Below are 72089 nucleotides of genomic sequence, written 5' to 3'. Positions count from 1 at the left end.
TTCATTTTTAAATTGCAATTTATTAAATTTTAAAAAAACATTATCCATTATTTTAAATAGGCACACTAGATACTTATTTATGTTTTCTTCAAATGAAAAAAAATATTATTTGAATTTATTTTATAATATATTGAAATTTATTTTATAATATAATGAAATTTATTTATATAATTTAAATATAAATAATAATTATTATAATATTAATATGTATAATAACATAAATGTTATTTCAAATATTCATAATTTTAAATTTTTTATAATTCATTTATTTACAATATGTTTAAAAAGTGGTTGTGTTGATCTAAAATAAGCACGACCTTATTATAAATAAAAGTTTCAATAATCTACTATGTTAATGTAGGTGATATTGTGTCTTATTAGAGGCTGGATTTTAAAATATTACTATAATGCGTATAAAAATATTTAAAACTTCGGATTATAAATAAAGGTTATTATAAAATATATATTATTTTATTATTTAATTTTATTAAAAATTAATATATAATTTACATAGTGTCCTTTCAAATTTATAATCGATTATCGGGCAAAGACGTCAATATTATTAAGCATGTCTACATCAACTCTTCCTCTTCGGTGTCGAGGTTATTAAATATATTGCCAACATCTCTTTCTCTTATGTCTTTGACTATTTTTCATATCTAAATTATTTTTCTTAATTTTAAATTGTTTATGTATATGTTTCATTATTCTTCCTTACTTATAATGAAATTAAAGTATCCTTTTAATGTTTAAAATTAGAATAAATGTAAATTATGATAACTCAAATCTTAATAATTTTTCTTAAAATTTTAGAAACATAAGTTTGAAATTTTTGTTTAAATTTTTTTGATTATAATGTTAGAAAAATAATGGTGAGAAATGACTATCAACACAATTAAAAAATATAGAAAAAAACAACTTCTTAAACAACTAATTCTTAAAAAACTAAGACAACTAGTTACAACTTCAATCAGTCACTAATATTTAAAAATTATTTATTAAAGTAATATTATTTTTTTATTATATTTAATGTAATTAATTAAGAATAAATTGAATAAATTATTAATATTTTTTAAACTCAAATCATTACATTACTATTATTGTTATTTGTAATTTTTAATTTGTTAATTAATTACAAAGTAAAATTAAAATATTTTCATATAACAATACATTATTCGTAATAAATTCTCCAATTCATTTATAAGTTGAAATTTATTAAAGTAAAAAATAAAATAAAATAAAATTACCCATTATTTTAAGTAGGAACACCGAACACGAACACTAGACACATATTTATGTTTTCTTATTATGAAAAAAAATGTTATTTGACTTTATTTTATAATATAATAAAATTTATTTATATAATATAAATTTAAATAGTTATTATTATAATATTAATATGTATAATAACATAAATATTATTTAAAATTTTCATAATTTTCAATTTTTTATAATTCATTAATTTAAAATTTGTTTAAAAAGTGGTTGTGTTGATCTAAAATAAGCACGACGTGCCTTATTATAAATAAAAGTTTCGATAACCTACTATATTATTGTACTATATTATTGTAGGTGATATTGTGTCTTATTAGAGGCTTAATTATAAAATATTACTATAATATATATAAAAATATTTAAAATTTCGGATTATAAATAACAGTTATTATAAACTAGATATTATTTTATTATTTAATTTTATTAAAAATTAATATATAATTTACATAGTATCCTTTCACGTTTATAATCTATTATCGGGCGAAGACGTCAATGTTATTAAGTATGTCTACATCATCTCTTCCTCTACTAGTGTCGAGGTTATTAAACATATCGCCAACATCTCTTTCTCTTATGTCTATGACTATTTTTCTTATATAAATTATTTTTCTTATTTTTAAATTGTTTATTTATATGTCTCATTATTCTTCCTTACTTATAATGAAATTTAATTATCTTTTTAATGTTTAAAATTAGAAAAAATGTAAATTATTATAACTCAAATAAATTTTCTTAAGATTTTAGAAAAATAAGTTTGAAATTTTTGTTTAAAATTTTTGTTTAAAATTTTTGTTTATAATATTAGAAAAATAATGGTGAGAAATGACTATCAATACAACTAAAAATATAAAAAAAATAACTTCCTAGACAATTAATTACAACTTCAATCAATGACTAATATTTAAAAGTTATTTATTAAATTAATATTATTTTATTACTATATTTAATGTCATTAATTAAGAATAAATTGAATAAATTATTAATATTATTTAAACTCAAATCATCACATTATTGTTATTGTTAATTGTGATTTTTATTTTGTTAATTAATTATTAAGTAAAATTAAAATATTTTCATATAAAAATAAATTATTCATTGTCCTAAATTCTACAATTCATTTTTAAATTGCAATTTATTAAATTTTAAAAAAACATTATCCATTATTTTAAGTAGGCACACTAGATACTTATTTATGTTTTCTTCAAATGAAAAAAAAATATTATTTGAATTTATTTTATAATATAATGAAATTTATTTATATAATTTAAATATAAATAATAATTATTATAATATTAATATGTATAATAACATAAATGTTATTTCAAATATTCATAATTTTAAATTTTTTATAATTCATTTATTTACAATATGTTTAAAAAGTGGTTGTGTTGATCTAAAATAAGCACGACCTTATTATAAATAAAAGTTTCAATAATCTACTATGTTAATGTAGGTGATATTGTGTCTTATTAGAGGCTGAATTTTAAAATATTACTATAATGCATATAAAAATATTTAAAATTTCGGATTATAAATAAAGGTTATTATAAAATATATATTATTTTATTATTTAATTTTATTAAAAATTAATATATAATTTACATAGTGTCCTTTGAAATTTATAATCGATTGTCGGGCAAAGACGTCAATATTATTAAGCATGTCTACATCAACTCTTCCTCTTCGGTGTCGAGGTTATTAAATATATTGCCAACATCTCTTTCTCTTATGTCTATGACTATTTTTCATATCTATATTATTTTTCTTAATTTTAAATTGTTTATGTATATGTTTCATTATTTTTCCTTACTTATAATGAAATTAAATTATTCTTTCTAATGTTTAAAATTATAATAAATGTAAATTATGATAACTCAAATCTTAATAATATTTCTTAAAATTTTAGAAAAATTAGTTTGAAATTTTTTTTAAAAATTTTTATTATAATGTTAGAAAAATAAAGGTGACAAACGACTATCAACACAATTAAAAAATATAAAAAAAAAATAACTTCCTAGACAACTAGTTACAACTTCAATTCGTCACTAATATTTAAAAATTATTTATTAAATTAATATTATTTTATTATTATATTTAATGTCATTAATTAAGAATAAATTGAATAAATTATTAATATTTTTTAAACTCAAATCATTACATTACTGTTATTGTTATTTGTAATTTTTAATTTGTTAATTAATTACAAAGTAAAATTAAAATATTTTCATATAACAATACATTATTCGTAATAAATTCTCCAATTCATTTATAAGTTGAAATTTATTAAAGTAAAAAATAAAATAAAATAAAATTACCCATTATTTTAAGTAGGAACACCGAACACGAACACTAGACACATATTTATGTTTTCTTATTATGGAAAAAAATGTTATTTGACTTTATTTTATAATATAATAAAATTTATTTATATAATATAAATTTAAATAGTTATTATTATAATACTAATATGTATAATAACATAAATATTATTTAAAATTTTCATAATATTCAATTTTTTATAATTCATTAATTTAAAATATGTTTAAAAAGTGGTTGTGTTGATCTAAAATAACCACGACGTGCCTTATTATAAATAAAAGTTTCGATAACCTACTATATTATTGTAGGTGATATTGTGTCTTATTAGAGGCTTAATTATAAAATATTACTATTATACATATAAAAATATTTAAAATTTCGGATTATAAATAACAGTTATTATAAAATAGATATTATTTTATTATTTAATTTTATTAATAATTAATATATAATTTACATAGTATCCTTTCACGTTTATAATCTATTATCGGACGAAGACGTCAATGTTATTAAGTATGTCTACATCATCTCTTCCTCTACTAGTGTCGAGGTTATTAAACATATCGCCAACATCTCTTTCTCTTATGTCTATGACTATTTTTCTTCTCTTCCTCTACTAGTGTCGAGGTTATTAAACATATCGCCAACATCTCTTTCTCTTATGTCTATGACTATTTTTCTTATATAAATTATTTTTCTTATTTTTAAATTGTTTATTTATATGTCTCATTATTCTTCCTTACTTATAATGAAATTTAATTATCTTTTTAATGTTTAAAATTAGAAAAAATGTAAATTATGATAACTCAAATAAATTTTCTTAAGATTTTAGAAAAATAAGTTTGAAATTTTAGTTTAAAATTTTAGTTTAAAATTTTTGTTTATAATATTAGAAAAATAATGGTGAGAAATGACTATCAACACAACTAAAAATATAAAAAAAATAACTTCCTAGACAATTAGTTACAACTTCAATCAATGACTAATATTTAAAAGTTATTTATTAAATTAATATTATTTTATTACTATATTTAATGTCATTAATTAAGAATAAATTGAATAAATTATTAATATTATTTAAACTCAAATCATCACATTATTGTTATTGTTAATTGTGATTTTTATTTTGTTAATTAATTATTAAGTATAATTAAAATATTTTCATATAAAAATAAATTATTCATTGTCCTAAATTCTTCAATTCATTTTTAAATTGCAATTTATTAAATTTTAAAAAAACATTATCCATTATTTTAAGTAGGCACACTAGATACTTATTTATGTTTTCTTCAAATGAAAAAAAAATATTATTTGAATTTATTTTATAATATAATGAAATTTATTTATATAATTTAAATATAAATAATAATTATTATAATATTAATATGTATAATAACATAAATGTTATTTCAAATATTCATAATTTTAAATTTTTTATAATTCATTTATTTAAAATATGTTTAAAAAGTGGTTGTGTTGATCTAAAATAAGCACGACCTTATTATAAATAAAAGTTTCAATAATCTACTATGTTAATGTAGGTGATATTGTGTGTTATTAGAGGCTGAATTTTAAAATATTACTATAATGCATATAAAAATATTTAAAATTTCGGATTATAAATAAAGGTTATTATAAAATATATATTATTTTATTATTTAATTTTATTAAAAATTAATATATAATTTACATAGTGTCCTTTGAAATTTATAATCGATTGTCGGGCAAAGACGTCAATATTATTAAGCATGTCTACATCTACTCTTCCTCTTCGGTGTCGAGGTTATTAAATATATTGCCAACATCTCTTTCTCTTATGTCTATGACTATTTTTCATATCTATATTATTTTTCTTAATTTTAAATTGTTTATGTATATGTTTCATTATTTTTCCTTACTTATAATGAAATTAAATTATTCTTTCTAATGTTTAAAATTATAATAAATGTAAATTATGATAACTCAAATCTTAATAATATTTCTTAAAATTTTAGAAAAATTAGTTTAAAATTTTGTTTAAAATTTTTTATTATAATGTTAGAAAAATAAAGGTGACAAACGACTATCAACACAATTAAAAAATATAAAAAAAAAATAACTTCCTAGACAACTAGATACAACTTCAATTCGTCACTAATATTTAAAAATTATTTATTAAATTAATATTATTTTATTATTATATTTAATGTCATTAATTAAGAATAAATTGAATAAATTATTAATATTTTTTAAACTCAAATCATTACATTACTGTTATTGTTATTTGTAATTTTTAATTTGTTAATTAATTACAAAGTAAAATTAAAATATTTTCATATAACAACAAATTTTCATTGTAATAAATTCTCCAATCCATTTATAAGTTGAAATTTATTTAATTAAAAAATAAAATAAAATAAACTTACCCATTATTTTAAGTAGGCACACTAGACACACATTTATGTTTTCTTATTATGGAAAAGAATGTTATTTGACTTTATTTTATAATATAATGAAATTTATTTATATAATTTAAATTTAAATAATTATTATAATAATGTTAATATGTATAATAACATAAATGTTAATTAAAATATTCATAATTTTTAATTTCTTATAATTTATTTATTTAAAAATATGTTTAAAAAGTGTTGGGTTGATCTAAAATAAGCACGATGTGCCTTATTATAAGTAAAAGTTTCAATAACCAACTATTTTATTGTAGGTGATATTGTGTCTTATTAGAGGCTAGATTATAAAATATTACTATAATGCATATAAAAATATTTAAAATTTTGGATTATAAATAACAGTTATTATAAAATAGATATTATTTTATTATTTAATTTTATTAAAAATTAATATATAATTTACATAGTGTCCTTTCACATTTATAATCGATTATCTGGCGAAGACGTCAATGTTATTAAACATGTCTATATCATCTCTTCCTCTTATGTCTATGACTATTTTTCTTATCTGAATTATTTTTTTTTATTTTTAAATTGTTTAAGTATATATCTCATTATTCTTCCTTACTTATAATGAAATTTAATTATCTTTTTAATGTTTAAAACTAGAAAAAATGTAAATTATGATAACTCAAATCTTAATAAATTTTCAGAAGATTTTAGAAAAATAATTTTAAAATTTTTGTTTATAATATTAGAAAAATAATGGTGAGAAATGAATATCTACACAATTAAAAAATATAAAAAAATTTACTTCCTAGACAAATAGTTAATACTTCATTAGTCACTAATATTTAAAAATTATTTATTAAATTAATATTATTTTATTACTATATTTAATGTCATTAATTAAGAATAAATTTTATAAATTATTAATATTTTTAAACTCAAATCATCACATTACTGTTTTTGTTAATTGTGATTTTTATTTTGTTAATTAATTACAAAGTAAAATAAAAATATTTTTATATAACAATAAATTATTCATTTTACTAAATTCTCCAATTCATTTTTAAGTTGAAATTTATTAAATTAAAAAATAAAATAAAATTACACATTATTTTAAGTAGGCACACTACATACATATTTATGTTTTCTTAATATGGAAAAAAATGTTGTTTGACTTTATTTTATAATATAATGAAATTTATTTAAATAATTTAAATTTAAATAATTATTATTATAATATTAATACATAAATTGGTAAGGGGTATAAATTATATAGGGTATAAGTTGTATAGGGGTATAAATTGTAACGAGATATAAATAATATAGGGTAGTATAAGTTGTATAGGTTATTGTTGTTTGGTATGAATTATAAAAAATGGTATAAGTTGTATATGGTTTATAATTTTGTGTTTGGTATATATTATAAAAATATATTATAACTTGTATAAATAATTTAAAATTATTATTATTAATATTATTATTTATATTTATTTATATTATAAATAATATTGTTTATTATTATTATAAGGTATTGTATAGTTATTATTTAATAATTAATATAATTTTAATTAAAATTAAAAAAATTAATTATAATATAAACATAAATTATGTTTATTTAATTTAAATATGATTAATAATTGTAATAAAATAAATATAAATAAAAATAGTATTTATAATATAAGTAAATATAGAAAATAATAATTAATAAAATTATTTTTGTAAAAATAAATAAATATTTATTAATTAAAATATTGAACAATTTTAAAAATATTTATATTAAAAATGATTATATATAATAAAATATTAAAATTTAATAAAATATATTTAATATATTATATAATAATAATTATATAATATTAATAAAGAGTATAATGAGAAATTAAAAATTAAATGATATATATAAGAATAGTGTTGTACCTAGGGGGACTAGTTACTATTTTATACCAAATATGAAGTATAAATTATATAGGGACATAAATTAATACCAATAGTAAAAATGTAAAAAACACCATATTAAAACACTATTGGTATAGTTTATACTATACCAATAGTATAGTACCTCTTTGTACCCTCAACCAAACATGGCCAAATGTTATTTAAAATATTAATAATTTTCAATTTTGTATAATTCATTTATTTTTAAATATGTTTAAAAAGTGGTTGTGTTGATTTAAAATATGCATGACGTGCCTTATTATAAATAAAAGTTTTAATAACATACTATGTTATTGTAAGTCATATTGTGTATTATTAGAGGCTTAATTATAAAATATTACTATAATGCATAAAAATATATAAAATTTTGGATTATAAATAACAGTTATTTTAAAATATGGTATAAAATAGATATTATTTTATTATTTAATTTTATTAAAATTAATATATAATTTACATAGTGTCCTTTCACATTTATAATCAATTATGGGCAAATACGTCAATGTTATTAAGCATGTCTACATCATCTCTTCCACTTCTGGTGTCGAGGTTATTAAACATATCGCCAACATCTCTTCCTCTTATATCTATGGCTATTTTTCTTATCTAAATTATTTTTCTTATTTTTAAATTGTTATATGATAGTATCGACTTTATCGATAGAGACGGGGGTCTTGCTAAGGATGAAGGCTTATGAAAAACGGTTTGAAAGAAATCCTTTTAGAGATTTAATTCGCTTTCTATTTTACGCAAACTTGTGTAAACACTTGAACGGATTCAAGGCGGAATTGTTTACTCGGCTTTGAAGCACAAGATGAAATATGAAAAGATGACATAAAATTAAGAACACAACAGTTTGTTTATGAATGTTCGGAGAAACTCTCCTACGTCACCCCTTCTTCCAACCACCGGAAGGATTCACTATATGATAAGAATCAAATATAGTTTACACACACTTAGCTCACTATTGAACAGAACACTTTCTGTTCAATTACAAGAAGATGAAGAATATCACTCAGCTAATGGTGTTTTTGATTCTAGCTCTCTCTCTCTCGATTCACACACAATACAATCAGAAAGAAGCTTCAAGAAAGTAAGTTCAGTAAGCAAGATTATTAAGTAATCTCTCTCTGTAAAATCAGAATGCTTGTTCGTTCGGAAATTAGCTAGGTCGCTCGTGAGGTTAGGTTATTCGTCCGTTGCTCTAAGGATTGGTTAAATACTGATCAGGAGCTAACGGTCGAATCTTCAAGAATGATACGTGGCGCTCTTCCATTGGAAAGCCTCCATTGTACACAGCAGACTCTAAGCACAAGGATCGTGGCCGTACCGAACTGGTAGTGCGCCGAATATTCCATCATGGATATACCTGCAAAACGGGTAATGTGAGGAAAATTCTCTTACGTGGCATTCCTTGATTGAATGCATATAGCTTTTGTACTAATCTTCACAAGAAAATGGAACAGAAGTAGGGTACATCTATAGCACGTGGGTAGGAGAAATGCTAGATTCAAGCGTACTACTTGAATAGAGCATTAGACGTATTTCAGTTAGACGAATCAGTCTAATGAAATAAGTCAACTCCTTCTGATGAAAAACGTCTATTAGACCTCCTGGTCTAATGTACTTAGACTTGCGTCTAATATCAATAACCATTAAACGGGTACGTCTAACTCCACTGAGTTAGACTACCACGTCTAATTCCGGTTCTACCTCAGATTAATCTGAAGGAGTTAGACCCACGTCTAACTTTCAATTAATTAGACAACCCGTCTAATTATAATAACCATTAGACCGGTACGTCTAACTCTGATAGAAAAATTAAGTAGATTAATTTTGTAACCGGCCACACATTACAATTTTTGAATATTTATTCTAAATAATCAAAAAGGGAGAAATTGATAGAAAAATTAAGTAAGTTAATTTTTGGAACCGGCCAGACGAACTAAACAGTTGTCAACCTTCATGTGCAGGTACAGATCAAAACCGTATGAACCGGTTGGCGTATCAAAACCGATTCCTTCTACTTCAAAGAAACCAGTTTCAAGTGATCAAGTTAAAGATCAGAGAAACCGGTTTTCACTTTCTCAAGCGACCGGTTAGCCAAGACAGAAACTTTCATTCCAACCGGATCATACTGCACAAGACACAAAAACCGGAAGGTTCAGAACAAAAGTCAGAAGATTCAAACTTCAAGAGTGACGTACCATGACGGAAGAAACGTGTCTTGAAAGAATAAAAGAAGATCGGATCCGATCAGAAGCATGCGAGGAAAGCAATGATGCTTTATTGATCCGAAGCTGACAACCGGAAGTGGATGTTCAACACGTGTCTCAATCTGAAAACCGGCCATGTCATCTTATGATCAGAGCTGCTGCATGAATGCCAGGTGTTGAGGAAGGTGAAGCGTGCAAGCAATCTTTCTGCATCAGACGTGAGAATGATCGACCAATCCGCAGGAGAGAGAAGAAAGTAGCCGTTGGCTCTTCTCAGCTATAAAAGGAAGTCGAAACGTCTTCATTTAATGCAGTTCGAAGAAGTTCAGAAATCAATTAACAAGTTGAAAAGGCATTAAATTCTAGAGAGATAAAGTCTTATATTCGAAAACCGGTGTGTCTAAAACCGGAAGCCTTTTGTGTGTTGTTTCTTGTTGAGTTGTTGTATTACATCAAAGTGTGAGTTTGGTGTAACCGGCGAGTAGCGAAGTTGGGCTCGACCGGAAGTGTTGTTGTAACTATAAAGTGTTAGTGGAGATCCTTCTCATAACTTGAGAAGAAGGGGTGACGTAGGAGGGTTTGCTCCGAACATCCATAAACAAACCTTTTGTCTCGTGTTCTTTCGTTGCTTTCATCATACTCCTAAAACCGGTCACTCATATCCATAAAACCGACTCCTCCTAAAACATCATCTAAAGTCGCAAACGTTGCTTCAACCAGAAACAGACATTTTCGCCCTTGAACCCGGTTCAAGAGTCTGTGACAGTTTGTGCAGTGCTGAGAACGGTTTTAGTCTTTAACCGGACTATCACCAAAGAGTGTTGTGTGTGTTGTAAGCGGCCACCCTTCCTGAAACCGGAAACACCCCGGTCCTCTAAGGGCGTCCCCGATCCTAACAAGTGGTATCAGAGCGAGGTTCTTAGCACTCAAGCAACCAAAGAAGATGGGAAGCATGACCCACAGCGACAAGCCACCAATGCTAAACAGCGAAGCGTTTAGCAGTTGGAAGAAACAGATGTATCTACATCTGATTACGTTAGATGATGAGATGAGCACCATCCTAAAGGAGGGTCCGATAAAGATTAACAAGGAGACGGAAGAATGGACGGCTGAAGATAGGAGAAGAAGTAACCTAGACAACCATTGCATGAGACATATTTTCAAATCTTTGGATAACAACACTTTCGAGAAAGTCATGGAATGGGAAACGGGAAAAGAAGTGTGGGAAAAGTTGATCCAACTGTTTGAAGGTAGTGATCAAACAAAGGAGAACCAGAAAGAGCAGAAGGTTCTAATGGTTGCTGAAAGCAAGGGAAAATGGGCCGATAGCGATTCGGACGACTCATTATGCAACGACAATGATGATAAAGTTGAAACCTGCTTCACGGCTAAGAAAGAATCTGAGGTATTTGATCTCTCTTTTGATGATTTTACACGAGATGATCTAATTGCTGCACTAAATGACATGGTCATTAAGTATAGAAAACTGTCAAAATCCCTTAATCAAACTATTTCTAAAATTAAATCTGATAGTTCAAAATGTTCATCTCAAATTAAAGAGGTTGATGTTTCAATAAATGAGATCTCATCTGTGAATGAGAAGCTCAAGGAAGAAATTATAAGCTGTAATGTTTTAACTTCAAAGGATGCGATAATTTATGTAAAACCAACTTCAAGCTGGCTGAAACCTGAGAGAAGGGCAACCAGTTTGTATGGAAAAGAAAAACTTGACCGAAAGTTTAGAGATGTTTACCGAAAAATATCTTTTAAAGTTAAATCATCATCAGGTAGATATACTATACATACACACAACGGAAAATCCATCAAAATAATCAAAGTATGGATTCCCAAGGGATTAATAAGCCACGGACCCAAAGAAAAATGGGGACCAGATTTTCTATTGTCTATGAATGTAGGTAAATCAAGACAAAAGCTTGGAAGAGACAACATGGCATCTGGACAGCCGGCTGCTGACGAACACATCATTTGAAGGGAACAAGCATGAAGTGGCTAACATCCTCACAAAGCCACTTCTCGAGTCTAAGTTTTCTTCCCTTAGAAATATTTTAGAATTGTTAGATTACAAAATTTGAAGAAAATTTGTTAAAAAAAAAAAAAAAATTCCTTAAACGAAACCGTTTTTCTAAAAAACCGGCCAAACAAATATAAGTTTTCCAAAAACCGGCCAAACAAATATAAGTTTTCCAAAACCGGCCAAACAAATATAAGTTTTCCAAAAAACCGGCCAAACAAATATAAGTTTTCCAAAAACCGGCCAAACAAATATAAGTTTTCCAAAAAAAACCGGCCAAACAAATATATGTTTTCCAAAAAACCGGCCAAACAAATATAAGTTTTCCAAAAACCGGCCAAACAAATATAAGTTTTCCAAAAAACCGGCCAAACAAATATAAGTTTTCCAAAAACCGGCCAAACAAATATAAGTTTTCCAAAAACCGGCCAAACAAATATAAGTTTTCCAAAAACCGGCCAAACAAATATAAGTTTTCCAAAAACCGGCTAAACAAATATAAGATTTTTAAAAACCGGCCACACATTACAAGTTTTGAATATTTATTCTAAATAATCAAAAAGGGAGAAATTGATAGAAAAAAATTAAGTAGATTAATTTTTCTAACTGGCTAGTAAGCAAATTTTTCAAAACCGGCCATACATTACATGTTTTGAATATTTATTCTAAATAATCAAAAAGGGAGAAATTGATAGAAAAATTAAGTAGATTAATTTTGTAACCGGCCACATATTAAAATTTTTGAATATTTATTCTAAATAATCAAAAATGGAGAAATTGATAGAAAAATTAAGTAAGTTAATTTTTGGAACCGGCCAGACGAACTAAACAGTTGTCAACCTTCATGTGCAGGTACAGATCAAAACCGTATGAACCGGTTGGCGTATCAAAACCGATTGCTTCTACTTCAAAGAAACCAGTTTCAAGTGATCAAGTTAAAGATCAGAGAAACCGGTTTTCACTTTCTCAAGCGACCGGTTAGCCAAGACAGAAACTTTCATTCCAACCGGATCATACTGCACAAGACACAAAAACCGGAAGGTTCTGAACAAAAGTCAGAAGATTCAAACTTCAAGAGTGACGTACCATGACGGAAGAAACGTGTCTTGAAAGAATAAAAGAAGATCGGATCCGATCAGAAGCATGCGAGGAAAGTAATGATGCTTTATTGATCCGAAGCTGACAACCGGAAGTGGATGTTCAACACGTGTCTCAATCTGAAAACCGGCCATATCATCTTATGATCAGAGCTGCTGCATGAATGCCAGGTGTTGAGGAAGGTGAAGCGTGCAAGCAATCTTTCTGCATCAGGCGTGAGAATGATCGACCAATCCGCAGGAGAGAGAAGAAAGTAGCCGTTGGCTCTTCTCAGCTATAAAAGGAAGTCGAAACGTCTTCATTTAATGCAGTTCGAAGAAGTTCAGAAATCAATTAACGAGTTGAAAAGGCATTAAATTCTAGAGAGATAAAGTCTTATATTCGAAAACCGGTGTGTCTAAAACCGAAAACCTTTTGTGTGTTGTTTCTTGTTGAGTTGTTGTATTACATCAAAGTGTGAGTTTGGTGTAACCGGCGAGTAGCGAAGTTGGGCTCGACCGGAAGTGTTGTTGTAACTATAAAGAGTTAGTGGAGATCCTTCTCATAACTTGAGAAGAAGGGGTGACGTAGGAGGGTTTGCTCCGAACATCCATAAACAAACCTTTTGTCTCGTGTTCTTTCGTTGCTTTCATCATACTCCTAAAACCGGTCACTCATATCCATAAAACCGACTCCTCCTAAAACATCATCTAAAGTCGCAAACGTTGCTTCAACCTGAAACAGACATTTCCGCCCTTGAACCCGGTTCAAGAGTCTGTGACAGTTTGTGCAGTGTTGAAAACGGTTTTAGTCTTTAACCGGACTATCACCAAAGAGTGTTGTGTGTGTTGTAAGCGGCCACCCTTCCTGAAACCGGAAACACCCCGGTCCTCCAAGGGCGTCCCTAATCCTAACAAATTGATAGAAAAACTAAGTAGATTAATTTTGTTACCGGCCACACATTACAATTTTTGAATATTTATTCTAAATAATCAAAAAGGGAGAAATTGATAGAAAAATTAAGTAAGTTAATTTTTGGAACCGGCCAGACAAACTAAACAGTTGTCAACCTTCATGTGCAGGTACAGATCAAAACCGTATGAACCGGTTGGCGTATCAAAACCGATTGCTTCTACTTCAAAGAAACCAGTTTCAAGTGATCAAGTTAAAGATCAGAGAAACCGGTTTTCACTTTCTCAAGCGACCGATTAGCCAAGACAGAAACTTTCATTCCAACCGGATCATACTGCACAAGACACAAAAACCGGAAGGTTCAGAACAAAAGTCAGAAGATTCAAACTTCAAGAGTGACGTACCATGACAGAAGAAACGTGTCTTGAAAGAATAAAAGAAGATCGGATCCGATCAGAAGCATGCGAGGAAAACAATGATGCTTTATTGATCCGAAGCTGACAACCGGAAGTGGATGTTCAACACGTGTCTCAATTTGAAAACCGGCCATGTCATCTTATGATCAGAGCTGCTGCATGAATGCCAGGTGTTGAGGAAGGTGAAGCGTGCAAGCAATCTTTCTGCATCAGGCGTGAGAATGATCGACCAATCCGCAGGAGAGAGAAGAAAGTAGCCGTTGGCTCTTCTCAGCTATAAAAGGAAGTCGAAACGTCTTCATTTAATGCAGTTCGAAGAAGTTCAGAAATCAATTAACGAGTTGAAAAGGCATTAAATTCTAGAGAGATAAAGTCTTATATTTGAAAACCGGTGTGTCTAAAACCGGAAGCCTTTTGTGTGTTGTTTCTTGTTGAGTTGTTGTATTACATCAAAGTGTGAGTTTGGTGTAACCGGCGAGTAGCGAAGTTGGGCTCGACGGGAAGTGTTGTTGTAACTATAAAGAGTTAGTGGAGATCCTTCTCATAACCTGAGAAGAAGGGGTGACGTAGGAGGGTTTTGCTCCGAATATCCATAAACAAACCTTTTGTCTTGTGTTCTTTCATTGCTTTCATCATACTCCTAAAACCGGTCACTCATATCCATAAAACCGACTCCTCCTAAAACATCATCTAAAGTCGCAAACGTTGCTTCAACCTGAAACAGACATTTCCGCCCTTGAACCCGGTTCAAGAGTCTGTGACAGTTTGTGCATTGTTGAGAACGGTTTTAGTCTTGAACCGGACTATCACCAAAGAGTGTTGTGTGTGTTGTAAGCGGCCACCCTTCCTGAAACCGGAAACACCCCGGTCCTCCAAGGGCGTCACCGATCCTAAAAAACTCCACTGAGTTAGACTACCAAGTCTAATTCCGGTTCTACCTCAGACTTGTCTGAAGGAGTTAGACTCACGTCTAACTTTCAATTAATTAGACAACCCGTCTAATTATAATAACCATTAGACCGGTACGTCTAAATCCACTGAGTTAGACTACCACGTCTAATTCCACTGAGTTAGACTACTACGTCTAATTCCGCGTATTCATTAGACCATCTGTCTAATTCTTTACGTCTATTAGACTTACACGTCTAACTTCGATGAGTTAAACTATACGTCTAATTCTATTAGACTTACGTCTAATTCCGTGTATTCATTAGACTACCCATCTAATTCTTTACACGCCCATTAGACTTACACGTCTAACTCCGATGAGTTAGACTGTACGTCTAATTCTATTAGACTTACGTCTAATTTCGTGTATTCATTAGACTACCCGTCTAATTCTTTACACGTCTATTAGACTTACACGTCTAACTCCGATGAGTTAGACTGTACGTCTAATTCTATTAGACTTACGTCTAATTCATGCGTCTATTAAACTGCCCCGTCTAACTCCGTTGAGTTAGACTGAGCGTCTAATTTCATTAGACTTGCGTCTAACTTAATGCGAATGGAGATCAAAATCGGTCTAATGACCCTCATTAGATCCAAGTCTAAAGACATGTTTGTCTTAATACACCTGTATCAAAACTCATAAATTATTTCATCATCAAAATATCAAGGGATAAATGATTTCAACACTTAGTCAAAATAATTTGACCCAACAATTTCCCCCTTTTTGAAGAAGAAATTGTAAACCTGCATACATACAACACAACATGCATTCATCCAATAAATAAACAAACAAACAACATGCAAGTAGTCATTCAAAAACATCTATGTTAATCACATATGAGTGTTTTCAGAAGAAACACTGAAAACATTGTTCAATGTAACGATAAGAATTCTACCAAAAGCATTATGAAGACATTCAAAATAAATACAAAAATACATTTAATCATTAGTCTTCTTCTTCTTCTTCCTGGTTATAACATCTGGACGGGATACACTTCAGCCTAAGATGCCTCTAAGACAGCAGTTACGAGAGAGTTGGAGTCTTCACTTTTACGTTTCTTAGATTTAAGCGTTTCCACCATTTGAATATAATCTACCACTTTCTGGTAGTTCAGGATCTTAGAAGGGAGGGGGAAACTCTTACCAGGTTCGTTCAGACGATGACAAAGAAAGGAACTAAGAGGACCATCAAAGCCAAAGATCTTCTTTCTAGCTACAACCATTCTGACAAGATTCCCGAAAAGGAAGCTTGTCTAGTTCACAGGAACACCCCTGGTGATAGCCACCATAATCTGAAAAACCTTCGTACAATACTTGTAGGAGGTTTCTTTATACATAAGGGATTTAGAAATGATATCACTTAGAAGAGAAAATTCGACCTTCGGAAAGTTCTTCTTTCCATGAATATCTACTTCAGGGGAATCAGAAAAGACTTTTAACATCGAAATCATGAGGTTAGGGTGAGTGGTAGATAAAACATCAATACCTTCTGTTGGGAGATGAAAGAACTCACCAAAAGATTCTTCTGCGAGCCATACCATCTGGCCCATTACAGCACTAGCAATAACACTATCTTGATAGAAGCTAGCGGTTTGGAAGAATTCGTTGACAAGCTGTTCATGATAGGTTTCATGAGGGGTGAGGAATCTTCTCAGCCCTGTAGCTTTCAGAGAGTCGAACATCCTTTGCTTGCCCGGATATTCAAGAGTGGAAACAGATTGAAAGTCCACCTGAATCGATTTTGGTCGGAAGGGCAGCATGTTGATTTGATGAACAAGGGATTGAGAGATTCAAAGAGTTCGATTTCTAAAGAGAGAAAGAGAGATTTCAGGGATCTTCTAACCTTTTAGAGAGAATGAACCTATTAATACCGGGGTTTTGATCATGAAGAAGAAAGCTAATGATTACTTCTACCGTCAAGAATTTCAAAAGACAGTTCCCAATACACAACATTTAATGTTAGCATGAAATAGAACGTCTAATACTAACTGTACAAGCAAAAGATGTTAGAAATATTAGTCATTTCTTGCATATTAAGAGACACGTGTCTTCAATTCTTTTGAGGAATGACTGATTTATTTTTTGGCGGGAAAGATAACTCTGTTAGGATCGGGGACGCCCTTGGAGGACCGGGGTGTTTCCGGTTTTAGGAAGGGTGGCCGCTTACAGCAACACAACACACTTTGGTGATAGTCCGATTAGAGACTATAACCGTTCTCAGCACTTCGCAAACTGTCACAGACTCTTGAAATGGGTTCAAGGGCGGAAATGTCTGTTTCAGTCTGAAACAACGTATGCGACTTAGTTTTGATGAGATTAACAAGGAGTCGGTTAGATGAAGTATATGGACCGGTTTGATTAGGGATTATGTTTAGGTTGGTAATAGTTCGTTTTTTTATAGTGAGTAAGCTGGAAATAAAAGAAATGACACGAGATAAGATTTTTTATGGATGTTCGGAGCAAACTCTCCTACTTCACCCCTTCTTCTCAGGTTATGAGAAGGATCTCCACTAACTTTCAAAGTTACAATGCTTATAATGCTGGTCGAGCCTAACTCGCTACTCGCCGGTTACACCAATTCACTCTTGATGTAATACACTAACACAACACAAACACAAACAAACAAAGCTTCCGGTAAATGACACAACGGTTTTGGATCGCGCGTGAGATTTCTTTATCTCTCTAAGATTTTCGTAACTTGTCATTAATGAGGTCGCTTTGTCTTCCTTTTATATTGAAGATGATCCCAACGGTCACTTTCTTCTCTCACCGTAGGATTGGTTAATCCAGAGTCACGCCTGTGCAGAGAGGTTGCTTGCACGTTTCACCTTCCTCAACACTTGGCAAGCATGCATACACTTCTCAGCAAAAAATGACGTAGCCGGTTTGCAGATTCGAACACGTGTCAGGCATGCACCTTCTGGTTGTCGAAGTCGGATCAGTAAATCATCATTGTTTTTCTCGCATGCTTCTGATCGGATCTTATCTTCTTTTATCTCTTCGAGACACGTCTATTTCGTCATATTACGTCATCTCTGTAGATTTTAGTTTCCGGTTGATTCTTACACAGTATAGTCCGGCTGGAATGTAGACTTGTCTTTGCTAGCCGGTCTCTTTGAGAATGTTGAAACCGGTTCCTCTTGATCTTGACTTGATCACTTGGAACTGGATTTCTTTGAAGTGTTCTTCAGCCGTTTGTGAGGCTCCAGCCTGTTTGTGCAATTCGATCTGTTCCTGCACATAGAAGTTAATAGTTGTTTAGTTTTTCTGGCCGGTTCCAAAAATTAACTTTACTTAATTTTTCTAACAATTTCTCCCTTTTTGATTATTTAGAATAAATATTCAAAAATTGTAATGTGTGGCCGGTTTCAAAATTAACTTACTTAATTTTTCTATCAATTTCTCCCTTTTTGATTATTTAGAATAAATATTCAAAACTTGTAAAGTATGGCCGGTTTGAAAAATCTTTTTAACAATTTCTCCTTATTTGATGTTTTTCTGTTTAAGAAAAATTTCAAAACATGTTTTGATTTTTCAAAGGATATTTAGAGAAATAATTACTTCAAAGTATGATAAAAACGACTGAGTTCTGAAACAAAACCAAACATAGATAAATTGTTCATAAGAAAATAACTAAGGATTGGATGGTCCCCCTTTTCATTTTCTTTCTCCTTCCGCCTCCTTTCTTCTTCTTCCCTTGCCTGCCATTCCCTTTCTCTTCGCTCAGCGTCGAATTGCCAACCGGTCCATACACTTGAGATGCCGGGTGTTCGTTTTCCAAATCCAAAACCGCCACTTGTTGGTCTTGGTGGGCGAGGCGGTTGAGCAACAATCGGTCTGGTACTTGGAGTTGGGATTGAAGTTTCGACTGCTTTCTTCTTACGCCGGTTGAGTTGTTTGAGGTCCTCTTCTTCTTCTTCGTCAAGCGGTTCCTCGTTTAGCCCGACCGGTTGAATCTCTCTTAGACCGCTTCGTTCTGCCAACCTCATTACTTCTGCAACCGCTTTTCGTTTATTCTTATTTCGAGTCTTCATAGAGTGCGAGGGTTGAGCCGGTATGGGTTCTTGTAGAGCGGCCTGTTCTTCCTCATCGCATTTCTTGGCAAGCGCAAGATCTTTCTCCTCAATTTCCTTCCTTAACCGTTCCTTCTCCTTTTCTTCGTCTTGAAGTTTCTTTGCAGTTTCGGCATCAAAGTTGATTTGCGCCTGAGTATTGTTGACTTGAAGTTTGGACAGCTCTTCAATCTGAGCGGCCATAGCCTGCATCATATCTATCAGAGGAGCGGTTGTGGTTTGGACGGATTCTACGATCATTGTCTTGACTGAAGTTTCCACGGTTTCATCTATCATCGACTTGATCGATGTTTGAGCGGTGTTGGCAATTTCGGTTTGAATGGATCCCCGGATAGTGTTTGTCAAGTTGGTTTCAACGGTTGCAATCTTCTCATCGGTAGCAATGCTGTATTTGCCAAGACAAGAGATGATTGTATCGACCACCACTTGTTTTACTTGCTCAAGATCCAGAGTCTTGTCAGTTTGAGGAGGATCACTGCTTCGGTTTTCTGCTGTCATGGAGGATTCTCCGGTACCAAAGAAGGGTTTGCTTTGGTGGAGGTCGGTATAGGTTAAGACATGTTTGCATTGTTCTTTCCATTCTGCTTCGAGCCGGTCAACATTTTTAATGAGTTTATCACGCACTGGGTGAAACCGCTCAAACATTCTCGATTCAATTGGAGTTAAAGTTGCTCCTTCTGCCTCTCTCAATGCATCTTCTACTGCATGTAACCGGGCGTATTCGTGAATCGCCAAGGTTTTGCTGAATGCGGCTTGAATGACGTTGGTACCCGCTAGCTTGAGAGCCTCTTCCTCTAGTTCCAACAGTTTCTCCCAGTATTTGTTACCGCTCATATCGGGGATCATATCTGATAGCTTTGTCTCACAACGGAGCTTGACCCATAGGTGGTACGGTGAGACCAAGTCACCAGCATCCTTGTTGATATCCAGGAGGAGCTGCTGAAACATCTCATTCTCTTCTTCTGCTGAAATGAGGACCTCGGTTTCGGTTACAATTTCAGGTTGGGAACCGGTTTGCAGAACACCCTTCCCTTTACCACAGAATCCTCAAGTAAAACCTCTTTGCCTTTGTTAACCTGAATTGGCCCTTCAGGTGTGAAAGTTGAATCTACTGGCCCGTCTTGGGCTGATCGGAGCATTGTGTCGGTTGGAACGAATTTGTTCCCCGCCGAACCGGATGGTTCTTTTTCTTAAATATTTCCCTCCTGAGCCAGAGGGGTGATGTTCTCAGTGTTGGTCGTTTCTTCGACCGGATGGGTTTCACTCTGACCGGGTATCTCAACCTGATCAGCTGGCTTAAGACGACTTGACACATCGTCTTCGGTTTCATTAACAATATTTTGGACTACGTCCACGATGACCTCTGAAGTCTTTAAACCTACGTCGGTCAGTATCTCGTCGAGGTTCTTGTTAGGAGACTTGGAGTTTTCAGAGTGAATATTAACCTCTTTTTCCTCCTTCGATGTCGACTCGGTTTCTTGGCTCCCCGAGGGTTCGGCTTGCCTGGATGGTGGAGAGTCGACTGAAATGGGATGAATTGTGTTGATGGGAATGGGCCGAAATACATCTGCAGTTCTCTTAGGCGAATGATCCGAGGAAGGAGTTTTCTCGGAGTCTGCCGGCTTGTTAAAGCTCTTCTTTGCGGATGTCTTCTTCCTTCCCTTTTTCTTCTGAGAGGCCTCGGCCTGATCCGCCTTCCCCTTGGGATCTTCTTGTTTCGAACTTTCTCCAGCCGGTGCGGATGAGCTGGTTCTCTTTGATGACTTCGTTCTAGAGGACTTCGGTTTAGCCGCTTTGGTAGTCTTCTTACTCATTTGCTCAGAGTTAAGAATATTTGCGGGTGGAAGCGGTTCACCTTCACCAAGTTCCACATTAAGGAACTTAAGGATCTTTACAATTTGCATTGCGAAATCCTGAACCCGGCCATCCTTCTTCACTACCATCTCGCAGAACTGTTCGAACAGAACGGTTCCCCAATCTATCTTGTCACCGCGGACAATTGCCATCCTCATTTTCAACTTTAGTTTGGTCAGGTTATCGAAGTTACCTCCTCTACCCTGAAGTGAACGAGAGATTATGTTCAACAGCCATTTGAACTCCGGCTTGAGTTTGTTTTTCCGGCTTGAGTGAGTTACCAGGTCCTGGTCGTCAGCCGTCTGTCAGGCTTGTTTTGAAGTCCAGCCCGGTATTCGGCAAACCGAGTGCTTCAGAAAAGAGCTCCTCCGTGATGCTAACCATTTTGCCGCTTACGGTGGCGGAGACCGTCGTCTTCGTTAGAGTCGTCGTCGCCAAAAACTCCATAACTTCCGTCGGGTGCACGATGAACGGACCAGATAAGAAAGTTTCCAATCCCGCATCCCTTAGTGATTGAAGCACGGCCTTGTTCTCCTCCGCGACGTGTTCGTCGATGTCGATGAAATCGACCTGCAACATAAATTGAAATGGTACTTTTACTAGAGCCATGATGATTTTGTGTATGAAGAAGTTGAAGAACAACGATGACCGGAAGTTAGAGAGATTTTTAAGATTTTGATATTTTAGAGAGAGAAAGATTGTGTAGAAAATGAACTGTTTTGAACTTATATAGGAGGCGGTTTCGAACAGTTGGAAGATGAACCGTCACTTGGTTATGTTTTTGGCGCCAATTTTCCCTCTAAAAGTTAATGCAGTAACTTTCGGCGGTAAATACGGAGAATACAATGGTCGGTATGTTTTGTGCACGGTAAAACCGTGGGCGGTAAGTTTTTCAAACTTGTCAGGTTTTGTTTGAGGTTTTGATTTATCGGAGGCTTGTTAACCAGAAGTTTCGGTTAACATGAAGTCTTATGTTTATTCAAGTCAAAACCGGAAAGAAAGATATTGTGAATAATCGGAGACTTTAAAAATGAGAAAATTTTATTAATAAGTCCGAAAGATGGAGTAACGAAGTGGTTTTCCGGTCGTACAACAAAATGACTAGAAAACCGGAAAGAGAACAGACAATTTAAACTAGCTCGATCCAATCCCCCTCGGTCATTCTGACAAGCCATTTGGATACGGTGTTGTCGGGTGTCCGTTTCTCAATCCTCGATATCCATCTATCTAGCACGGATAGAGTCAGAGTGTTGGTCGGTCCGACAGGAACACCGGGCCCGAGATTGTGGCAATGATCCTTCAACAATCGAGTGATTTGTGGAGCGAAACCGATCCTTCCCCTTGGAGCGGTTATAAGCTGCTTCAGATTGTGGAAGAGGTAGGAAGCCCAATTGATGGGCGATTTACGGATAATGGCTATCATGATGTCGAAAGCCTAACGGTTATAGTTTTGGTTGGGCATTCGGCCCATGATAGACCGCTGAACCAAGTCATGAAAGACTTGGAAATGAGGAGCGAGTTTTTCTTTCTTCCCGTGGTCGGCGACCGGTTCGATGGAAGAGGAAAAGATATGGGCGTAGTCTTCCTTAGCCAGGAAGAACGACATTGGGAAGTCTGAAAATCATTCGGTTGGAAGGTCGAAGAAAATAGCAAAGTGTTCTTCGGTAAGCCGAAGAAATTTCCCGTCAATGATGGTCCGAATGCTACCATCATTAAGAATGTGCCCGTTGTTAAAGAACTCGTACACCTCCTCTTCGAGGATGGTGTCTGATCCTTCAAGAAATTCTTGAAGCCCCGATTCTATGATCGGTTGGAAGATGCTGTTGTGAAACCGGTCATCTTTTATTTCTTGGAAGTTGACTATGATTGAGTTTCGTAGTTCAGCATTCATTTTGGAGATTAGAGTGAGAATCGAGAATCGAACAGAGTTCTTTGTACTTTCAAGATTAGAGAGATAAGAATATTGGAAGCGTGTTTGAAGAGGAAGGATTAGGTCCCCTTTTATAGTGTGAGCGGTTGGGTGTATTGAATGAGAATATTTTGAAAAATCAGACCGTTTATGTCTGTTCATAAATGCCTTGTCAATTTTCAAGAGGATAAGGGTATGTTTAGTCTTTTCGGATCAGGCATGCTTCTTGAAAGCGAATATTTCTGTTTCCAAGAGTGATTTGATTTGGTTTGATACGGCGCATTTAATGTTGGTCATTTACTTTAGGATTTCTTTGATTTTCGATTGATAAGGGAAAGAAATGATTTTCATTAATGTAAAGTACCGAACCGGTAGTACAGCAAGATTATTGATTTATGTAAAGTACCGAACCAGTAGTACAGCAAAATTACCGGTTTTGGAAAGGATAAAGAGAGATGAGAAATAATTTAAACATTTGATGACCCGGCTGCTTGATTCCTCTTGGCCTTAGCTGTTTCCCATCGGTCGATCAGCTCTTGGACTCTCTCCTTCGTGAGCACATGCTTTGGATGGAGAGTGACGAAGGGTCCGGAGTGGATATCCAGACTAGCACAAAAACTGCTTAGATGAGGAGCATAGCCGGTTTTGTTTGAAAGAATCATCTTCTTCAGGTTGCTGAAGATGATCCAGGACCAATTTACCGGTGTCCCAACCGTAACGGCGATCATCATCTCGAAAAGCCTTTGGGTGTAGTAGTAGCCTTTCTCTCTTCTCAGAACAGACTTTCCCAAAATCTCACAAAGAAGCTGGTACTTGTGAGAGAGTTTGCTTTTAGCACCCTAGGGTCTAACCGGGATGTCAGAGTTGGAGAACCGATGACACATTTCTTCAATGGTCACCGGGGAGTAGGTTAAATCGGTTACCCCTTAGTGGACAAACCGCAGTATTCAGGGAAATCCGTCTCGCTGAATAGAAAGGATTGACCGTAAACTCGTGCAACGATTATGTCTCGATGCACCTTCTTTGCAGTCTGGAAGAATTCATCGACTACTAGGTAATCGAGAATGAATCAGTTTTCCAGAAATCCTCTTAGCCCGCTTATTTCAACGGCTAAGAACATTTCTTTGACATCGTGATCTTCGTATTGATAGATCGAGTTGAAATCAGCCAAGAAAATTTTCTTTGCTAGTGGGTTGGAGTTCATGTTCTTGAGGTGATTTGAGCTCAAGATAATTTTTGTGAATAGTAAATTTTGTGAAGAGTTGTGAGGATTTGAGGGTGATTTATATAGCCAGGGGTTCGGCTAGATCAATACGTTAAGCATGCTTAGTGATGTCATCAATTAGTTAATAGGCTTTAACTTGTTGAAGTGTATAATGTTTGTTTCCAATGCAAAACTAATTATTACTAAGATATTCATGATGATAAAAATCTGTTGACAAGATGTGAGTCTCCCTCTCTTGATGATGGACACATGTCGTCATCTCAATTGAGGTAACTATTTTATTTATTACAGGCTTCATTTCTCAAGGTATGCATGAAAACGCGGTTAGCTATCCCAAGTTAACCGGAAAAGTTCAATCCATCGAAACCATAGTGTATTTGTACTAATCGTTTTTCCATGGCCGGTTTTAGTTGGATATTTTATTCCGATTATGAAGAAATGTTGAGATATATCAACACTTGTTTAGCTTTGGATTAAATATATCCACTTCTACCAAGTCATTTCAACCGTGTAGTAAATATACACGTGATTTGATATCATGAAGTGATCAGGCATAACCGGAGACTTCCTCCCAGTTAGCATTCTTGAATTTTCAATGGCCTATTTGAGTATGGTTTGAGAAGCGAGAGCTTCTCCCTGAACACATATCCCGGTTTTCATAATTATGTATGTAAGCGGTATGCATGCATGATCATGAAATGAGTTGCTTAATATCAGTAATTCCTAGAATATTTCTGAAATGAGAAAACTTAGCTTCCTGTAGCGGTTTCGTGAAGATGTCAGCTACTTGTTGTTCAGTTGAGACATATTCCAACCGGATGTGTTTCTCCTAAACATGCTCCCGGATGAAATAGTGTCAATGTGCTTTGTTCTTGAGTGCAACACCGGATTGTATGTAATCGCTATTGCGCTGGTGTTGTCACAGAATATTGGAGATTCTTCAGCAACTATGCAAAAGTCCCTTAGTTGTTGTTGGATCCAGAGGAGTTGTGCGAAGAAGCTTCCAGCTGCTATATACTCTGCCTTTGCGGTTCATGTTGCAACTGAGGTCTGTTTCTTGCTACTCCAGGTAACTAGCTGGTCACCCAGGAACTGGCAGGTTCCACTTGTACTCTTTCTATCGATCTTGCATCCTGCGTAATCTGCGTCTGAGTAGCTTATGAGATTGAAACTTGAGTCTTTTGGATACCAAAGTCCCACTTTTTGAGTTCCCTTCAGATATTTTAATATTCTTTTGGCCGCAGTGTAATGTGATTGCTTTGGATTGGCTTGGAATCTTCCGCATACTCCAACCGCAAACAAAATGTCCGGTCGGCTGGCTGTTAAGTAAAGCAGGGATCCAATCATTCCTCGATATGTTGTGATGTCAACGGCTTGACCATCCTCATCTTTGTCTAACTTTACAGAAGGACTCATTGGTGTAGCCGCTTCGGCGCATGTGTCCATTCCAAACTTCTTCAGTAGTTCGGCTGTGTACTTTGGTTGGCTTATGAACGTTCCTGCTTAAATCTTCTTAACCTGAAGTCATAGGAAGAAACTCAGTTCTCCCATCATACTCATTTGAAATCTTTCGAGTTGTCACCGAATGTTATGACTGCTCCGGTTTCATACTTGATGTCGGTTAATAGGTCATCGTTGCCGGTCATGTGTCTTGAACACCCGCTGTTCAGATACCATTCCGAGTTCTTTAGCCAGTTGCTTCTCCTAACTTGCAAAATAAAATTATTTACACCTTTTTGGTACCCACATTCAGTTGGGTCCATGGTTGATTAGTCCCTTTGGGATCCAGACTTGGATAAGTCGGATCACTTTCCTGGTATCTGTTCTTATAATGTTTGGCTTAACTTCTTGATCTTTGCTCAAGAATGCCTTATGTTGTGGTGATGAGTGTCTTTGAGACCGAGATTTACTTTTTTTATTTTGTTTATTTTCTTTCCGGTTGGCTTTCCTTCTCTCAGGATGAAGCCAGTTTTCTGATTCAGTCGGACTTACATATTTAAGCTCTGTTTCCGGTTTTAGATCATGTGCTTCCTCATTTTCGGTTGTTGAACACTTGACAAATCTTAAAATGGAAGATTGTATTTTGTGAGTTTCATTCTGTTAGGTTGTTTTGATTTGCTTTGTTTGTTTTGTTCGTAACCGATACCAAATCTACATTTAGGATGTCTTTTATAATTACACATCTGTTTTACGGCTTGACGAGATCTCTCCCACGCAGCCGTAACGTACCGTGCTCGTTCATCAGTTTCAGTTACCGATTGAACTATCTCCTCATTATCTAAGGATAGTTCATCCGGTTCATACATTGCGGTTTCGCATGACTTAACAGCGATACCACTTGACTCTACGATTTTAGGTTCTACCGGAGTCGGTATGTATGCAGATATGTTTCTGAACTCAGCGACCATTTCGATGAGTGCAGAAATCAAAACTTCCTTAAAGAACTCATCAGAAGAGAAATCAAATACCTCTTCGTCGTTTGCCATGAAACATGTCACTCTTTCTTCATTATCTTCTTTGTCGGAGTACGCCCACTCGCTTTCACCGTCGGATGCAATAAGTGCTTTCTGTATTTCCTTCCCTTCGTCGGCATGCTGGTCATCGTTTCTCCGGTAGTCGTTCCGTTGGTTGTCATTTCTCCGATAGTTGTTCCATTGGTAGTTGTTACCGTAGTACCGGTTGCCTTGGTTGTTGTTGCCTTGATAGTTTCCTTGATAGTTTCCTTCCGGTTTTCTGTCGTCTCTTCTCGGTTTCCTACACTCTGACCTGAAATGTCCAAAACCGTGACAGTTATAACATCTTTTATTTGATTTATCTACATAATTATAACTAAAGTTGTTGTTAGATGGTGGCTGATTCTTCTTAATGAATCTCCCAAATTTCTGAGCTAGCATCGCCATCACATCTTCATTGATTTGACCAGCGTTCTTGACTGTAGCCGGATCGGTTGATACTTGGACCGCCGGTTCCACCGATGTAACCAAAGCTCTGGTTGCGGTTGACGTGGATGCTTCATCTTCGATCCGAGACTTAATCTCGAACTCATAAGATTTTAGATCCTCAAACACGTCATGCAACTTCATCTGCCCGAGGTTGCTTGATTCCCTTATCACCATGGTCTTGATATCCCATGTGCTCGGCAGTGATCTTAAGGCTTTAATGATTACTTCTCGGTTGTCGTATTTCTTTCCGAGTGTCTGAAGCTCGTTGACCACACTAGTGAACAGGTTACTGAATTCCTTCATATTTTCCCCCGGTTTCATCCTGATGTTTTCATATTTCTGTGTAGCCACCAAGATTTTGTTCTCCTTTGTTCTTTGGTTTCCTTCATGGATCTGAATGATCGTTTCCCAAGCTTCCTTTGCATTATCACAAGCTGATATCTTGTTCAAGGTATTATCGTCTATAGCCTTATAGATGTGCCTCATGCAATGGTTGTCCAGGTTACTCCGTCTTTGATCTTCAGTTGTCCATTCGTCTAACTCCTTGTTGATCTTGATTTGGCCCTTCTTTCAGGACTCGGCTCATCTCATCATCCAGCGTGATCAGATGTAGATACATCTGTTTCTTCCAACTGCTAAACGCTTCACTGTTTAGCATTTGTGGCTTGTCGCTGTGAGTCATGCTTCCCATCTTCTTCGGTTGCTTGAGTGCTAAGAACCTCGCTCTAATACCACTTGTTAGGATCGGGGACGCCCTTGGAGGACCGGGGTGTTTCCGGTTTTAGGAAAGGTGGCCGCTTACAGTAACACAACACACTTTGGTGATAGTCCGATTAGAGACTTTAACCGTTCTCAGCACTTCGCAAACTGTCACAGACTCTTGAACTTGGTTCAAGGGCGGAAATGTTTGTTTCAGTCTGAAGCAACGTATGCGACTTAGTTTTGATGAGATTAACAAGGAGTCGGTTAAATGAAGTATATGGACCGGTTTGATTAGGGATTATGTTTAGGCTGGTAATAGTTCGGTTTTTATAGTGAGTAAGCTGGAAATAAAAGAAATGACACGAGACAGGATTTTTTATGGATGTTCGGAGCAAACCCTCTTACGTCACCTCTTCTTCTCAGGTTATGAGAAGGATCTCCACTAACTTTCAAAGTTACAATGCTTATAATGCCGGTCGAGCCTAACTCGCTACTCGCCGGTTACACCAATTCACTCTTGATGTAATACACTAACACAACACAAACACAAACAAACAAAGCTTCTAGTAAATGTCACAATGGTTTTGGATCGCGTGTGAGATTTTTTATCTCTCTAAGATTTTCGTAACTTGTCATTAATGAGGTCGCTTTGTCTTCCTTTTATAGTGAAGATGATCCCAACGGTCACTTTCTTCTCACCTCGTAGGATTGATTAATCCAGAGTCACGCCGGTGCAGAGAGGTTGCTTGCACGTTTCACCTTCCTCAACACTTGGAAAGCATGTAGACACTTCTCAGCAAAAGATGACGTAGCCGGTTTGTAGATTCGAACACGTGTCAGGCATGAACCTTCCGGCTGTCGAAGTCGGATCAGTAAATCATCATTGTTTTTCTCGCATGCTTCTGATCGGATCTTATCTTCTTTTATATCTTTGAGACACGTCTATTTCGTCATATTACGTCATCTCTGTAGATTTTAGTTTCCGGTTAATTCTTACATAGTATAGTCCGGCTGGAATGTAGACTTGTCTTTGCTAGCTGGTCTCTTTGAGAATGTTGAAACCGGTTCCTCTTGATCTTGACTTGATCACTTGGAACTGGATTTCTTTAAAGTGTTCTTCAGCCGGTTTGTGAGGCTACAGCCGGTTTGTGCAATTCGATCTGTTCCTGCACATAGAAGTTAATAGTTGTTTAGTTTTTCTGGCCGGTTCCAAAAATTAACTTTACTTAATTTTTCTATCAAACTCAAACATACATCATTAAAGGATAACTGTCCTAAATGCCAGAAGATGAAGAGTCTAATTACACCAGTAGTTAGACGTTTTTATTCTTCTTTTCACTTTTTCAACTTCTTTTTGAAAATCAGTCTATTAGATGCGTGCGTCTAATTATGTTATAACAGCGCGTGAGACACGCGTGTCTGATTAGAAGTGAGCAGCCTCTTGCTCATGACCTAAAAACGTCTAACGTCTATTAGACGTGTCCGTCTAATAGATGCATCCGTCTAATCAAGCAGGTTAAGATAACCAAGACAATGATTTCATATAGAGATGAAACTGCTTAAGGGAAATGTTTGTCTAAGTAGCTGTGTTTCTCAGACTCTGAATCCTTAGGACGAATTAGAACCTCTATCTTTCATATCTGTTCAGTTTCTTTTTAAACAATACGTTCCCCCTCAATTTGTGCACATAATTACGTCAATCAAGATCAACAAGACCTAGCATGTTTCTAAAATGAGAAAACTTAGTTTCCGGAAGAGGTTTCGTGAAAATGTCTGTAGTTTGTTGATCTGTATGAACATGCTCAAGACGGATTTGCTTCTGATTGACGTGTTCTCGGATGAAATGATGCCTGATTTCAATATGCTTTGTCCGAGAATGCAGAACATGATTGTAGGATATTGCGATGGCACTAGTGTTGTCGCAGAAAATTGGAGATTCATCAGCCTTAATCCCATAGTCTCTGAGCTGCTGCTGAATCCACAGAACTTGAGAGCAGCAACTACCAGCTGGAAGATACTCTACTTCAGCTGTAAAGGTTGCCACGCAAGTCTGCTTCTTGCTGAACCATGTGATTAGACGATCCCCAAGGAACTGGCAAGTTCCACTTGTGTTTTTTCTATCAATTTTGCATCCTGCATAATCTGCATCTGAGAAGCTAATTAGATTGAAAATGGAATCCTTCGGATACCACAGTCCCACATTTTGAGTTCCCTTTAAATATTTAAGAATACGTTTAGTAGCAGTGAAATGAGAGAGTTTAGGATCAGCCTGAAATCTGCCACAGACACCAACAGTAAATTGAATGTCTGGCCTGCTGGCAGTTACATATAGTAAAGAACCGATGAGTCCTCTATATGCTGTAACATCTACACTTTGGCCACCTTAATCTTTATCCAATTTAACTAAGGAACTCATAGGAGTAGCTGCTGCAGAACAATTCTCCAAACCAAATTTCTTTAGCAATTCTTTGGTGTATTTGGCTTGGTTGATGAGGGTTCCGTTTTCCAGCTGACGGATCTGAAGCCCAAGGAAAAATGTAAGTTCTCCCATCATGCTCATTTCAAACCTATCCTGCATCAGCTTGGCAAATTTCTCACATAGTTTGGGGTTAGTTGACCCAATGATAATGTCATTAACATATATCTGAACAAGTAGTATATGGGAGTCTTTAGCAAATCTAAACAAGGTTTTATCCACTGTTCCAACAACAAAATCATGATCAAATAAGAAGTTGGTTAGAGTGTCATACCAAGCTCTAGGAGCTTGTTTTAGACCATACAATGCTTTGTTAAGTCTATAAACATGATCAGGTAAAACATGATCTATGAAACCAGGGGGCTGCTCAACATATACTTCCTCACTTAATTTTCCATTTAAAAATGCACTTTTTACATCCATTTGAAAAACTTTGAAATTCTTAAATGATGCATATGCTAGGAAGATTCTGATTGCCTCTAGTCTTGCAACCGGTGCGAAAGACTCATTAAAATCAATACCTTCCTCTTGTCTGTATCCTTGAGCAAGTAAACGAGCCTTGTTTCTTATGACTAAGCCGTCTTCACTAAGCTTGTTTCTAAAAACCCATCTTGTTCCTATGAATGACTTATCAGTTGGTCTAGGAGTAAGATACCACACTTTATTTCTATCAAATTGGTTTAACTCCTCTTACATAGCATTAATCCAATCTGGATCAACTATAGCTTCACCAATTTTCTTTGGTTCAATTTGAGAAATAAATGCATAATTGTCCATTTCATCCATCAACTGACGTTTTGTCCTTCGAGGAGAAAAAGAGTTACCAATTATCAGTTCCGGTGGATGATTTCTGTTCCATCTGAAGTTGGAACCAAGAGGATTGGTCATCTGAACCGGTGACACCGCGACATCCAAACTTTTAACTTCTTGTTGAATAGGAGTTTGTATGTCTGGTTGAACTTCAACCGGATCAGCCACAAGATCAGATAGAGCCATCCGTTTGTCCAAAGTTTCTTCTTCTTGACTTACAGACTCATGACTAGCCGCTTGCAGTCTGTCAGCAAGATCAATGGGCTCTTTGGATTTTCTCTCAATAGGCTCATCAAAGATTACGTGAAGGTATTCTTCAACAGTCTGAGTTATTTTGTTGTATACTCTGTAAGCCTTGCTTAATGATGAGTATCACACCATAAATCCCTCATCTGCTTTAGCATCAAAAGCAGTTAAGCAAACCATTCTATTGTTATGGATAAAAAATTTACATCCAAAAATCTTAAAGTAAGAAACTATGGGAATTCTCCCATAATACAATTCATAGGGAGTTTTATCAAAACGTTTGTTAATAATTGAGCGATTTTGAGTATAACAGGAAGTACTAATGGCTTCCGCCAAGAACCTCTGAGGAATATCTGATTCAACAAGCATAGATCTCGCTGCTTCTTTTAGAGTTCTCACTCTTCTCTCAGCAATGCCGTTTTGCTGTGGAGTTCTGGCACTAGACAACTCGTGCCTAATACCATTCTCCTCAAGATAAGATGATAGGTATCTGTTTGTAAATTCAGTTCCTTGATCACTTCTAATACATGAGATATTTAGAGATTTCTGATTCTGAATGCCTCTAAATATTCTGATCAAATTTTCAGCAGTTTTATCTTTTGATGGTAAGAATGCAACCCATGTAAAACGTGAAAAATCATCAATAACAATTAAGGCAAATCTCATTCCTCCTACACTTTTTACAGGAATTGGACCAAAAAGATTCATATGTAAAAGTTCTAGGATACGGCTGGATTGTGATTTTCCTTTGCTTTTGAACGATGATCTGCCCTATTTGCCTAATTGGCAAGCAGTGCAAATCTTTTCCTTTGAAAACTGAAGATTAGGTAAACCAATAACTAAGTTATTTGAACATATGTTGTTAATGCTTTTAAAGTTTAAATGGTTCAAACGTTTATTCCATAACCATTTCTGGTCATTCTTAGCAATCATGCACATAGGGTCAGATGTCAATTCATTTTATATAAGTTTCCTACTCTACTTCCGGTTAATAAAATGTTTACATTTTGGTCTTTAACTAAACATGCATGAGTTTGAAAATCTACTGACAAACCATTATCACATAGTTGACTGATGCTGATTAAATTATAACACAGGTTGTCAACCAGCAGAACATCATTAATGGTTAGGTTACCATTAATAATCTTACCCTTACCCATGGTCTTACCCTTCTTGCTGTCACCAAAGGTGATTTTAGGTCCAGAGCAATCTGATATATCAGTGAGGAGTCGTCTGTTTCCTGTCATATGTCTGGAACATCCGCTATCAAGATACCATACAGATTCCTACAGTCCTTCATTTATTTGTGCCTACATAAATAAATATTTACAATCTTTTGGTAACCACATTCAATTGGGTCCTCGGTCAATCAGTCCCTTAGGAATCCATATTTGAGTTATTCTGATGGATTTCCCGTTTTGTGTTGTGATTAATGCGTATGTTTTTGACATAGCAGACGACTTTCTGCTAGCCACTGATCCTTTAGCTTTTGAAGAAGGTTTTAGTTTTCTTTTAAGACTCCTTGACTTAGAGTCAGGTTTTAATTTACCAAGCTTATTAGCCTTTTGAAGCTTAATCTTAAGCCAGCTAACAGTTGGTGGAACATAAACTATTTTATTTTTAAAAGCCACTTCTTCATGAATGGGATCAGATTCAATGTTAGTCACACTTCCTTTGACAAAACTTATTGGCTTAAGTTTGTCATTTGGCTTTGACTTTTTGCAGGACAGGTTAGGATCATTGTCATCAAATCCTAATCCGGATCTAGATCCAGCAGGTTTCAACATGCTGATCTTATATTTGACAGCATCACCAGACCTTGTCCATGCACTGACTATGTAGTTCAGTCTCTTGTTTTCAGATGAAAGAGTTTGAATATGTTCATTGAGAATCTCATTCTCGGATGAGATCTCTGTTAAGTTTTTATCAAAAACATTTGATTCGGGTTCTTGCTTTGAAAAGGGAACAGTTGATTCATATTTAACTTTTATTTCATAAAAAGAGTCAGCTAACTTTTTGTACTCAATAGCCATGTCATTGAGTGCATTAGTTAGCTCCTCGTTTGTAAATTCTGGTGTAGATATATCATTTACCTTAGATTGGTCATCTTCCATTATGCATGTTACAACTTCATTCTCTTTTTCGGTGGGAGACTCCTCAGTATCACTGTCAGCCCATATAGATTTGTTCTAACTACACATGAATGCGTTCCGGTTGTTCTTTTCTTGAGGGCTCACTCCATGGATCTGGCTGAGCTTATCCCATATTTCTTTTGCAGTGGAACATGACTTAATCTCACAGAACATATTTGTTTTGAGAGATTGAAACATGATGTTTTTAGCAACATTATCCAGGTTGTTTGTCACCTTATCTTCAGTGGTCCACTCACTTCTTGGCTTTGAGATCTTTATGGGGCCATCGGTGATGACACTCCACATATCATAGTCAATAGCAGTTAAGTGAGCTTGCATCTTTATCATCCACAAATCATAGTTATCCTTTGACAGAAGAGGAATTTCATTGATGTAAGACATGCTTTGGGAACTTGATGCTTGAGAATAGAAACAAGGCTCTGATACCAATTGATAGGATCGACTTTATCGATAAAGACGGGGGTCTTGCTAAGGATGAAGGCTTATGAAAAACGGTTTGAAAGAAATCCTGTTAGAGATTTAATTCGCTTTCTATTCTACGCAAACTTGTGTAAACACTTGAAACGGATTCAAGGCGGAATTGTTTACTTGGGTTTGAAGCACAAGATGAAATATGAAAAGATGATAGAAAATGAAGAACACAACAGTTTGTTTATGGATGTTCGGAGAAACTTTCCTACGTCACCCCTTCTTCCAACCACCGGAAGGATTCACTATATGATAAGAATCAAATACAGTTTACACACACACTTAGCTCACTATTGAACAAAACACTTTCTGTTCAATTACAAGAAGATGAAGAATATCACTCAGCTAATGGTGTTTTTGATTTTAGCTCTCTCTCTCGATTCACACACATTACAATCAGAAAGAAGCTTCAAGAAAGTAAGTTCAGTAAGCAAGATGATTGAGTAATCTCTCTCTGTAAAATCAGAATGCTTGTTCGTTCGGAAATTAGCTAGGTCGCTCGTGAGGTTAGGTTATTCGTCCGTTGCTCTAAGGATTGGTTAAATACTGATCAGGAGCTAACGGTCGAATCTTCAAGAATGATACGTGGCGCTCTTCCATTGGAAAGCCTCCATTGTACACAGCAAACTCTAAGCACAAGGATCGTGGCCGTACCGAACTAGTAGTGCGCCGAATATTCCATCAGGGATGTACCTGCAAAACGGGTAATGTGAGGAAAATTCTCTTACATGGCATTCCTTGATTGGATACATATAGCTGTTGTACTAATCTTCACAAGAAAATGGAGTAGAAGTAGGGTACAGCTATAAGACGTGGGTATGAGAAATGCTAGATTCAAGCGTACTGCTTGAACAGAGCATTAGACGTATTTCAGTTAGACGAATCAGTCTAATGAAATAAGTCAACTCCTTCTGATGAAAAACGTCTATTAGACCGCCTGGTCTAATGTACTTAGACTTGCGTCTAATATCAATAACCATTAGACGGGTACGTCTAACTCCACTTAGTTAGACTACCACGTCTAATTCTGGTTCTACCTCAGACTAATCTGAAGGAGTTAGACCCACGTCTAACTTTCAATTAATTAGACAACCCGTCTAATTATAATAACCATTAGATCGGTACGTCTAACTCCACTGAGTTAGACTACCACGTCTAATTCCGGTTCTACCTCAGACTTGTCTTAAGGAGTTAGACTCACGTCTAACTTTCAATTAATTAGACAACCCGTCTAATTATAATAACCATTAGACCGGTACGTCTAACTCCACCGAGTTAGACTACCACGTCTAATTCCGCGTATTCATTAGACCATCCGTCTAATTCTTTACGTCTATTAGACTTACACGTCTAACTCCGATGAGTTAGACTGTACGTCTAATTCTATTAGACTTACGTATAATTCCGTGTATTCATTAGACTACGCGTCTAATTCTTTACACGTCTATTAGACTTACAAGTCTAACTCCGATGAGTTAGACTGTACGTCTAATTCTATTAAACTTACGTCTAATTCCGTGTATTCATTAGACTACCCGTCTAATTCTTTACACCTCTAGTAGACTTACACGTCTAACTCCGATGAATTAGACTGTATGTCTAATTCTATTAGACTTACATCTAATTCATGCGTCTATTAGACTGCCCCATCTAACTCCGTTGAGTTAGACTGAGCGTCTAATTTCATTGGACTTGCGTCTAACTTAATGCGAATGGAGATCAAAATTGGTCTAATGACCCTCATTAGATCCAAGTCTAAAGACATGTTTGTCTTAATACACCTGTATCAAAACTTATAAATTATTTCATCATCAAAATATTAAGGGATAAATTATTTCAACACTTAGTCAAAATAATTTGACCCAACATTATGTATATGTCACATTTTTATGTTTTCTTAATATGGACAAAAATATAATTTGACTTTATTTAATAATATAATAAAATTTATTTATATAATTCAAATTTAAATAATTATTATAATAATATGAATATGTTTAATAACAAAAAATTTATTAAAAATATTCATACTTTTCATTTTTTTATAATTTATTTATTTAAATATATGTTTATAAAGTGATTGTGTTGATCTAAAATAAACACGACGTGTCTTATTTAGGGGTGGGGAAAATTACCGATATTAAAGGTATATCAAAAAGACCGTATCGTAATATATCGAAAATTTCGACTTTTAAGGTATACCGAAAAAAGGTAATGTATGATACCGATACCGTAATTATTGGTACGATAAATGTATGAGATTTTTAAAATTTTTGTATATCGAGATATTGAAATACCGAAATAGTATTTATAAGTTAATATATATAAATATATATAATACTTATAAGTAAATAATTAAATAGATTTGAAATGATTTTATTATAGAAATATAATATTTGAATAATATCAAAATATAATCATACTGAAATATTATTAAATATATGCAATCTCTACCTTACCGATAGGATTGATTTTTTTTAAAATTAATATATTTTTTAGGTATTAAAGGTATAATACCGATACCGTACCGAAAATAAGGTATACTGAAATTAAGGTAATGTAAAGGTATGAATATTTTGTATACCGAAATTAAGGTATATCGAATCAAGGTATACCGAAATCAAGGTAATGTAAAGTTATGCATTTTTTGCATACCGAAATTTTAGGTAAGGTATAAGGTATGGAAAAAATATGAAGATATACCCTACCGACCCACCCCTAGTCTTATTATAAATAAATGTGTCAATAACCTAATATGTGATTGTAGGTGATATTGTGTCTTATTAGGTGCTTAATTATAATATTCTTATTAGATGCTTAATTATAAAATATTACTATAATACATATATAAAAATATTTAAAATTTCGGATTATAAATAAAATTTATTTTAAAATATGTTATAAAATCGATAATAATTTTTTTATTTAATTTTATAAAAAATTAATATATAATTTACATATTATCATTTCAAGTTTATAATCAATTATCGGGCGAAGACGTTAATGTTATTAAACATGTCTACAGCATCTCTTTCTTTTCCTCTTCTAGTGTCGAGGTCCTCTTATGGCTATGGCTTTCTTTCTTATCTAAATAATTTTTATTATTTTTAACATGTTTATATATATATATAATTATTGTTCATTACTTATAGTGAAATTAAATTATCTTTCAAAACTTAAATTAGAATAAATAAATTATTTTAACCAAAACCAAAATAAATTTTGTTTATATTTTAGAAAATAAGTTTGAATTTTTTTTATAAAAAATTAGAATATTTTTTGTAAGATAATAAAAAAATGTAAAAACATAGCTAACCAAACAACTATTTACAACTTCACTTAGTCACTAATATTGATGAAAACAATTATTTTATCAAATTAATATTATTTTAATATTATATTTAATTTAATTAGTTAAGAATAAATCGAATAAATTAATAATATTTTTTAACTTAAATCATCAAATAACTATTTTTGTTACTATTATTTTTAATTTTTTCATTAATTATAAAATAAAATTAAAATATTTTTATTAACAATTCAAAATTTATTGTCATGCATTCTTCAATTCATTGTTAAGATACAATTTATTAAATTTAAGAAAGAAGAAAAAATAACAAAATTGTACATTGTTTTAAGTATGCACACACAACTTTTATTGTGTACATAATTTTCTTTTTTTTAATATGGAGAAAAATATTATTTGATTTTATTTATTAATATAATAAAATTTATTTATATAATTAAAATTTTAATATATATATATATATATATATTGTGTGGTGTGAGGAGAATTTCAATCTATTCAACCTTTTCATTTTTATTCTAATTCATTTATTATTATTTTTAATATGTTACATGACTAAAATTACATTTTGATAATTTAATTATGATTAAATATAATATATATATATATATTTATTAAAAAAAATAATTTATTTTTATAAATATAAACTAAATAAAAAATTGATATATTTAAGTGTTGTGTTAATATTTAAGTATTGTGTTAAGTTGTGGTATGTTATTTTTATAAATTGCATTAATATAATTTGTATTATGGTCAAGAAACCATCATTGTTTTAATGTTTTGTGTTTGTGTTATAAAATATAATATATTTTTTATTTAATTATTATTGGTATATTTTCCGTTTACTCTTTTAATAATATTATAGACATCTTAATTTTATACCTATTTATAATTAGAATATGGACATATTAAATTAAAATAGTATAAATTATTAAACAAACATAAAATAAATATTTATTTTATAATTCATTATGTTTGTGTTTTTTTTTTATTTTGTAGAAAAGAATAGATCACATGTCAAAATGGGGCTAGGACTTCAACTATGCATAATATGTGCTTTCCTTTTTGAATAATGGTTGATTATCCTGCTCTAGAATTGAAAACAAAATTTAAGACCAGATTTGTGGATAGGATAGGATAGGATAGGATAGGATAGGATAGGATAGGATAGGATAGGATAGGATAGGATAGGATAGGATAGGATAGGATAGGATAGGATAGGATAGGATAGGATAGGATAAGATAGGATATGATAGGATAAGATAGGATAGGATGGGATAGGATGGGATGGGATGGGATGGGATAGGATAGGATGGGATGGGATGGGATGGGATGGGATGGGATGGGATGGGATGGGATAGGATAGGATAGGATAGGATAGGATAGGATAGGATAGGAGGGGATAGGAGGGGATAGGAGGGGAGGGGAGGGGAGGGGAGGGGAGGGGAGGGAATGGAATGGAAGAGAAGAGAACAAAAGAGAAGAGAACTGTATGATGCTCTCTCTCCTGCATTCCTAGCCATACGCCTCACATTCACTTGTGGATTCAAACGTGATAGAAGCAGGATGACAAGGAATAACATATGAGTGTTCTCTTCGTTTTTTCGGACGACACACTCACAAAGAGTTCGATATGTTGCTGCGTCTGCTTAAAGACTACATATTACCGATTGACGCTCAATTGCTAAACTCATACTACGAAAATAAAAAATTTATTACTGATATCGGGCTTAAATATGACAAGATAGACGCATGTAAGAACAACTGTATGCTATTTTGGAAGGACGACATAAATGAAGATTCTTGTAGAGTTTGCGGTCTTTCAAGATGGAAAGTCGACCAAACAAGTGGAACAGTTTGGGAGAAGTAAAACGGGAAATTCATTCCAAAAAAGGTGTTGAGATATTTACCTTTAATACCAAGACTGCAAAGACTATACATGTCCTCAAAAACGGCTCCAATGATGAGATGGCATAAAGAAGGAAGAGTTGATAGTGATACGTTGAGACATCCCGCTGATTCCTTAACTTGGAAGACGTTTGATGAAAATTATACAGATTTTGCTTCAGAATCTCGAAACATAAGACTGGGTTTATCAAGCGATGGGTTTCAGCCATTTGCAAATGGGAAAAAATCATACAGTGTTTGGTCGGTTATTCTCGTTCCTTATAATGTGTCACCCACGACTTGCATGGATTCTAGCAATTTCATTTTATCTATGTTAATTCCGGGTCCAAAGAGTCCGGGAGATGCAATTGACATATTTCTCTAGCCATTGATCGAAGAGTTACATGAACTGTGGCAAACAGGTGTGAAAACGTTTGATGCACACACCTCGCAATACTTTAACATGCGAGCGGCGTTGTTGTGGACCATTAACGACTTTCCCGCATACGCGAATTTATCAGGCTGGAGTACGAAAGGTAAATTCGCTTGTCCTTGTTGTAACAACGACACGGTATCTCTTCGATTGGTTCATGGTTCCAAACAATGTTACTTGGGTCATAGACGCTTCCTTCCACCGAAGCACAAATACAGAAGGGATAAAGAGTCATTTGATGGTCGAACTGATTATAGAGATCCCCCTAGATTGTTAACGGGGCAAGAATGTTACGAGCAAGCACGAGACCTAGAAGACATAATTCTTAGTGCGAATCTGAGCAAGAAAACCAAGATATATCATGAAACGCGGGGAGACAATTGGAACAAACTTAGCATTTTCTTCCGTCTGCCTTATTGGAAATCACTATTATTGAGACATAATTTGGATGTGATGCATATTGAGAAAAATATCTGTGATAGCGTGCTGGGAACAATAATGAATGTGAAAGAGAAAACTAAGGATGATCCTAAAGCCCGTAAAGACTTAGAACTCTTAGGCATAAAATCATGGTTACATCCTATAAATGATGAAGGAGTTGTTCATTATCCAGAAGCGCCTTTCACTTTGACATCCGAAAATAAAAAACATCTTTGTAACTTCTTGAAAGATCTCAAGTTGCCCGATGGCTTTTTCTCAAATATCGGCGGTTGTGTAAATTTGGAAGAGAAAAAGATTTCGGGATTAAAGAGTCATGATTGTCACATTTTATTGGAATATCTTATTCCTTTAGGTACTCGTGGATTACTTCTAGAGAATGTGTATGATGCGTTAGTAATTTTGTCTCGTTTCTTTCGGTTGTTGTGCTTCAAAGAGTTGATTCAAGAGGACCTCGAATAATTGTACATGGATATTACATTGACACTTTGCAAATTTGAAATGATTTTTCCGCCGTCAATCTTCGACATCATGATGCATCTCCCGGTTCACTTGTCATTTAAGGCTTTGCTTGGAGGACCTGTTCAGTATCGATGGATGTATCCGTTTGAACATTACATGGGTGCAATGAAAATATATTTGCGGAATAATAACCACCCCGAAGCCTATATAAGCGAGAGCTATCTTGTTAATGAGAGTATTAGTTTATGTGCCAGGTATATGGAGGAACAAGAGCAAGAAAATGCACAACCGGAAATCTCGGGCATTTCAATATTTGCATCGTTGGAAGACCTATCTAACGGAAAAGTATACAACTTGGATTATATCGATCGAGTGACAGCTCATTCTTACATTTTGAAAAATTGTCCCGAAGCAGAACCTTTTTACATGTAAGATTCGATGTTGATGTTACTAATTATCATTAAAGAGTGTGCTATTTAATATTCGATCTATTTGCAGAGATTATAACAACGAGTCCAGTGGAGAAACGTTTGCCGCATATTTCAAGCATCGAGTGAGTAAATTATAAACCATATATCCAAACTCTTTTTATTAATTTTAACAACTTCATTTCGGATACATATATAGGTCGCCCATTTAGAAGAAATTAACGACATATCAAGAGACCTCAAGATCTTAGGAGAAGGTCCAAGTATGTACTCGTCTATGTATGTTTGGTGTAAAGTAAACAGATTCAAATTCTGTACAGAAAAACACGACAAAGGTTTGACCACTCAAAATAGTGGGGTGGTTGTTGAGGGGTACAACGGATCTGAAACTATGTCATACTATGGAGTTTTAACGGATATAATCGAAGTACAATACTATTCTCACAAACGAGTTGTTTTATTCAAGTATAAGTGGTTTGATACACACTCGGGGGAACTAGGAGTGAAAGTGGATAAATATGGCTTCGTAAGTGTAAATGTAAACCGAATTTTGAAAACTCAAAGTCAAGACCCGTATATATTGGCGAGTCAAGCGAAACAAGTATTCTACGCCCCTGATATGTCAGCCCGACCCGGTTGAAAGATTGTGACAAAAATAAAACCGCGGTTTACAAACATATAGTTCAGATTAATTAATTAGGTATATTTATATTGGTTACTTTATATTCGTTCTTATTACTACTTCATTTCAAATATTCGCTCATTTATTAATGGTATGCATTAAGAATGTCTGAAGGTCGTAAAGAAACTTGGAAGAGTATGAGGAAGACACCCATCAAATTGTTAAAGCCATACCAGAACCTACTTGCCCAATGCGAGTCCTTAAAGCTCTGAGGATCTTCTTCTAAAGACCAACCACCTGTTGTTGTGGTCCCGATAGCTACTGCGCCTCCCCCAACAGACGAGGATGTTGAGGCTAGTGAGCTCTAAGAGTTTATAGAGAGCACATTTGCTGATATGGTGGATAGCGATGAGACTGTAGACGAGGGTCTCGAGGAGCCTATCGAGGAGGAGGATGGCGATGGCGAGGGGGAGCACGGTTCCACTCCCGACCCATCATCGACAGGTAACTCGTTTACAAATTAGTTAGTGTTTAAATTGATTGACATATCTAATTATGATTTTGTTAATTTTGAAGAATCTTCTGCCCGCAAGAGACGGGGGAAGAACAAGAATATTGCGCTGTCTAAGAGGGTAGCGGGGACAAGGATTCCTCTTACGTTTAGGGAGAAGGATGGGAGGCCAGGCGGTACAGACGTGGGAAGAACACGGTGGTCTAGACATGTGGGGTCGATTATCCGGGACCGCGTAGCCGTCTCACACCGTCTTCTAAAGTGGAAGGCTTTAAGTACAGACCAAATGGATTCACTGTGGACTGCTATCAAGCTAATACTTATTACTTGATTTTACATTACGTCATTAAATAATTATTTTTAAAATTTGGATGTTATTTTTTCAGGATCCGTTCGAAGCTACTAATGGTGATATTGAGTTTTTTTCGAAAGACCGGATTGGGACACGCCAATTAGATATGGGATAGATGGCGGTCGGATTTGAACAAGACATATATCCGCGTCCACAAAGGAGACGAGGCGGCGGTACTGGCTAATCCTCCACCGGACTACGATCGAGATGATTGGGAGTTTGTGTGTCGCAACCATTTCTTCACAGAAACATTTAAGGTATGGTTTCATAATTCAAATAAAAGTTGATATTAATTAATCTAACTTCATTTTTTATTTCAAATACAGAGAAACAGTTCTACAAATATGAAGAAAGGGAAGAAGTTGAAATTCCCGCATCGAACGGGAAGTAGACCGTTTGCACAAATTGAAGACGAGTTGGTAAGTACATTATTTGTAATAACTTAATCTAAAGATTGTTATTAATTATATAAATCATTTATTTCAACAGGCGATTGAAATGGGACAGGCACCGTCTGTAATTGAAGTAATCAAGAGGACCCGTACCCCAAAACCGACAAAAGAAAACCCAACACCCGTCCCGGACGAACACGTGCAAGAGAAAATTGTAAGTGAATTGAATATGCCTAGTTTTTTATTATAGAAATGATATTTTATTTTAATTGTGCAGGTTGAGATGGAGGAGGTTGTTAGTAACGAACCGGGAATATCGGATTTTGAATTGACGGAGAGGGTGTTCGGACAACAAAAACACGGGGTAGTGTTCGGAATGGGATGAGGCGTCCGGCCCACACACTTTCGTGAGGATCGTCGAAGTGGAAACAGTTCACAGCGAAACAATGAGCGATTGTTAGAAGAGAATCAAATAATGAAGCTCAAGCTGGAGGAACTGGAGAAGAGGGATGAAGAAAGAAGGCGTAGAATGGAAGAAATAGAAGCGGAAAAGGAAGAAATTGTGACAAGAATGGAGAGAGAGAAGTTAGAGATGAACGCAAGAATGGAGAGAATCGAATTGTATATGAGGCAACAACCACCACCTCCCCCCTCAATCTGATTTTATAACAGATTTTTCGGATTATTAGTTTGGTTTCGAATTTTGTAATGATAATGATCAATTAATGTGATCGTTTAATGTACGTGGCATTTCTTTTATCATTGATTGTTTGGTTTGGCTGAACAGGTTTTGGTTGCAAGGTTTTGGTTGCGAGCAAAATAATCTGAAAATTTTAAAAAAATTACGGGAAAAAACCGAAAGTGATATTGAAATCTCTCAGTTTTTCTTCAAATGGAAAAACCGAGGGATATTAAAAAACTCTCGGTTTTTACCCAAAGAGAAAATCGAGAGTTATATGACAAACCTTCGGTTTTTACCCAAAGAGTAAAACCGAGAGTTATATGAAAACTTTCAGTTTTCCATATTTGGAAAAACCGAGGGTTTTACAAATAACTCTCGGTTTTCTTCAAATGGAGAAAACTGAGAGTTTTCTAATAACTCTCGGTTTTCTACCATTTGAAGAAAACCGAGAGTTATTTGTAAAACCCTCGGTTTTTCCACTAAGACAAAAACCAAAAGTTCTTCAATTACCTTTCGGTTTTACTCTAGGGTATCTAAACCGAAAACTCTACGATATCTCTCGGTAAATGCCCAATTATTTTTATGGAGAGAGTCAATACCGAGGGATGGCGAGAGTAACCAAAACCTTCGGTAATGTGTTTATACCGAAAGTTATAGGGTCAAAACCGAGAGTTTTTACTCTCGGTTTTGACCCCTTTTTCACCAGTGTTAGGTATATATTTTGGGTTTAAGTTGGAACTGAAATATGTCGAACTAAGCTGCCTCATCGTAGATTTATTACCGTCAGGGGCGAACCCAAGTGAGGGCTGAGGTGGACTTAAACACACCTAATTATTTTTTACAGGTGACTTGTAACTTGCAGGTTGTAAACGTGGCACCTCCCGTTGGGTTACATCTGTCTTCACCGCATTGCAAAACCCATATTTGACATATTTTTTTAAAAAGACACTTTATTAAAATATTCAATCTAAATTTTTTTAACTCATGTCATTTAAATAATTAATAGTTAAAATATTAAAATGACTTATTTTTTACTATATTCATTTACAATATTAATAAAATATGTTGATAGATTCCCCTTCTAGTATAATGAAAGAATGAAAGAAAGATGTTGATACTTGATATGATATATATGTTATAAAAAAAATTACTTATTTACTGTAAAAATGGGATATGATATCTAACATTTTTATTAAATTTTAATTTAATTTACTATTTGTTTATCTAATTATTAAAAATTGGGTCAAATTTACGTTTATTCTCTTGTTTTATCCATAAATTTCTCGTCATTTTATTAAACACAACTCAAATATTTTTCAAGCACACCCTAACTCAAATTTCTGGGTCCGTCCTTGATCACTGTTAAAGCCGTTTTAAGTTTTGTTTGTTCTTTATATTCAATTTTATTTTTTTATTTCTCCTTAAATATGAAAAACCAAAAAATATATTGATAGAAAAATTAAGTAGATTAATTTTAAACAGGCCATATACTACATGTTTTGAATATTTATTCTAAATAATCAAAAAGGGAGAAATTGATAGAAAAATTAATTAAGTTAATTTTTGGAACCGGCCACACGAACTAAACAGGTATTGACCTTCATGTGCAGGTACAGATCAAAACCGTATGAACCGGTTAGCGTATCAAAACCGGTTGCTACTATACTTCAAAGAAACCAGTCTCAAGTGATCAAGTCAAAGATCAGAGGAACCGGTTTTCACTTTTTTAAAGCGACCGGTTAGCCAAGACAGAAACTTTCACACCAACCGGATCATACTGCACAAGACACAAAAACCGGAAGGTTCAGAACAAAAGTCAGAAGATTCAAACTTCAAGAATGACGTACCATGACGGAAGAAACGTGTGTTGAAAGGATAAAAGAAGATCAGATCCGATCGGAAGCATGCGAGGAAAGCAATGATGCTTTGTTGATCCGAAGTTGACAACCGGAGGTGCATGCCCAACACGTGTCCAAATCTGAAAACTGGCTTCGTCATCTTCTGCTCAGAGCTGCCTGCATGAATGCCAAGTGTTAAGGAAAATGAAGCGTGCAAGCAACCCTTCTGCAGCAGGCGTGATGATCGACCAATCCGCAGGAGAGAGGAGAAAGTAACCGTTGGAGACATTCAGCTATAAAAGAAAGATCAAACGTCTTCATTCAATGCAGCAACAAGTTACGAAAACAGAAGTAGTTGAAAGTTGTAAAAGCATTAAATTCTAGAGAGATAAAGTCCTATACTATAAAACCGGTGTGCCTAAAACCGGAAGCTTTTTGTGTGTGTTGTTGTGTTGAGTTGTTGTATTACATCAAAGTGTGAGTTTGGTGTAACCGGCGAGTAGCGAAGTTGGGCTCGACCGGCAGTATTGTTGTAACTCTAAAGAGTTAGTGGAGATCCTTCTCATAACCTGAGAAGAAGGGGTGACGTAGGAGGGTTTGCTCCGAACATCCATAAACAAATCCTTGTCTCGTGTTCTTTCCTTTGCTTTTATTACTTAGCCTAACCTCAAACTAATCATACTCCTAAAACCGGTCACTCACATCCATAAAACCGATTCCTCCTAAAACATCATCTAAAAGTCGCAAACGTTGCTTCAATCTGAAACAGACATTTCCGCCCTTGAACCTGGTTCAAGAGTCTGTGACAGTTTGTGCAGTGCTGAGAACGGTTATAGTCTCTAACCGGACTATCACCAAAGTAGTGTGTGTTGTGTAAACGGTCACCCTTCCTTAAAACCGGAAACACCCCGGTCCTCCAAGGGCGTCCCCGATCCTAACAAGTGGTATCAGAGCGAGGTTCTTAGCACTCAAGCAACCGAAGAAGATGGGAAGCATGACCCACAGCGACAAGCCGCCAATGCTAAACAGCGAAGCGTTTATCAATTGGAAGAAACAGATGTATCTACATCTGATTACGTTAGATGATGAGATGAGCCGAGTCCTGAAAGAGGGACCGATCAAGATCAACAAGGAGGAAAACCAATGGACGAGTGAAGATAGAAGACGGAGCAACCTGGACAACCATTGCATGAGGCACATCTATAAGGCTATAGATAATAACACGTTGAATAAAATATCAGAGTGTGAAAATGCAAAGGAAGCCTGGGAAACGATCATTCAGATCCACGAGGGAAACGAAAGAACCAAGGAGAACAAAATCTTGGTGGCTACACAAAAATATGAAAATATACGGATGAAACCGGGAGAAAATATGAAAGAATTCAGCAACCGGTTCACAAGTGTAGTCAACGAGCTTCAAACACTCGGAAAGAAGTATGACAACCGAGAAGTGATCATCAAAGCCCTAAGATCTTTGCCAAGCACGTGGGATATCAAGACCATGGTGATGAGGGAATCAAACACCCTTGGGTAGATGAAGTTGCATGATGTGTTCGAGGACTTGAAAGCCTATGAGTTCGAGATCAAGTCTCGGATCGAAGATGAAGCATCCACATCAACCGCAACTAGAGCTTTGGTTACATCGGTGGAATCGGCGGCTCAAGTATCAACCGCACGGGCTCCAGTCAAAAACACCGATCAAATTACCGAAGATGTGATGGCGATGCTAGCTCAGAAATTCGGGAAATTCATGAAGAAGAGCCAGCCACCATCTAATAATGACTTTAATTATAACTATGTAGATAAATCAAACAAGAGATGTTATAATTGTGATGGTTTTGGACATTTCAGGTCAGAGTGTAGAAAACCGAGAAGAGACGATAGAAAACCGGAAGGAAATTATCAAGGAAATAATTATCAAGGGAATAACTATCAAAGCAACCGGTATCAGGGAAACAACTAACAAGGGAACAACTATCGGGGAAACAACAACAACCAACGAAACGACTACCGAAGAAACAATGATCAACATGCTGATGAAGGAAAGGAGATTCAAAAGGCACTCATAGCATCTGATGGTGGAAGCGAGTGGGCATACTCAGATAATGAAGATGGTGAAGAGAAAGTAACCTGCTTCATGGCAAACGACGAAGAGGTATTCGATTTTTCTTCTGATGAGTTTACCAAAGAAGATCTAGTTTCTGCACTCAACCAAATGGTTGCTGAGTTCAGAAACATATCTGCTTACATACCTACTCCAATAGAACCTAAAACCGGACAGATAAATAATGTATATGATAACAACTATAAAATCGAAATGTATGAACCGGATGAACTATTCTTCGATAATGAGAAGACAGTTCAACTGGTAACCGAAACCGATGAACAAGCAATGTACGTCACGGCTGCGTGGGAGAGATCACGTCAAGCAGTGAAACAAATGTGTAACTACAAAAGACACCCGAAGTGTAGGTATGGTATCGGTTATGACTCAAATAAACAAAATGAAACAAAACAACCTAACGGGATAAAACTCACGAAAAATAATCTTCCATTTATAAAATTTGTCAAGAGTTCACAAACCGAAAATGACTTAAAACCGGAAGAAACGCTTAAATATGTAAGTCCTAACGAATCTGAAAAATGGCTTCATCCTGAGAGAAGGAAAGTCAACCGGAAACCAAGTAAACCTAATAAAACCCGACATCAAAGAAGCCCATCACCACACAAGGCATTCTTGAGCAACAGCCAAGAAGTTAAGCCAAATGTTATCAAAACAGATACCGGGAAAGTGATCCGACTTATTCAAGTCTGGATCCCAAAGGGACTAATCAACCATGGACCCAACTAAATGTGGGTACCAAAAAGGTGTAAATAATTGTTTGTTACAGGTCAGGAGAAGCAACCGGCTAAAGAACTCAGAATGGTACCTGGACAGTGGATGCTCAAGGCATATGACCGGAAACAAGGAGCTACTAACCGACATCAAGTACGAAACCGGAGTAGTCATCACAATCGGGGATAACTCAAAAGGTAAAACCGTGGGCAAGGGTAAGATTGTCCATGGTGAATTATCCATAAGTAATGTATTATTGGTAGAAAAACTAAGTTTTAACCTGTTAAGCATAAGCCAAATGTGTGACGTGGGCTACAAAGTTGAATTTCATAAAAACTCATGCTTAGTTAAAAACCAAAACAACGATGTTCTTCTAACCGGTAACCGGATAGGAAACATCTACAAAGTTGATTGGAAAACTGATTTCGAAAAACCTGTGTGTATGATAGCCGGAAATGATCCAAACTGGCTTTGGCATAAACGGTTAAATCACTTGAATTTCAAAACGATTAACTTCATTTGTTCCAAGGAACTGGTTCACGGTTTTCCAAAAGTTAAGTTTTCAAAAGACAAAGTATGTGCTGCATGTCAAATGGGGAAACAAGTGAAATCATCTTTCAAAAATAAAGGAAATTATCAACCTGAAAGATGTTTGGAACTCTTGCATATGGATCTGTTTGGACCGGTTAAAGTAACTAGTTTAGGAGGCATGCACTATACTATGGTAGTTATTGATGACTACTCCAAATTTACGTGGGTTACTTTTCTAGCTTCTAAGAATCAAGCAACTCCAAACCTGATTAAACTGATTTTGAGAATACAAAATGAAAAATCTATTCGAGTAAACAAAATCAGAAGTGATAGAGGAACTGAGTTTATAAACAGTAATTTAACTACCTTTCTTGATGATTCCGGTATTAGGCACGAGTTGTCTTGTGCCAGAACTCCTCAACAAAATGGCTTGGCTGAGAGAAGAAACCGAACTCTCAAGGAAGCCGCAAGGTCAATGATAGCCGATTCGAGTATCGCTCAGAAATTTTGGGCTGAAGCTATCAACACCGCTTGCTATACACAAAATCGATCTTTAGTGACTAAACGGTTTTCCAAAACTCCTTTTGAAATTTATTTTGATCAAATTCCAAGTGTACGGTATTTTCGAATTTTTGGTAGCAAATGTTTTGTTCACAATAACGGCAAGAATTACTTGACCGCTTTTGATGCTAAATCCGATGAGGGAATAATGTTGGGATATTCAGCTGTAAGTAAAGCCTAGGACTTTAACAGTTGAAGAAACCGCACACGTTGTTTTCGATGAATCGGTTGAACGAAACACTGCATTACCATTCGACCTTCACAACAGAATGGAAAATTTTAATATCTATTCTGATGATGAAGACGAGGTTCCGGTTTATAGACGCTTTGTCAAGGACCAAGCGGTTGATGCTGAAATTCTTCCTGATCAAGCTGCCTTACCGCAAGAAGTTGACGCTTCAGTTTCTACTGAAGAAATCGGTCGGTTTGACTCTGTTCAACCTACCGATCAGTCTAATCTTGATCAGCCAGCCGAAAGCCTGGTAGACACGTCTCGGATTAACCTCAGAAGGAACAAAAATCATCCTCTTGAGCTAGTAATAGGTAACATATCCTCACCTGTCCGAACTAGGCAACAAAATTTGGATCACTATGGAAACTCTGCTTTCATATCACAAATTGAGCCGAAAAAGGTGGATGAAGCACTGTCAGATCCAGATTGGATCTTGGCAATGCAAGAGGAATTAAACGAGTTTGAGAGAAATAAAGTCTGGTACCTAGTCCCTAGACCGAAAAACAAACCGGTTATAGGTACACGATGGGTATTCAGAAATAAACTCAATGAAGACGGTTTAGTTACGAGGAACAAAGCCCGGTTAGTGGCTCAAGGCTATAAACAGGAAGAAGGCGTTGATTTTGAAGAATCATTTGCCCCTGTAGCTAGACTTGAGGCAATTAGGATATTTTTAGCATACGCAGCTTTTAAAAACTTTCAAGTTTATCAAATGGATGTTAAGAGTGCTTTTCTAAACGGTAAAGTAAATGAAGAGGTGTATGTTAATCAACCTCCAGGTTTTAAAAATCCAGAACATGAAAATCACGTTTACCGGCTGAATAAAGCCCTTTACGGTTTGAAACAAGCTCCAAGAGCTTGGTATGATACTTTGACACAATTTCTATCAGATCACAAATTTACAATAGGTTCGGTAGACAAAACACTTTTCAAATTTGAAAGAAAGGAACAAATTTTACTGGTTAAGATTTATGTTGATGATATCATATTCGGGTCAACCGATCCAAAATTATGTGACAAATTTTCGAAAATGATGACTGATAGATTTCAAATGAGTATGATGGGGGAAATGAGTTTCTTTCTAGGACTTCAGGTCAAGCAGATTGAAGCCGGAATCTTCATAAGCCAACCGAAGTACACTGCCGAACTGCTGAAGAAGTTTGGGATGGATACATGTGCCGAAGCGGCTACGCCAATGAGTCCTTCCGTGAAGCTGGACAAAGATGATGATGGTCAAGCCGTTGACATCACAGCATATCGAGGAATGATCGGATCGCTGCTATATCTAACAACCAGTCGACCTGATATTTTGTTTGCGGTTGGAGTGTGCGGGAGGTTCCAAGCAAATCCAAAGAAGTCTCATTATACGGCGGCCAAAAGAATCCTAAAATATCTAAAGGGAACTCAAGAAGTGGGACTTTGGTACCCAAAAGACTCAAGCTTCAACCTCATAAGCTACTCAGATGCCGATTACGCAGGATGCAAAATCGACAGAAAGAGTACAAGTGGAACCTGTCAGTTCCTGGGTGACCGGTTAGTCACTTGGAGCAGCAAGAAACAAACATCCGTTGCAACCTCAACCGCAGAGGCGGAGTACATAGCGGCTGGAAGCTGCTGTGCACAACTCCTCTGGATCCAACAGCAACTAAGGGATTTCGGAATAGAAGCCAAGGAGTCTCCAATCTTTTGTGACAACACCAGCGCCATAGCGATTACATACAATCCGGTGTTGCACTCAAGAACAAAGCATATTGATATCCGACACCATTTCATCCGGGAGCATGTTCAGGAGAAACACATCCGGCTGGAGTATGTCTCGACAGAGCAACAAGTAGCGGACATCTTCACAAAACCGCTACAGGAAGCTAAGTTTTCACATTTTCGAAATATCTTGGGACTTACTAATATTAATCAATTGATATAATCATCATGTATGCATGTAAGAAACCGGGATATGTGTTCAGGGAGAAGCTAAAGCTTCTCAAACCATATTCAAATAGGCCATTAATAAATCAAATATGCTAACCGGGAGGAAGTCTCCGGTTATGCCCGATCACTTCATAATTTCGAATCAAATGTATGTTTACTATACGGTTGAAATAACCGGGCTGAAGTGGATAAGACAAATCCAAAGTTGAACAAATGTTGACATTAATCAACTTTTCTTCACAATCGGAACAAAATATCCTACTAAAACCGGTCATGGAAAACCGCTTAGTACAAATACATTTTGGTCTGATGGAATGAACTTTTCCGGTTAACCTGGGATGACTGACCGAGTTTTCATGCATATTTTGACAAATGAAGCTTGTAATTAATAAAAACAAGTCTACCACAATCGAGATGACGACATGTGTCCATCATCAAGAGAGGGAGACTCACATCTTGTCAATAGATATTTTTCATCATTGCTATCTTAGTAATAATTAGATTTACCTTGGAAATAAACTATAGTTACTTCAACAAGTTAAGTCTATTAAGTAGCTGATGACATCATCAAGCATGCTCAAAATCTCATTAATACCAGCCAAACCCCGGGCTATATAAACCAACTACAATCCTTCACAAAAACTTCACAAGATCACTATTCACAAATATCATTCTTGAGATAAATCCTCTCTCTCAAAAACATGAACACCAACTCTTTAGCAAAGAAAATCCTATTGGCAGATTTTAACTCAATCTACCAATATGAAGATCATGAAGTCAAGGAAGTGTTCTTAATCATAGAAAGGAGCGGGCTAAGAAGCTTTCTTGAGAACAGATTCATCATCGACTACCTCGTAGTCGAAGAACTCTTCCAAACCGGAAAGGAAGTGCACCGAGATATCATCGTTGCACAAGTTTACGGTCAAAAGTTTCTATTCAGCGAGACGGATTTCGCTGTATATTGCAGTTTACCCAATGAAGGGGTAACCGACCTAACATATTCCCCGGTGACAATAGAAGAAATGTCTCGCCGGTTCTCAGGATCAGATATCCCGGTTAAACCCTGGGGTGCCAAGAGTCAACTTTCTCATAAGTACCAGCTTCTTTGCGAGATTTTGGGAAAATCTGTCTTGTGCAGAGAGAAAAGTTACTATTACACTCAAAGGCTTTTCGAGATGATGATCGCTGTAACGGTTGGGACACCGGTTAACTGGTCCTGGATCATCTTCAGTAACCTGAAGAAGATGCTCCTATCCAACAAAACCGGCTACGCTCCTCAGCTGAGCGGTTTCTGTGCAAGTCTGGACATCCACTCCGGACCCTTCGTCACTCTTCATCCAAGGCATGTGCTCACCAAGGAAAGAGTACAAGAGATGATCGACCGGTGGGAAGCTGTCAAAGCCAGAAGAAATCAAGCGGCTGAGGCATCAAACGCTCAAGCGGCTGAGTCATCAAATGTCTAACCTGTTCTTTCTTCTTTCCTTTATCTCTTTTTCACAAAACCGGTAATTTTGCTGTACTACCGGTTTTGTACCTCAATTAATGAATCAAATTTCCTTCCTTTTTCAAGTCAAAATCTAAAATATTCAATGTGCCATATCAAAACAAAATCATATCACTCTTGGAAACACAAATTCTCATTATCAAAAAGCATGCCTGACTTGACTAGACAAGACATGCCTTTATTCTCTTGGAAATTCACAAAGACATTAATGACTAAGCATAAACGGCTAGATTTTTCAAATCCTCTCATTAAATGCTCTCATTCACTCCAGGCTATAAAAGGAGACTCAATCCTTCATTTTCAAAACACGTCTCCAAGCACTCCTTCTCTCTAAAACTCGAAAGCTCAAAAATTCTCTCAAGATCTTCCTCACTACTCATCATCATGTCTGCCGAGCTAAGAAATACTCTTATCATTGATTTTGAAGATATCAAAGACATCGCATATTATGATTGCATCTTTCAGCATATCATAGATTCTGGGTTGCAGGGCTTTCTTAAGGGTTCAGACACCATCCTCGTAGAGGAGGTGTGTGAATTCTTCAACAATGGTCACATTTTAGATGATGGCAGCATCCGCACCATCGTCGACGGCCAATTCTTCCAATTCACCGAGGAGGAATTTGCCACCTTCTTTCACCTTCCGACCGAAGGTTTTTCTGTTTTCCCGACGCCGCACCTACCGGCTAAGGAAGACTTTTCCCAGATCTTCTCCTCTTCCTACACTCCTATCAAGGATTTTGGGAAGAAAGAAAATCTCGCTCCTCACTACCAGCTCTTTCACGATCTGGTCCAAAGGTCTATCATAGGCCGAATGCCCAACCAGAACTACAGCCGGGAGGCATTCGACATTATGATAGCCATCATCTGCAACTCCTCCATCAACTGGACCACCTACCTCTTCAACAAACTCAAGCAGCTCATGACCGCTGCAAGAGGAAGGACCAGTTACGCCCCTCAAATCACCCGGTTTCTGATGTCCAAGCGTCGCAACCTTGGAACCGGTGTTCCGGTTGGACCATCCAACACCATCACCATACCCATGATACATAGGTGGTTATCAAGAATTGAGGAACGGTTTCCTCAAAACACCATGGAGAAGTGGTATGAAAGGAGGATGGAAGGGGGATGGTTCACAGAAGACTAATTTTTTTTTTTTTCTTTCCTTTCCGGTTTCTGGTCATTTTGCTGTACGACCAGAACCGCTTAATGTTCACCACTTTATTAATGAAACAGTTAATTCCCAAAGTCTCCGGTTTTTATTCATATGCTTTCTTCCGGTTTTCCAAACTTATACAAAATCTCAAAAGTTAAACTTCCGGTTAACAAGACTTCAAGTGAAACCGGACTCTCAAGCAAAAGTGAAAAATTTGAAAACCTCAACCGCCCACGGTTTTACCCCCCAAAATTTACCGCCCATTGAATTTCCGCCTTTACCGCCGAGAGTTACGGCAGTAACTTTTGGAGGGAAAATTGGCGCCAAAAGCATCAAATTGACGGTTCATCTTCAAACCGCTCAGAACCGTCACATATATAAGTTCATATCATCCATTCAACACTTATGCTTTCTCTCTCTACAATCCTTCAAACCTTCAAATCGTTCATCTCTCCAATCTTCATCGATCTTCATATCTTCTTCACAAAATCATCATGGATCTAACCAAAGCTCCATTCCAATGGATGTTACAAGTTGATTTCACAGATATTGACGAACACGCCGAAGACAAGAACAAGGCTGTTCTTCAACTTCTGAGGGATTCTGGGCTGGAAAAGTATCTGTCTGGCCCGTTCATCGTCTATCCGGCGGCGGTGACAGAGTTCTTGGCGACGACGACACTGTCGAAGAGGAAGGTCTCGGCGACTGTCAACGGGAAGGCCATTCTCATTACCGAAGAGCTCTTTGCTGAAGCTATCGGTTCGCCCAACACAGGTTCGGACCTAAAGACTGACTTAACCGATGCATAGTCAAATGCTGCCCGGTTAGTGGTCTCCTTCTCAAGTCAAGATCTGGTGATCCATTCCAGCGGAGAAGCAAGCTAAAACCGGAATACAGATGGCTATTGACTGTCATCGCCCGGTCAATCCAGGGAAGGGGAGGTAATTTCGATAACCTCACGAAATTCAAACTTAGAATGTTGTTGGTCATTGTCCGAGGTGACAAGGTGGACTGGGGATACGTTATCTACGAAGAATTCTGTCAAATGGTGATAAAGAAAGATGGGCTGGTGCAGGCCTATGCTATGCAAATCGTTAAAATTCTTGAGTTCCTCAACGTGGAACTAGGTGAAGGCAGACCGCTTCCGATCTCCACCATTCTTGACTCCGAGTCCATGATCGAAAAACCGGAGAAAACGATCAAACCTAAATCTTCAAGGACAAAGTCGTCCAAGGGAGCCAGTTCCTCGGTTCCAGTTGAAGAAGAAACCAGACAGAAGAAACCGTCAAGAAAGGCGGTCGAAACCGAAGTTCCACCAGAAGATAGCTGCGAAGAAGAGTTCAAAGAAGCCGGCGGACTCCGAGAAAACGCTTTCCTCGGACATCCCACCGGAAAGAACCGCAGACGTATTTCAACCCATTCCCATCAACACAGTTATTCCCGTTCCCGTTCCATCCCATTCTCCAAGGCAAACCGAATCTTCGGGGAGCAAGGAGAACAAGTCAATCTCCAAGGAGGAAGCAGAGGTGAGCATTCACTCTGAAACCTCCAAGTCACCAAGTAAACGAGTTGGAGAGGTATTGGCCGATGTGGGCTTGAATAACTCAGAAGCAATTGATAATGTGGTCCAAGAGATCACAAAGGAAACCGAAGAGGACGATGTTTCAAGTCGTCGGAAGCCAGTTGATCAGGTTGTGATACCTGATCAGAATGAAGCACAACCGGTCGATGAAACGACCAATACAACAGAGATCACACCTCCGACTCAGGAGGGAAATTTTGAAGAACAGGAACCTTCCGGTTCCGCAGGAAGGAAGACAGCCTCAGAAATCCAACCGGTCACAACATCTGAAGGTTCCACTCAAGTAAACAAAGGCAAAGGGATTCTAATTGAAGATACAACGGTAACCGGAACGGGCACGCTGCAAACCGATCATCAACAAGAAGCCATAACCGGAGACGAAGTCATCTTCACCGCAGAACAAGAGAATGAGATCTTCGAGGAACTTATTCAAGACATGAACAAAGGTGCGAGTGATGCGTTAGCTCCCTACATCTTATCGGTGAAGCTCAGATGCGAAACCAAGCTATCCGACATGGCTCCAAGTCTAAATGGTAATAAGCACTGGGATAGGCTCGTCAAGCTAGAACAGAAGGCACTTGAGCTAGCTAACACAAACCTAAATCAACCGGCTTTCAGCAAAGCAGCAGTCATCCTTGAAAACGCACGGCTACAGGCAGTGGAGAATGCCTTTCAAGAAACCCAAGGATCGATGCTAAACCCGATTGAAATGAGGATGGCCGAACGGTTTATTGCGGTGCGGGAACAACTTGTGCAAAATCTTGATCGTCTTGACAAGCAGTGGAGGAAAGGTTGCCAACGCCAACTCAACAATGCCGAATTATATCAAAGCAAACCATTCTTTTTGAGTGGTGAGACATCCGGAACCTCTGAAAATTTGGAACAAGAATCCTCTCAACCGGTCAAAGCTCCGGAAATTGATCAGATTAAGCAAGCGGTGGCTGAAACTGTTGATTCATACCTGGGAAATTTTAAAGCCACAACCGACGAAAGAATCACAACGGCTGAGGCCAACCTGTCAAACTCTCTAAAGTCGATGATGGATACGGCCATGCAGACAACAGTAAAAGCCTTGATAAACGAGTCCGTTCAAACCGCAACCGCTCCACTATTAGACATGCTGTAAGCAATGGCCATTCAGATCGGGGAAATGTCCAAGATTCACGTCACCACAACTCAAACACAAATCGAAACGGATGCTGAAACCGCAAAGAAATTACAAGAGGAAGAGATAGAAATGGAACGGTTACAGAAGGAGATTGAAGACAAAGACTTCGCGCTTGCTCAACAATGCAACGAGGAAGAATAGGCCAACATCAAGGAACTTCCACTGGTTCAATCGTCCCACTCAATGGATACAAGGAACAAGAAGAAGCGAAGCGCCGTTAAGAACGTAATGAAGCGGGCAGAACAAAAAACAGCTTTACCGGTCGTGATAAATGCGCCACCGCTTGATGAAGAAGAAGAAGAAGATGCTGAGGACTTAACCGGCGAAAGAGAAGGGGAACCGCAGGATCACCATCAACTCCAAGCTTCAGACATTCTAATGCTCCACCGCCTCCACCACCGAAACCGGTCTGCACCAACTTTGGGTTCAGGAATAGGGGTATCGGCCACTCAAGTGTATGGGCCGGAGTGCTGATTGATGCCGAAAGACGTGATAGAGAGTGGAAAGCACGAAAAGAAGAAGAGAGAAGACAGTTGGAGAAGGAACAGGAAAAGGAGCTTCACAAGGGGGGACCATCCAAGCCCTAAAACTCTTCCTCTATTTATTTCAAACAATTATGTTTTACTATGTTTCAGAACTTGGTTACTTTGCTTTTTCTGATAGGATCTCACATACTTGCAAAAACAATCAAACTCATGCTTTTGAAACATCTTTCTTCAAAAACAATCAAAACACATGATTTTAATAACCGGCCATATATTACAAGTTTTGAATATTTATTCTAAATAATCAAAAAGGGAGAAATTGATAGAAAAATTAAGTAGATTAATTTTTCTAACTGGCTAGTAAGCAAATTTTTCATAACCGGCCATATACTACATGTTTTGAATATTTATTCTAAATAATCAAAAAGGGAGAAATTGATAGAAAAATTAAGTAGATTAATTTTAAACCGGCCATATACTACATGTTTTGAATATTTATTCTAAATAATCAAAAAGGAAGAAATTGATAGAAAAATTAATTAAGTTAATTTTTGGAACCGGCCACACGAACTAAACAGGTATTGACCTTCATGTCCAGGTACAGATCAAAACCGTATGAACCGGTTAGCGTATCAAAACCGGTTGCTACTATACTTCAAAGAAACCAGTCTCAAGTGATCAAGTCAAAGATCAGAGGAACCGGTTTTCACTTTTTCAAAGCGACCGGTTAGCCAAGACAGAAACTTTCACACCAACTGGATCATACTGCACAAGACACAAAAACCGGAAGGTTCAGAACAAAAGTCAGAAGATTCAAACTTCAAGAATGACGTACCATGACGGAAGAAACGTGTCTTGAAAGGATAAAAGAAGATCAAATCCGATCGGAAGCATGCGAGGAAAGCAATGATGCTTTGTTGATCCGAAGTTGACAACTGGAGGTGCATGCCCAACACGTGTCCAAATCTGAAAACCGGCTTCGTCATCTTCTGCTCAGAGCTGCCTGCATGAATGCCAAGTGTTAAGGAAAATGAAGCGTGCAAGCAACCCTTCTACATTAGGCGTGATGATCGACCAATCCGCAGGAGAGAGGAGAAAGTAACCGTTGGAGACTTTCAGCTATAAAAGGAAGATCAAACGTCTTCATTCAATGCAGCAACAAGCTACGAAAACAGAAGTAGTTGAAAGTTGTAAAAGCATTAAATTCTAGAGAGATAAAGTCCTATACTATAAAACCGGTGTGCCTAAAACCGGAAGCTTTTTGTGTGTGTTGTTGCGTTGAGTTGTTGTATTACATCAAAGTGTGAGTTTGGTGTAACCGACGAGTAGCGAAGTTGGGCTCGACCGGCAGTATTGTTGTAACTCTAAAGAGTTAGTGGAGATCCTTCTCATAACTTGAGAAGAAGGAGTGACGTAGGAGGGTTTGCTCCGAACATCCATAAACAAATCCTTGTCTCGTGTTCTTTCCTTTGCTTTTATTACTTAGCCTAACCTCAAACTAATCATACTCCTAAAACCGGTCACTCACATCCATAAAACCGATTCCTCCTAAAACATCATCTAAAAGTCGCAAACGTTGCTTCAACCTGAAACAGACATTTCCGCCCTTGAACCCGGTTCAAGAGTCTGTGACAGTTTGTGCAGTGCTGAGAACGGTTATAGTCTCTAACCGGATTATCACCAAAGTAGTGTGTGTTGTGTAAGCGGCCACCCTTCCTTAAAACCGGAAACACCCCGGTCCTCCAAGGGTGTCCCCGATCCTAACATATATATATATATATAAACATGTATAAGATAATAAACAACTATTATACACATATAATCATTTATAATATATAAATATTAACAACTATATAATATTTTATTAATAAAAACTTTAAAATATGTATATAAGACATATTATATGTATATAAAATGAATAATAACAACTATATAATATATATATATATATTATATATATATAAATTAATATAGATAGCAAGATATATGATTAATATCTAACTTAAAAAATTATATATTATATGTATATAAAATGAATAAAATAGCCTCATAGGTGGTCTATGAGGGAGGTATAGACTATGCTATTTGAGTAAGTGAATATGGCAGGCGTGAACTTGACAGGTGTGGGTAATATTAATTTACTATTTCTTTCGTTTCATTTTTTTAATGTTACTAATTTATATATCTATACTTTTATTCACTTTTGTTTTAATAAAAACAAAGAAAATAATATATATATATTAATATATATAATTATGTGATATAAAAGGTAAAATAGTTCTAATAAAATATATGATTATCATTATGTCTTTTAATAATTTAAAATATTTATTTATATATAAAATAAATTTCTTAATTTCTTCTGTTTTGAAATTAGGAGGTAAAATCAAAAGTAATCTGTCACAGAAGGGTTTATAAAATTATTTGCTACTTAATTATTTAATGACCTTTCTATACATCTTCTTTAATGTTATTCTCTTATACCAATTCGAAATACAATCTTTAAGATTTCCACCATAATGGTATAAGGAACAACCTTGACAATCTTGGTAGAAATGTCATCTACAAAACCTTGGACAAAAACACGTTCGCTAAAATCAGAGGATGCACTACTAAGGGTGGGAATAATTATCGATATTAAAGGTATATCGAAAATATTGTACCGCAATATATCAAAAATATCGATTTTTAAGGTATACCAAAAGAAAGATAAGGTATGATACCGATACCAAAATTATTGGTACCGTAAATGTTTGAGATTTTTAAAATTTTGGTATATCGAGATATACCGAAATAATATTTATAAGTTAATATATATATATAATACTTATAAGGAAAGAATTAATTTAATTTAATATTAATTTAATTATAAAAATATAATTTTTGAATAATATTAAAATATAATTATACTGAAATATTATTCAATATATGCAATCTCTACCTTACCAATAAGATTGATTTTTTTTAAGATAATATGTTTTTTAGGTATCAAAGGTATAATACCGATACCGTACGGAAATTAAGGTAAGGTAATGTATGAATTTTTTGTATACCAAAATTAAGGTATATCGAAATCAAGGTAAGGTAAATAAGGTATGCATTTTTTGCATAACGAAATTTTCGGTAAGTATAGATAAAATATTAAGGTCTACCGTATCGACCACCCCTATGCACTACTACAAAAGAAATATGGGAGACAATCATTCAGTTTCGCGAAGGAAACGAGCGAACCAAGGAAAATAAGATCATGGTGGCTACTCAGAAATTCGAAAACATCAAGATGCGCCCCGGAGAAACAATAAAGGAATTTGGTGGCCATTTCAAAAGCATTGTAAATGAACTCTCACTTATTGGAAAGACATAAGACAACAAAGAAACAATAGTCAAAGCTCTATGAGCGCTTCCTAGCGCTAAGGATGTCAAAACCATGGTGATGAGAGAATCAAAAGGTCTTCATAAGATGAAGTTGCACGGTGTCTTTGAAGATTTGAAAGCCTATGAGATCGAGATGAAATCAAGAAATGAAGATGAGGCCTCAGCTTCAACAGCTACTAGAGCTCTGGTGACCTCCGTGGAACCGGTAGCTCTAGTACTTGTCAAGACAGACGAGCAGTTCAGTGAAGAACCAACCCACCAACTCTTACAATTACAACTACTCTAACGGTAACAAAACTAATGTTCGTTGTTTTAATTGTGATTCTTTAGGTCACTACAGGCCGGAGTGTCGGAAGTCAAGAAGAGACGACAAAAAGACAACCAATCAGAATCAGAACCAGAACCAAAGGGAAGATCACCAGTCAAATAGTCAAAATAAGGAGATCCAAAACGCCTTTCTAGCTGATGATGGTGGAAGCCAGTGGGAACATAAATATTCATACTATGACGATGAATGAATCATGTCTTATGGCAAACAAGGAAGAGGTATTCGACTTTGCCTTTGAAGAATTCACCTAAGAAGATTTGATTACAGGAATCTATCTAATCTCATACAACCTCAATTAAATAATCAAACTGGTAGAACGATTGAACTAACTTCTGAGAATGAGTAGCTCAAGGAGAGACAATTCAATTATTGACTAAAGAAAACGAATGAACCAAATATGGATTACTATATGGAAGAAATCTAGAGATGTTGGGAGCCAGATGATGAATCATCAGAGACCTCCCAATTGCAAATTTGGTTTGGGCTATAACAATAGAAATCTAGATAAGTCATGTAAAGAGTTAAAACTCAGTAAAGAAAAGCTTCCATTTATAACCTTTGTAAAGAGTTCATCAACTAAAAATGAAACATGTCATGATTCAAATAAACCGACAAAAGAATTGATGTATGTAGGGCCAACCGACAAGTCACAGTGGCTTAGTCTTGAGAGAATGAAAGTTAGTTGGCCGGTTAGACGAGAACACGACAAAAAGTTAGAAAAGGTTCATAAAAGATCATCATCACAATACAATGAGGTACTCAAACACAGACAGAGAGATGTCAAGCCTGATACAAGTAGAACTATTAAGACTATCACTGGGAGATTCATTCGAATAACTCGAGTATGGATCCCATAGGGACTAATTAACCGCGGACTCAATTAAATATGAGTACCAAAATGTGTAAATAGTTGATTTTTATAGGGTAAACAGATTAAACAATTGGAAGATTTAGAATGGTATCTGGACAATGGGTGTACAAGACACATGACAAGAAACAGCAAACTATTAACCGATATTGTGAAAGAATCCGGTTCAAAGATCATCTTTGGTGACAACTCTAAGGGTAAGGCTGTGGGCAAGGGTAAGATTGTCCATGAAAACCTAAACATAAATAACGTGTTACTTGTTGAAAATCTATGCTATAACCTTCTCAATATCAGTCAAATGTGTGATATAGGATATGCTGTCGCATTCCACAAACATGCATGTTAAGTTAAGAACCAACAAGGAAATGACAAGGCATAGTTTAGGAAACATTTATAAAGTAGATTACAAAACTAAATATCATAACTCTGTTTGCATGATTGCTAAAAATGACCAAAATTGGTTGTGACATAAATACTAAATCACTTGAATTTTAAAACAATCACCTATATTTGTACTAAAGAAGTGGTTCAAGGCATTCCTAATATTAAGTTTTCAAAACATAAGGTATGTTCTGTTTTTAAAATGGGTAAACATATTAAATCAACTTTTAAAAGTAAAGGAAACATTCAATCTAGAAGATGTTTAGAACTCCTTCATATGGATCTTTTTAGACCAATTAGGGTAAACAACTTCGGAAGAATGAACTACACTTTAGTATTATTGATGATTACTCTAGATATACTTGAGTTATTTTCTTAGTTTCCAAATCTAATTAAGATACTTAAAAGAGTACAAAATGAAAAATCTGTACGTGTTAACAAAATTAGAAGTGATAGAGGCACTAAATTTACTAATAGAATTTTAACCTCATATCTTGAGGAATCTGGTAATAGACATGAGTTTTCTAGTGCTAGAACCCCTAAACAAAATGGATTAGATTAGAGGAGAAATTGAACCCTCAAGGAAGCTGCAAGATCCATGATAGCCGATTCAGGTGTCGCTCAAAAACTTTGAGTAGATGTTATACACAAAACCGGTCCATAATAAATAATCGTCTTAATAAAACCCCTTTTGAGGTTTACCGTGACAAGGTACTTAATATCCGGTATTTTAGGAACTTTGGCTATAAATGTTACATCCACAACAATGGCAAAAACTATTTAACCGCTTTTGACGCTAAATCGGATGTTGGTATCATGTTAGGATATTCTAAAGTTAGTTTATAATAATAAGACTCTTATTGTTGATGAATCATATCATGTTGTATTTGATGAATATATTGAAAGTAACACCTCCTCAACCATTGACTTATCTAACAGATTCGAAAGTATAAATATTCAATCTAATAGTGAAGATGAAGTTCCGGTCTACTGAAGATTTGTTTATGATCAACCGGTTAACAACGCTGAGGTTAGTGTGCTGCTTCTTCATAAGCGTCACCATGGTTACAAGGGTAGTGAACAAAACAGATGACCAGTTGATGGAAATTCCCTTGGTTATTGCCACAATTACTTCATAATCCAGTTGATGGCCATTCATGAGTATAAGAATCGAAGGAACCTACCTTCGCCTAGAGAGATTTAAAAATAATGTCATTGAGCAGAACTCCGACCTCAATAGATTCTTCTTTCCATGAGTCTTAACAAGATGGGAGACATCTGAAAAGGCCGTTTTCATTTCCGTGATCGATTCATCTTGAATCAGGTCGAAATTCGTGAGCCCTTCCGTCAAAAGGTAAAATATTGGACAAACAACACTTTCGAAATAGAAACCTTTGCGCCTTTCACCGTGCTCTAAACGGTATCTCCGACTATCCTTGCAAAAGAAAAGAATTCGTGAACCTCCAGTTTTTAAATTGTGAATGGACGACACTTCCTCAGACTAGAAACTTCTAGGGTTCAAAAACATTGTCACCATCTTCGGCATTCCTAGATTGTAGACGGATTCAAAACCCACCTGCATAGTATTTTTTTGGAAAAAGAAGCTTTTCAGATGAAGATGAAGAAGGATGAAGATGAAGAGAGATGACGATGAAGAAAACTGAAGTTCTATAGAGAATATGGAGATTTAGGGTATTAAAACTCAAATGGGAATATGAATCGTCTTAGGCGTATTGGTCACACATTATAGAACATGACAGAGACGTGTCTTCATGTTATATGTTTTGAAAAATAAATATTTATTTAAATAACTAATTTAAAAATGTGGTCGTTCATTGTCCGAAGAGGAATGAAAGGACAACATATTGATAAGATTAAAACATTTATTATACTCAACTTAAGATGTGTCGTCTGATATACACTAAGACAGCTGAATCAGCGTGATGTATGCATGCCTTGCATTTTATCTTAGTGGCACAATTGTGTTGAAGGCATACTATTGACGTACAGCAATAGCCGAGTGTCAACGGTAGACTTTGCCTAACAAATTAGTGTTATTACTATGCTGAAATAACAAGTTGCTTAAATACAGTGTCGTCTAATGTACAATGTCATAACCCGACTATTCTTTTAGCATGGTTGGAGCAAGCTATTTCAACACGTCTGGCTTATCACGTTATCAACAAATTCCCCCTAAGTTTATGCACAATAATTGATTAATTTAGATTTAGAAGACCTAAAATATTTCTAAAGTAAGAAAACTTAGTCTCAAGGAGTGACTTCGTGAAGATTTATACCACTTGTTGATCGGTGGGCACGTATTACATATGAATATTTCTGTGCAACATGGTCTCGGACGAAATAATTTTGGAATCTATATGCTTCGTCCTTGAGTGCAAAACCTTGTCACCAAAGATCGGAGACTCGTCAGCCTGAATGCCAAAGTCTTTCTTATGTTGTTAAATCCACAAACACTAAGCATAACAGCTGCCTGCAACAAGATATTTTGCCTTTGTTGTAGACGAGGAAATAGACGTCTACTTCTTGCTAAATTAAGAGATTAAACGATCACCAAGGAATCGAAATGTTTCATTAGTGCTTTTACAATCAATCTTGAAACTTGCATATTCTGCATCAGAGTAACTAATTAAGTTGAAACTGGAATCCTTCGGAGACCACAATCCAACACATTGAGTTCCCTTTAGATATTTCAAAATATGTTTAGTATCTATGTAATGAGATTGTTTAGGATTAGACTAAAATCTTCCACATAGAAGTTCGACAGCATCAAGATGCGTCCTAGAGAGACATTGATTGTATTCGACAAAAGATTCAACAGCATAGTCATTGAACTCTCAACTTTGGGAAAGACATATAGGAATAGAGAAGTTGTTATCAAAGTTATGAGAGCTTTTCCTAGAGAATCGAACATTAAGACGATGGCCGTGAGGGAATCTAAGGACCTCAACAATATTGGGTTGTACGATCTGCTCGCCAATCTGAAAGCCTATGAGTTTGAAATAAACACAAGGAATGAAGAGGATCCACGCAAATCCGTCATAACGAAAGCACTGGTGACTTCTGAAGAGCCACCTGCTACGACAGTTGTCAAGTCTGCTGAACAGATCAACAATGATGTAATTTCACTATTGGTAAATTCAAGAAGAAGAATCATTCTAACTCTAATTAAACAAGAAACAAGTTTAAGAATGATTCCAATACTAACTTAAAACACTTTAACTGTGACAAACTAGGTCACTTCAAAGTTGATTGTAGAAAGACAAAAAGGGATGACAAGAAGCCATTTCATAGGAGGAATAAGAAGGAATAGAAAGCTCTGGTGGCTGAGGAAAATAATAGCAAATGGGATGACAGTGATTCAGATGAGAGCTCCTCAAGCGAAAGTGAGGGCGAAAGTGTGAAATGATTTACGGCAAACAACAACGGGGTATTTGACTTCATCTCTAACGAATTCACTAGAGATGATCTAACTACTGCACTCATTTACATGATCATTGAGTACAAGAAACTGTCAGACTCTTTTAATAAAATAAATTTGAAAAACAGATCTGATAGTACAAGTTTTTCATCTCAAAACAATGAACTGGAATATATATATGTATATGTATATATATATATATAGTGTGGTGTGAGTATGATTCCAATCTATTCATAATTTTCATTTTTTTATAATTCATTTATTATTATTTTTAATATGTTACATTACTAAACAGCGGTTCAAAACAACGGCCTCAAAGCCCATCTTGCCCCGCACATCCAAATACTTCATGAGATCGTCAACCGATCCATTCTGTGTCAAGTTCCGAATCAAAACTATACCAAAAAGACTTTCGATATGATGACTTACATCGTAAGTCTAACTCCTATCAACTGGGCCTCGGTTATCTTTGATAATCTGAAGACAATGGTTGAAACCAAGAGGAAGCTCGGCTACGCTCCTCAGTTGAGCTGAATCATTCGATCAATCGCTCCAAATCTTGGACCGGGATCACCGGTGAATCCGACAAATGTTCTCACCAAGGAAACGGTGGAAGACAAGATGACTAGGATTGTTAATAGGTTGTATTACTAGGTTCTTTCTAGAACGGTTACTTTATTTAACCGCTCATGCTTTTCAAACCGATGTAACATCGGTTCTATTTTCAATATGTCAGTGTATTTCTTTTCTTATAATTAAAAATCTTTGCCGATTAAATCATTACCTATCATCAAAACCTTACCGCTCAAAGTTACCGCCAACAGTTTTGAAGGGAAACTTTGGCGCCCTTTCCTTGATTTGACAGTTCCCATCATTCATTGCGTCGGTTCGCATTCTAAGACGCATCCCACGCGGTCTATAAATACACAACATATCTCACAAACTCATTTTACGCCTTTTTGCTCTCTCTCTCTTGCAATCACAAAAAAATCCAAGCTCTCTATCAAACTCCTAAAATCTAAAATGGGTCGGGATTCTGCTTTCTTCGTCCACATTGTGCAAGTCGATTTCGAAGATATTCGAAGAAATGGTTCGGAAAAAGCTCGACACGTAATAGGATTAATCACAGCCTCGGGTCTGGAGAACTTTCTGAACGATCCGTTCGTCATCTATCAAGATGCGGTGACGAAGTTCTTCACGAACGCCATATTGCACGACGAAGTGATTTTGTTGGGTCAAATTATTTTGACTAAGTGTTGAAATAATTTAACCACTGATATTTTGATGATGAAATAACTTATGAGTTTTGATATAGGTGTATTGAGACAATATGTTATAAGACTTGGATCAAATAAGGGTCATTAGACCGATTTTCGATTTCATTGCATAGAATTAGACGTAAGTCTAATAGAATTAGATGCACAGTCTAACTCATCGGAGTTAGACGTGTAGTATAATAGATGTAAAGAATTAGACAGATGGTCTAATGAATACACAGAACTAGACGCACAGTCTAACTCATCGGAGTTATACGTGTAGTCTAATAGATGAAAAGAATTAGACGGGTGGTCTAATGAATACACGAAATTAGACGTAAGTCTAATACTATTAGACGTACAGTCTAACTCATCGGAGTTAGACGTGTAGTCTAATAGATGTAAAGACTTAGACGGATGGTCTAATGATTACACGGAATTAGACGTACAGTCTAACTCATCGGAGTTAGACGTGTAGTCTAATAGATGTGAATAATTATACGTGTGGTCTAAATAATGAAAGTTAGACGTGAGTCTAACTCCTTCAGACAAGTCTGAGGTAGAACCGAAATTAGACGTGCAGTCTAACTCATTGGATTTAGACGTGCCACTCTAATGGTTATTGAATAATTAGACATGTGGTCTAATTAATGAAAGTTAGACGTGAGTCTAACTCCTTCAGACCAGTCTGAGGTAGAACCAAAATTAGACGTGCAGTCTAACTCAGTGGAGTTAGACGTGCAGTCTAACTCAGTGGAGTTAGACGTGCCATTCTAATGCTTATTGAATAATTAGACGTGTAGTCTAATTAATGAAAGTTAGACGTGCGTCTAACTCCTTCAGACAAGTCTGAGGTAGAACCGAAATTAGACGTGCAGTCTAACTCAATGGAGTTAGACATGCCAGTCTAATGGTTATTGAATAATTAGACGTGTGGTCTAATTAATGAAAGTTAGACGTGTGTCTAACTCCTTCAGACAAGTCTGAGGTAGAACCGGAATTAGACGTGCAGTCTAAATCAGTGGAGTTAGACGTGCAGTCTAATGGTTATTGTAATTAGACGTGAGTCTAATTCTATTAGACCAGGCGGTCTAATAGACGTTTTTCTATCAGAAGGAGATGACTTATTTTATTAGACTAATTTTCACAATCCGTCTAATTGAAATACGTCTAATGCTCAGTTTAAGAAGTACGCTTGAATCTAGCATTTCTCCTACCCACATGCTATAACTGTACCCTACTCCTGCTCCACTTTCCAGTGAAGATAATACAACAGCTATATGCATCCAATAAAAGAATGCCACGTTAGAGAATTTTCCTCACATTACTTGTTTTGCAGGTACATTCCTGATGGAATATTCGGCGCACTACCAGTTCTGTATGGCCACGATCCTTGTGCTCAGAACCTGCTGTGAACAATGGAGGCTTTCCAATGGAAGAGTGCCACGTATCATTATTGAAGATTTGACCGTTAGCTCCTGATCTGTATTTAACCAATCCTAAGGGCAACTGACGAAGCACCTTATCGGTTTTCAAGCCTTAACAAGTCTAACGAACAAGCAATATGATTTTGCAGAGAGATAAACTACTCAATCATCTTGCTTACTGAACTTATTCTGTGAAGCTTCTTTTTGATTGTACTGTGTGTGAATCGAGAGAGAGAGCTAGAATCAAAACACCTTTAGCTGAGTGATATTCTTCATCTTGTAATTGAACAGAAAGTGTTTTGTTCAATAGTGAGCTAAGTGTGTGTAAACTGTATTTGATTATAATCATATTATAGTGAATCCTTCCAGTGGTTGAAAGAAGGGGTGATGTAGGAGAGTTTCTCCGAACATCCATAAACAAACTGTTGTGTTCTTCATTTATGTCATCTTTTCATATTTCATCTTGTGCTTCAAACCCAAGTAAACAATTCCGCCTTGAATCTGTTTCAAGTGTTTACACAAGTTTGTGTAGAATAGAAAGCGAACTAAATCCCTAACAAGATTTCTTTCAAACTGTTTTTCATAAGCCTTCGTCCTTAGCCAGACCCCAGTCTCTATCGATAAAGCAGATCCTATCAGATTTCCACGTCGGTAGGTGGACATACCTTTGATATCACAAAGGAACTGCTTGCTGAGGTTTTTCAGCTACCAACGGAGGGTCGTGACTTCACCGAGGATGGGAATGAAGATGAAACCTTGGAGGTTTGCTGTGACATTTTCTGCACCAATGAACCAATGGCAGTATACGGTAAGAAAGGCGACCTAAAACCTGAATACAGGCCGCTCTGCGACATCATATTCAGGGAAGGGGAGGAAACTTCGACAGCCTCGCCAACTTAAAAATTGAAATAATGGCCGACATAGTCAAAGGAGAAAAGATTAACTGGGCCGAGGTAATCTTCTCCAACCTATGTGAAATGGTGGATCCTAATTCGAACCGATCTAAGGGATACGCTATACAACTAGGCAAACTTTTGCTTCATTTTAACGTCAAGACCGGTCCAGGGATCTTCCTTCCAAGTAGTAAGATAGTAAAATCTGTACATTTTACGAGAACCGGCAAGACGAAAGTCTCGGCAGTTAAACAGCCGAAGGTTCAAGTCAAGAAAACCCAACCTAAGAAGAAGAAGGCTCCGGTGGCAGAAGAAACCAGAAGCGAAAGGACAATATTCGCTCCTCATGCATTCGGATCGGTGAATGTTCATGCCAATGTTCCAAACCCTGCTGTCACCACGGCTAGCATTTCTAGCCGCTCTAAGGACGACTAAGCACATGAAACCGAGAGGGATCGGTTAAACAACACGGATAAGGCAAGCAGCAAAGGAAAAGAGAATGTAGTCGATCAAGCGGATGACGATGAGGGACATCCAGTGGTAAATGTTGGAAAAGAAACCGGTCCAGTCAATTAATCGGAAACCATTGAAGGACCCGAATCTGAAGAAGATTTAATCAAAGCCATGGGGGACAGGGTTGTGTCCGAAGTCATAAAGCAGCTCAATGAGAAGGCACACGAACAAAGTAACGTGTTCTATGAATGGGCTACTATTAGAACGAAATCGGATTCGCTGACATGTTTCCAGAATATCCTGCCCATCTGAAATAGGAAACGCTGGTGGAACTTGAGATGACGGTATTTAATCTGGAAAAAACGAGGAGAGTTGTGGTTGCTCTTAAGAGAGACATGCTCGTGGAGACACACGCCAGGTTAAAAGAGGTCACCGACTCCATCCTTGGCATACAACAACAATGCCATGACATGAGCATCATTGACCAGTGGTGTTAGAGGCACTACAGAAATCGGCTCTAGAATGGAATGACACAATGACACGACTGGAATCATTAATCGGTAAAGGGAATGACGATCCCCAGTCCTCTTTGTCAAAATTTAATGATGAAGAAAGAATACAAAGATCAGAGCCTGACACCAGACAACCTTCAAAGAAGGCCGTCAGCGCCTCTCCTCCACCAAAGTCCCCGGCCAAGACTTCTCGGAGTAAGTCTTCTATCCGACAACACATTAACACCGAGACGAATAATCTCCTATCTAGTCAGAATGAACCTCCACGCAACGATCAACCGATGGAGTCCGCTATCTCTAAAGAAATGATCAAGACATGCCTTGAAGAACTCTTCTGCGACACCATCGCACCATGGCAGGCCAAGATGGAGGAATAAACAGAAACATCTCACCGATTGATTGACTCTACGAACCAGCAGCTCGGTTCAGCGGTTCAAAGGATCGAAACCCTTGAAGAGGGACATGCTCAAACTGACTCTTCATTTAAAGCGGTTTTCAGCACAACTTGAAGAATTAATCGCGGCTAAGATAGCAGCCGACGAAGCACGAATCAAAGAAAATGAGATGGCAGCCTTAAAGATCCAAGAGGAAGAAAATGAAAGACTGTAGGTTTTGAAGGAAAGAGAACAGGCGGATGCAGAAATGGCCCGACAGGTTAATGAAGCAAAGAATGCCAATCCGGACTTAACAGAATAGAATACATCCTCTACTCCGGTTATACATACAACACGAGCCGAGACGAAAAAGAGAAAACAAGCCGAAAAGGCAGCAACTAAAAGGGCTCAAAAGTTGATAGACGAATCTGCGGATCCAACCGGCGTATCACCAGTCAATTTGGAACACTCGGACTCCGATGAAAGTGAGGGAAATGTTTCACCGATGTAGAAAATAACGCGGGTTGCTCCGATCGATATAATGCCACTACAAACAGTTCATCTAAGTCCCACTCACCGAACTCTGGTTTATCAAGCACCTTCTGCTCCACCAATACGGCCTTCATCAATAACCGGTTACTCGGGCACACGAGCATCCTCCTCAAAACCGGGCTTCGATCCGTGCAATTCGGGAAAAGAATTGATGTCTAAGTACCTCCGGGGAATTATAAACAGGAATGATCACAAAAGGAACGATAAGAAGAGGGAATAAATTTCCACTTATTTCTTTTATGTCTACTTTACTTTATCTTATGTCAACGTTAAAATATTTTATATATAAAGTACTTTTGGAAAACCAGCCTACCTCTTACTTCTTGTATGGTTTTGAATATTTTAAATAAAATAATCAAAAAGGGAGAAATTGATAGATAAAATTGACCGGTTAATAAGAACTTAACAAAACAAACTTATTGTGCAGAAACGGTCAAAAACTCCAATGAGGTCAAGAATTTCAATCGGTCAAGAAATCAAGCAGGCTAGAAGAAGCAAAACGTGAA

This window comes from Impatiens glandulifera, chromosome 8, assembly GCF_907164915.1.
Source record: "Impatiens glandulifera chromosome 8, dImpGla2.1, whole genome shotgun sequence".
Lineage (NCBI taxonomy): Eukaryota > Viridiplantae > Streptophyta > Magnoliopsida > Ericales > Balsaminaceae > Impatiens > Impatiens glandulifera.
The sequence above is the reverse complement of the archived record's forward strand: the minus strand, read 5'-3'. Positions refer to the sequence as shown.